The following is a 71,456-nucleotide window of genomic DNA, read 5'->3' as shown; positions in this document are numbered from 1 at the left end:
CTGAGAGTATAACACAAGCCGAAGCTTTCACCTCACACAGGTGAATTACATTATCTGAAAATCGAACTGCATCCCAGGGGCACACACTGAAGAACAACCTTGCTCCAGATACACAGATGATCATTATCCACTCACCCCTTTTATAAGTTGAAGTCATAACCTCCAGTATCTCACAAGGTGGCCATATTGGGATATGATTAAAGAAGTAATTAAAATGAGGTCCTTAAGATGGGTCCAAATTCAATATGACTGGTGTTCTCATGAGAGGAAGGTTTGCGGGTGGATTCATACAGAGGATAGATAGTGTGAAGACGAGGGAGAAGGTGCACACCTGCAAGCCAAGCAGAGGCCTGGGCAGGTCCTTTCTTCACAGCCCACAGACAGTCCTTCTGACACCTTGTCTTGGGCTTAGGGCCCCCAAACCTGTGGGAGGGTGTCATTCCGGCCCTGCAGTCTGAAGTACTTTGTTGGGGCAGCCTTGCAAATCAAATCCTGTCTAAACAAACGTGCCCTCTGTGTAATGATTGTGTAAGAAGAGCTTCCAGAATAGTGCCTACAGATGCTGCAGGGCAACGTGAAAGGTGGTGACAATTAGTTGTGGTCTGCGTTCCACTAGCAGATTTCTCTGCCGTCCAAGGGATGGACTAGCTCAACAGTCTCCTTAGTTTTTCTTGCCTAATACGCTTGAGGCATCATAGTCCTCAGGTCTGTTAAAACCTCAGACAAAGCACAGCTTTCTTTTTAGAAACCATTTAAGTGCTGTCTGTTTAAGGCACTTCAGGGGAAAAGGAGAAATAAACCGCGTTCTGCCCCTTCCCTGTGGTCCTTGAGATCTCGCAGTGCCTCCAGCATCTGGGTTCCCATCTGGATCACTGAAGGAAATAAAGCATATTGGGGTGCAGTGGGCCCCAGCTGGGCTCTGCAGGTGGTTCTGAAGTAGCCCACTGGGGTTTTCTGTGGAGTCAGGCAAGATACAGATGATTTCTCAGGCGGGGCAGGCTCTAGCAGTGTTATTAGTCACATTTCACCTGTTGATGGGGGCACCCTTCATGCAACGCGTTGTCAGTGGATTGATGGTGTGTGAACATCCTAGGGTATACTTACACCTAGATGGCATAGGTCAGTCACTGCATGTGGCCTCTTGATGTGATCAGGGGAATAAAACCTTGATGTATGAGGCTGTTGCAGCATGGTTTATAACTTAACAACAACAAAGGGAGTACCTAAACTAGTAAAAAGCACAGTAAATACAAAACCAGTCGCAGTCATTAGTCATCACGGACTGTGTATCATCCATAAGTGTGTGTGCTGTAATACAACTGGCAGTGCAGTAGGTGTGCTTACCAGCATCACCACAAACGAGCAGCCTGTCTTTCTGTGAGGTTATGACACCGATGACGTTGCCAGGGAGTAGGAATTTTCAGCTCCATTGTAGCAGGACCAGCCTGTTCTGTGACAGGAATGTCATCGTGTTGCCCATTATTGTAGGTGCAAAGTATTTTTAAGATCTGGGAGCAGGAGTGAAAAAGGCACCCCAAGAACAGAAGGTGAGCAAGGAAAGGCAGCCAAAGTGAGCCTGCTCGTGGGTGTGGTAAGAGAAAGCTGGCTCTGGAGAGAGAAGGAGGAGTGTTTGGAAAACCAGACCACACATTGGGAGTACAGGACTAAACAGAATGCTGGGTTTACCAAATCAGTCATTTTTTTTAATCGTTTTAAATTAGTTATAGTGTTTATTTGTGGTAGGCATTGTTATAATGCTTTATAAATAACACACTCTGCAAAGATGATCTGGGACTATCTCTAGTTTACAGAAGCAACTGAAACGAGAGATTAAGAAATTGGCCCACAGTTACAGTTAGTAAGAGGCATAGCCTAGACTTAGTCTGTGTCTAACCACTGAGCTTGTTTTTAAATTTTATTTATTTATTTTAACTTTTTTTTTTTTTTTTTTTTTTTTAGAAGTAGTTGAACACAATACCTTTATTTTATTTTTTTATGTGGTACTGAGGATCGAACCCAGGGCCTTGCACGTGCCTGACAAGCACTCTACCACTGGGCCACAACCCCAGCCCCTGAGCTTATTTTTTAAATGAACACATGTATGAGAGAGTGTGGGTGTGGGTGTGTGTTGCTGGAGATCTATCCCAGGACCTTGTGCATGCAAGGCCAGCACACTACCAACTGAGCTATATCCCCAGCCTGAACATACTCTCTTTTTCATGATTTTTTTTTTCTTTAGTTGTAGGTGTATACAATACCTTTATTTTATTTATTTTTATGTGATGCTGAGGATTGAATCAGCACCGCACGTGCTATGTGAGTGCTGTACCACTGAGCTACAGCCCCAACTCCAAATGAACCTACTTTTTTAAACTTCATTTTTCTATGTGGTGCTGAGAATTGAACTTGGTGTCTGTACCACTGAGCCACAACCCCTGCACCCACGGAGTTACTGATTGTCTGGTAGTAGCTTGTTTGGAATTGGGATCTCACCAAAGCATATATCTAGGTATTATGGTTTGAATCTTAAATGTCCCTCAGAGGCTCGTGTGTTAAAGGCTGATGACACTATTGGGAGATATGTGGAGCCTGGTGAAAGGAAGTTACATCAGTGCAGGGAGCGCACTAGAAGGGAATGTTGGGACCCGGCCCCTTCTCTTCCTCCTCTTCCTAACTTTGCTCTACCTTGTGTTCCCTGCTATCTTTGCCACAGGTCCAAAAGCAATGGAGCCAACAACCTAGGACTGAAATCTCTGAAACCATGAGCCGGAATAAATTTTTCCTGTTTACAGGTTGATGGTCTCAGGTTCTAGTGAGGAAAGCTGACTGACACACTAGGCTATGATTCTTCAATCAAGATCTGTACTATGCCATTTAGACACAGCCTGTTTATAGTCATGAGTGGGGGCTCACGGGAAGCATGCTTTATTCTTGTGTTTTCTGCTCCTCTGCAGCCTACCTTCCCACTTCCAAACTCACTTTTGTACTCTGCTATATACTTGCTGATGCTTAGGCTGGAAACAAATCTTGGGATAGGACAAACATCAAGATAAATTTATGGCCAGAATAGGGGGAGAGAATCATTTAGGGTGAAAGGTATTTATGTTGGGAAAACTTAGGTCTTGAATGATCTGTCATTGATCAATATTTAATAATTCTGGTACCTCTTAGCTAGCATTTGTGACACATTTGCCTGCAGATGTAGTCCATTCTTATCATTTAGTCTCACAGAGCATTATAAAAGTAGCTTATGCAGTTTTCTAGATGTTGGAAATGAAATTAAGAAAAATTAGTTTCCTGCAGCCCGGGAGTACTTTTAAAAATATGTAATTCTTCAGGGGTTCTTCCATGTTAATCTACACGGAGCAGCAAAATGTTTTGACTCTGCTTTTGTTCTGACATGTCTTCCAGGGTGCATCACACTGTTCCCTGCACTAGTCGCATATGTGCACTGGGGTTGTGAAATACATTTTTCATAAGCAAAGAACACCTCTGTGGGACTTTGCTTCCAGTTGGTTAGTGACAGCTGACACTTCGCTATGAAATATGAATTATTCAGAAGTGTGAGAGAGAACATAGTATTCTGTTTTAGGGACTTTTAAAGACTTTTAAATAGGTAGCAGCTGCATAAAGCATTGCATCTGGAATTCTCATCATGCAAATAGTGTGTTTCATGGCAAGAGAAAAGCAGTGTAGTCCACTCATTCAGCAAGTATTTGTTTTTGTTAGTAAAGGAATATGTTAGACTTACTAAAGGGGTTGAAATGGGTGATCATATGTAAGAAATAGTGGTGGTGACCAGAAAATTCAGTACCAAGCCCAAAGCATCCATTATAAAGGAAGATAACTCCAGTATATAATCCTACAGTGTCTAAGTATTTTCAAAATAACAACCTCATAAGGTAGGTTTTAATATTCTTGTTTTCTAGAGCCACAGAGAGTCACAGAAGTTGACCCAGCTATTAAGGTCTAGGAGTGGAGTCAGTCCTACTTCTGCGTCCTATTGCTTCCCCCACAGGTTACACCAGTTATTAGTGGGACTGTGGGAAAGTCACTTAACTTGGATGACTTTGTACTTATTTTGGTAGTTTATAATGATGATTCAAATTCTGATTGATAAGTATACTTGAGAAATTTGGAGACTGAATGTTGGGAACAGACATTGCAAAAATTCCAAGTGGTGAGGCATCCCATTTAACATAAAACAGAAATCACAATCATTAAGTCTAATGAGGGAGACTATTAAGTCGTTATAAAACATCAATGTGGAATGCATAGCATGGAAATCTACAAAGGTTGAAGGATGAGGGGAAGCTTCTCGGAGTGACATTTAAGCTGAACTTTGATGGATGAATGCAAATAGCCAAAGAATGAGTAATATTTTCTATACAGAAGGAAGAGCAGGATGATTGGTTAAGGTTCTATCAGAAACAGCAAACTGCATGAAGTGGGGAACTATTAGACATTTCATAAAAGGGACATGACATTGTGGTCCTCTCGTAGCTGTTCTTCCTCATTGTCCCAGAGACCGTATTCCATGAAATAAGGCATATAAACTAGCCCCTTTTGCAGACAAATTATTATGTATCAATAAAATTAACTGAAAACTAAGAACTGAGAGAGTTTAGTAAGGTGCCCAGTACAAAGAAAGCATAAAAATTTCAATAGCTCTTCTATATTAGGAATAGCCAACTTCAAAATACAAGGAAGCCTGCCCTCTTCCTCTTCCTCTTCCTCTTTGCCCTCTTCCTCTTCCTCTTCCTCTCTGCCCTCTTCCTCTCTTCTCTCTGCCCTCCTCCTCTCCTCTCTCTGCTCTCTGCCTCTCCTTTTCTTCCCTTTGGGCAGCCCCCAATAAAATCTCTTGGTTGAAAAAAAAAAAAAACAATGAAGAACGTCCTATGTACATTAGTATTAAAGTCATAAGACAGGAATGAATTCAACAACTGCGAAGTTTATGAAAAGAGAATAAACTTCACTGAAAAATATGAAAGGATAGAATGCAAAGTTGTCTTATGAATCTAAATGGGACACATTTAATGGCATGGAATTCTTAAAAAATTCTCTATAACAGTAAATCCACCAACACCATTCAATATCCCAAAGTTTTTTGTTTGTTTGTTTTTTGGGTGGTTCTTTTTTGGTGGTGGTGCTGAAGGTTGAATCCAGGGCCTTGTGCTTGCGAGGCCAGCACTCACTCTACCAACTGAGCTATATCCCCAGCCCCAAAGGTATTTGTATGAAACTTAATAAGCTTATTTGAAAATGAAGGCATAAAGAATAGGAATTTACAATCACAAGAGACAAATGACACAGTGGAGAAAAGTAACATGCAAGAGATAAAAATGCACTTACAAATCATTATTTTAAATATTTTTTTTGGTTGTCCATGGATCTTTATTTTATTTATATGCAATGCTGAGATTCAAACCCAGTGCCCCACACCTACAAGGCAAGTGCTGTACCACTGAGCTACAATCCCAGCCCCACAAATCAATTTTTAAAAGCACAAAACAATTAGCAAAATATTTAACAGATAAAAAAAAAACACAGGGCTAGATTTGTGGCTCGTCTGTAGTGCACTTGCCTGGCATGTGTAAGGCACTGAGTTCGATTCTCAGCACTGCATATAAATAAATAAAATAAAGTGCAGTTATATTGACTTTGCCTATAAAATGGTAAAGATGTATATGATCAGTACCATCCATTCTTAACCTGGATTTGAGAAAAAGAATACTTGGGGATGTTAATTGCTAAAAGCTCTTTTAGAAGGCAATTTGGCAATATAAATATAAAAAACTATACGTTTTGATTCAATTATCTTCTAGAAATCTTGAGGAAATACTCATGCAAAAAAGGTATGTACAGTATCGTCAGCCTTTCTTATGGGTGTATGATGAGGCTACGCCAGTATTTGAAACAGTGAAAATGGAAAAAGAACAACAAACACAAAAAACAAAACCCCCTAAGTGTTCTCCTAAAGGAAATGTTAAGTTATTCTTACTAAGCTGCTGCAGTCTGGCTGGGCACAATTCAGGAGCCACTTGTCAAAAGAAACTAACTTTATTTTTAGAACCACACAAGATAAACAAAACAGCTCCTCAGGAAAAAACCCTCAGAGCCCAACTGCCACCACCGGCTTCCCACAAGCCACACACCCCAACCCAGCCTCTTCCTCCCACAGTCCTCCTGCTCTTGAGGCCGATTGGCTGGGTCGTATGGGCGGAGCCAAAAAAGTCCCCCAATGAGCAGCTCCGTGGTCTGAAAGGGCAGGGAAACAGCCCAATGAGCATCACCGCAGAGGAACCAATCAGCTAGATGTTGCTAGATGTTGCTGGGGCTGCTGTGAGCCAATCATCAGCTGGTAGTCTGAAAGGGCAGGGAAACAGCTCAATGAGCATCTCCACAGAGGAGCCAATCAGCTAGGTGTTGCTGGGGCCGCTGTGAGCCAATCATCAGCTGGCAGTCTGAAAGTTTGCTGGAGCCCCTTCGGCTGTGGCTCTCAACATCAAGCAATATAATGCTGACAGATGAACGAAGTAAATCTGTATGTGCTAATATAGAAATCGCAACAAGACACATTAAGTGGAGGAGCATGTCGCCTGATTATCGTCTATCCCTAAGTCTGTATTAACACAAACTGTACAGAGGGCTCTGTAGAAACCGTCCTGTTTTGCTGTGTGGAATGTTCCCACCAAAACTAATTAATGAAATTTAATCCCTACTGTGAAGTGTGAAAAGGTGGGGAACAGTCTTGATATTTGGAGGTGGGCCTTTTGGGAGGTAATTAAGGTTAAAGGAGGCTCTCATGGTGAGGCTCTGATTCAGTGGGATTATGGCTTTGTAAGAAGAGGAGACACCTGATTTAGAACGCCACGTGATTCCCTGCCTGGCCTTGGAACTACAGAGGACTTCCCTACATATGGCCACCAGAACTTCCCAGTCTTCAGAACTATGAGCTGAACAAACTTATTCTTTACTAATTGCTAAGAATGTGATGTTCAGTTATAGCAACAGAAATGGACTAAGGTAACTTTTCTTTTGTTTCGTTTTGATTTTTATACTGTAGAGATGAGAAAGTTAAAAACTCTTGATGGGCTGGGGTTGTGGCTCAGTGGTAGCGCACTTGCCTATCATGTGTGAGGCACTGGGTTCTACCCTCAGCACCACATAAAAGTAAATAAATAGCTGGGCATGGTAGCATACGCCTGTAATCCCAGCGTCTCAGGAGGCTGAGACAGGAGGATCGTGAGTTTCAAGCCAGCCTCAGCAAAAGTGAGGCACTAAGCAACTCAGTGAGACCCTGTCTCTAAATAAAATATAAAATAGGGCCAGGGATGTGGCTCAGTGGTTGAGTGCCCCTGAGTTCAATCCCCAGCACCACCCCCTAATAAATAAATAAATAAAGGTGTTGTGTCCATCTACAACTACAAATATTTTTTAAAAAACTCTGAGGTTCCTTTATGGATAAGATTCCAAACAGAATTAAAAATACCTTTAAGGCTGGGATGTAGCTCAGTAGCAAAGCATCTCATTCACAAAGCCCTGGGTTTGACTCCCAGTTCCAAAAAAAAAAAAAAAAAAGAAAAAAAGAAAAATACCTCTAATGAACTTGTATAAGACTGATTTGAAACTAAATTACATGGGAGAGAGAAGCAGGGTTTGAGGCATCTACTATGCCGGTTTGTTACAGGACTGGGGTGGTGTATTTTTATTTTTAGAGCTGGTGGTTATGGTGGATGGAGCCTTTGCCATGTGGCCTGCAGCCTCCTGACCCAGCTGCACCTTGCATGCTCACCTTTGTGATATGGAATTGGAGGTCAGTCCTAGGAGTCAGCTTGGATTCATTGCTTCAGCCTCGATAGATGCTGTGAGCTATCCATTCTGCCTAAACATTCCTTTTGTTTCAGCTAACTAGGGAGATTTTGTTGTCAAAACACAAGAATCTTGAACAAACAATAGACTTAGGAAATGTAAGAAACAGGTCCTCAAGGAAATGGCATCCTGGTCTAGTTGTCTGACTGGGTTTTAAGGCAGCATAGGTCTAGATACAATTGAGGAGGGGACATAGAATTGTAGCTGGTACCCATGGCTGGTATATGTGTTAGATTGTCATCTAGGATGAAAAGTATCTGCATTGATGAATTCAGCCTAATCTGAATTGTGTCTGCTTTCCTGATCTTGCACCCTTAGGATCTGTTTTGAGAAATATTCTTCAAGATTTTGCTGGCTTGTTGAGAAATTGTTGCAATTCTGTTAATATATAGATTCCCCCAAATTTGACTTTGGAGTTACAGGGAATTTGAGTCTCAAGTCACAGGTCAGAGGCAGTCAGAGGTGGTAGGAGTGGTGGGTGAGAGTGGAAGGTCTTTGGGGAGATGACCCCTCGAGGTGAGGTCGTGACAAGGCTTTTCAAGAAAGAGCACGTCTCGATTAACTGGGAGAAGAGGGGTTTCTTTTGTTGGCAAAGGAAATCTTTGGGGTTTTGAGTACTTGGAACCATGGAATCCTCTCAGAGGTTACCATTTCACTTTTTAGGTTTGCTATCTTTCCTTCAAAATTGTTTAATTTTCATTCAAGAAACTGCTGAAGGTGCGAATTCAACCTGTGCATCTTTAATCTGAGGATCAGACTGTTTTCTGGTTCATCATTGTGTCAGTCTTATGGCTCCAGGAGTAAGAAACTCCAAGGCAATAATGTGATAACTAACTCCCTGATCCCTGACTTAGCTTGTCTATAGGCAGTTGGATATGAATAGGAAGCATGCAGTGTTCAAATTGTCTATTTCTTGTATCAGTTTTGGTAAGATGTTTTTCTAGGAATTTGTCCATTTTATATACATATTCATATTTAGTCACTTAAGTTGTTCACAGTATGTTCTGTCCTTAGGGTCCATAGTGATGACCCCATTTTACTTCTAATGTTACTTTTTTGTTGTGATCATTCTTTTTAAAATTATTTATTTTTTATTTTAATTTAGACATATATGAAAGCAGAATGCATTTTGGTTGCAGCACAACTTTTCATTTCTCTGGTGGTACATGATGTAGCATCACACCATATGTGCAGTCACACATGTACCTAGGCTAACGATGTCCATCTCATTCCACCCTCTTTCCTACCCGCTTGTGATCATTCATTCTAAACAATCAGGCTTTTTTCCTTGACTTCCTATACTGTATGTGTGTTTTCTGACATTAATTTCTCCTTATTTCCTTCTGTTCACGTTTTTGGGATTTAATTTTTGTTCTTTTTGTAAGTTTGTAAGATGGTCACTTGGATAGTGATTTTCAGTTTTTCTTTTCTAAAATGCATTTAAAGCTATAAAAAATCTGAATACAGTTTTAGTTACATCCTACAAGATTTAATATGCCATACTTTCATTGTCATTCAATTAAAATATTTTCTAATTTCTTTTGTGCCTCTCCCTTGACCCATGGATTATTAAGAAATGAATCACATATTTCCAAATACTTAGGAATTTTCTAGTTATTTTCAAACTGATTTCTAGCTTAATGTCAGGACAGAGAACACAGTTTGAATAATTTTTATTCTTAAAAGTTTGTTGATACTTGGTTTATGGTCCTGCATGTGGTCAATTTTAGAAGATGTTCTGTGTTTCCTTGGAAAGAATGTATATTGCTATTTTGGGGTAGTCTTCTATGAATCACAGATCAACTTGTAAATCATGTTGTTTAGGCTTCTCTGCTGAAGTTTTGTCTGCTTATTTCATCAGTTACTGGGAAGTCATGTTTAACTCTTCCATTCTGATTGTAGATTTGCTTCAGTTCTGCCAGTTTTGCTTCCCCTATTTTGGAAAATGTTACTGGATATTGAAAATTTAAAAATGTTATCTTTCATGTTGGATGATAGCTACTATCGTTATACAAAGGAAACTACCTTTATGTCTCTCCTTAAAGTTTATTTTGATATTAGAATACCGCCTGAATTTTGTGATTTGAATAGTATGAATTTTTCTACTTTCTTACATTCAAACTTGGTGTCCTGATACTTAAGTTATGGCTTTTGTGAGCACCATGTAGTTATATTTGTTTTTATATATTTGAATAATCTGCCTTTCACTTTACTTAATTTACATATAATTATGAATTGGGCTTAAATCTTCCATCCACTCATTCTACCCATTTTGTATGTATTTCCCTCTACTTGTCTGCTTTGGATTAGTCAAGCATTTCTTACTCACTTTCCTTGCCTATGGCTTATTATGTTTGTTCAGTAACCTTTGAGTGGTTAGCTTAGAGATCACAACATCTTTACTTATCAAGTGTATTATCACACATTTTTAAAAATATTTTTTAAATTGTCAACGGACGTTTATTTATTTATATGTGGTGATAAGACTCTAGCCCATCTTAAAATACCTTAATTTCATCTCCTTTCACCTTTTTATGTTGTTAGGCATTTTAGTTTTACAAACATTTTAAGCTCTACACATTGATTTTATATAGTGATGTTCATTTAAATTAACCATATTGATAATTTTTCCTTCTTATATTTCCATGTTGTTATCTGGAATCATTTTCATTCTAAGTTTAGTGTAGGTTTTGTGTTTTAAAAATGTCTTAATCTTTTAAAAATCAGATTTATTGGGATTCACCCACTTTAAGTGCAAAATTCAGTGGTCTCTAGTATACTGAGTCACGAAACGATCACCACTGTCTTATTTACTCCTGCCATCCCTGATCCCTTGTGCCCATTTGCAGTCATTCCTTCATCTTACCCCAGTTCCAGGAAATCGCTACTCCAGGTCTATAGATTTGTCTTCTGTGAAAATGTCCTCTAAGTGGAATCATAGAACATGTGGCCTCTTGTGGCCAGTTACTTGAGCATTTTTGAAGTTTTCATCAGTGCTGCAGTAGACGACTTCATTCCTTTTTATCAGAACAGAAATCCATTGATGGATGTTGGGATTGTTTCCACTTTTTAGCTTTTAACATTTGTATACATGTTTGTATGGACATGTTTTTTTCTGGAGTGTGCACCTAGGAGTGGAATTGCAGGTTCATACGGTAAATTTATGCTCAACTTTTTAAGAAAGTGCCAAACTTCTCCAAAGTGGCAGCTCACTTTACATTTCTACTAGTAACAGCTAAAGATTCCAGTTTTCCCACATCCTCACCAACACCTGCTCCATGATTTTTTAAGTGTAGCCTTTCTGGCTGGTGAGACAAGGCATCTCATTTTGGTTTTGATGAGCATTTTCCTCATGACCAATGATGTTTTCATCTTTCTTCACACCTATTGTTTCAAATTTTTTTTGTCATTTTGGAAAAATTCTTAGTCATAAGCTCTCTGAATGTAGCTCTTCCTCATCCCACTCTCAGATTGCAATTACATGTTAGACTTTCATACTGTCTGCTATATGCTTTTTTTTTTTTTGGTACCAGGCACTGAACTCAGGGGCACATGACCCCTGAGCCACATCCCCAGCCCTATTTTGGATTTTATTTAGAGACAGGTCTCACTGAGTTGCTTAGTGCCTCCCTTTTGCTGAGGCTGGCTTTGAACTCATGATCCTCCTATCTCGGCCTTCTGAGCCACTGGGATTACAGGTGTGCACCACTATGCCCAGGTGTCTTATGCTTTTTTATGTACTTTTTCCTCTGTGTGTGAACAAAGAATACTTCTTCAGCCAATATGTCATCAATCCCAAGTATAAAATATGCTGTTTTTCAGTTGTAGAATTCCCATTTGATTCATTAAAGTACTTTGATGACATAGTCAATCTTGCTTTCTTTTTTCTTGGATGGATGAATACTGGCTATTTCAAAGTTAATGTCCAGTGTAAATCCAATGTGTGTATTTCTTGTAGGTCTGTTTCTTTCTTGGTCCTATTTTTTTTCGTATTCCTGGTATTTTTTTTTTAGAGAATTTTAATATTTAGTTTTTAGTTTTTGGCGGACACAACATCTTTGTATGCAGTGCTGAGGATCGAACCCAGGCGAGCTCGCTACCGCTTGAGCCACATCCCCAGCCCTCCGGATAATTTTTGATGGCATGGTGGAGATTGAATGTGAAAAACTGTGGAAGGAGTGGATGAAACTGCCCTCTTCCAAAGAGGATTCGCCCTCATCTCTTCACAAATAGGGCAGGGCCACCATCTTCTACCCAAAATCAAACTTCTCAAGGATGGGCTTCAGGTTTTACAGGGCTGGCTCTTGTACCCCTGGCTTCCTTCACCTTCCAGGTGCAGCCTCAGGGCGGCCAGGAGAGCCTGCAGTGTTTTAGACCCTTCCTCCAGCCCTTCCTCAAGTGCTACCTCGGGTACTTCAACTTTTTCTTTCCCCCCAGTATTGAGACTGCTGAAGGCTCTGATGCATTTTCTATCCCCCCCGCCCCAAAGTTTATCACTGCAGAACATAAAAATGGGTAAATGCCTGAGAAGAAAACCAGCTTAGTGTGAAGGGTCCTTCTCTCCTCACCTCTTCTCCAAGGATTTTCGTCCAGCAGATCTTGGCTGCCTTAAAAGTTTTCCAGTGACTTCAAATAGATGTTGCCTGCAGTCTGTCCAGCTTTCTGCTTGTTCCCAGTGGCAGGACAGTTAAAGCAGTTCTGTCAGCTGGAACCGACATAGTTGGCCCTCGAACTATGAGGGTATCTGTGAGTTTGGCCTCCATGGATTCAACCACCATGGGGGAAACTATTTGAAAGCAAAAACTGCATCTGTACTGAACTTGTGCAGACTTTTTTGTTATTATTCCTTAAACCAGACAGTGTAACAGCTGTTTGCACAGCATTTTCATTGCATTAGCATTATGAGTAATGTAGAGATAATTTAAAGTGGATGAGAGAACGCGTGTAGATTACATGAAATACCTAGGAGGGACTTAAGCACCCCTGGCATACCCCACAAACACCAAGGGAAGAGTATCCATAGCAAGTAATTTTTAAACCCAAATTCTGGAAATTTGCTGACTGTATTTTTTCCTTTAAGTTTTCTTGCAAAGACCTCTTTTCCCCATCCCCCCCGACCCAAAGTGCTGCATGCATTTAATATTTCACCTTATTGAAAAAGGCTTCATAACATGTAGTTGGAATTGTCCTGAAAATTAAGGTCTATGGTTACACCTATATAATGCTCCATCTATTCATGTAAGTTTGTGTCTCTACCTTTTAAAACAACTGGACTCTGAATTTGAATTCTAGGCTATAATTAGCTAGAGGCTGCCTATAGCTGGGTAAAGCTTTTTTAAACATTAACATTGGTTTTTCACTTTGACAGATATGCTTGACCCTAAGCACTCCGTATCCTACCTGATGAAAAACCAATCACAACAACCATCAGTGATAAAAACAATGCTCCTTCCCCCATTTTTCAGGCCAGGAAGGCATCCTCTCTAGGCCACAATTCTTCAGGCTTGGATTTAGCCTCACTTCAGTGCAATCCATTCCCAAGGTAGGTAGTGACAGGAACTCTTGCCTCCGTCCGCGTGGCATAGCGGAGCCTCCTTTTAAATCCCCGGGGTGTGCTGCTGCTGTTCTGGTGTACTCGGGGGTCTCCCCCACTGCCTGCACTGCACACCTAGCCAGTGCTCCGGTCGCCATGTCCAGATGTGCTCTAACAAGTAGCTTCAGAGCACCCTCTTGGCTCTGAACACACTCCCCGCTTTGTGTTCAGCAGGCCTAGTGATTTCAAATGGAAAAGAAAAGTATCCATCCTATTTTACTACTTAATTTTTATTGTACATGTATTTAGGCTGATTTATATGTCTACACAAAACATTGAAAGTTCTTTATGTATTTAATTTTTCCTAAGAACATGAGGCCCAGGATGCATTTTTTTTTTTAAGTTTTTTTTTCTTCTTTCTTTTAGGTACTAGGAATTGAACCCAGGGCACTGTACCGCTGAGGTATATCCAGCACCACCATCCCACTTTTTAATACATATTTTTAGTTGTAGGTGGACACAATACCTTTATTTATTTATTTTTATGTGGCTGAGGATCCAACTCAGTGTCTCACACATGTTAGGCAAGCACTGGGCTACATCCCCAGTCCTTCCTATCCCCTTTTGAGATGGGTCTTGCTAAGTTGCCTAGCTGTGATCCTCTGCTTTCAGCCTCCTGAGTTTCTAGGGTTACAGTTGTGCCCCACTGTGCCTGGCCAAGAGATATTACTCTTTATAGAACACAGCAGATTTTGAGAAAAAATGAACTATTGACTTTAAACTGATCAGAGATCTATCCCCCTCTAGATGTCATTTTTATTATTTTATTAACACATTAACTGTACATATTAATGAGATTCATTGTAGTATTTCCTTACATGTACACAATGTGCATTGCTCATATCCACTCCTGCCTGCCAGAAATTTCCTGGTCCATAATAGTCACTATTCTACTTTCAGGTCAACTTTTCTCCTTTAGTTTCCTCATGAAAACTTTTATTACTGTTGCTTATTCACTTACGAGGATATCCTCCAGTTCCATCTGTTATGCTGCAAATGACAGAATTTTACTGTGCGCGCACACATGTATATATAAACTTTTTCTTGTCCATTCTTCTGTTGACAGGCAGTTACATCCATTCCAAATCTTAGCTTTTATGGATAGTGCAATAATAAAAAATGGGCATGTAGCTTTTTTTTTGTATGCAGATTTCATTTCTTTTGGATATATACACAGGAGTGGGATTAGATCATTATTTTTAACTTTTTTATATTTATTTTTTAGTTGTGGTTGAACACAATAACTTTATTTCACTTATTTATTTTTACGTGGTGCTGAGGATTGAACCCAGGGCCTCACATATGCGAGGCAAACACTCTACCACTGAGCCACAACCTCAGCCCTATTTTTAGCTCTTTTATTTTATTTTTTGGATTGGGGATTGAACCCAAGGATGCTTTACCATGGAGATCTTTTTTTTTTTTTTTTTTTTTAAATTTTTTTTTCATTGGTTGTTCAAAACCCTACAAAGCTCTTGACAAATCATATTTCATACATTAGCATACATTAGCTTCAAGTGAGTTATGAACTCCCTTTTTTATCCCAAGTACAGATTGCAGAATCACATGGGATGGAGCTCTTTTTTATATTTTTTGTGAGACAGGGTCTTGCTAAGTTGCTGTGGCTGGCCTCAAACTTATGATCCTCCTGCCTCAGCCTCCTGAGTTGCTGTGATTATAAGCATGCACCAGTGCACACAGCTTATTTTTAGCATTCTGAGGAACTTCCACATTGCTTTCCTTAGCACCTGCAATAATTTACAGTCCCATCAATTGTTTTTAAGAATTACTTTTTCTCCACATCCTCACCACCATTTGTTGTTGTTTTTTGATTACAGCCATTCTAACTGGGCTGAAATTTTATCATATTGCAGTTTTGATTTACATTTTCCTGATGGCTACTGATATTGAACATTTTCATATATGTATCTTTTGAGAAATGGTGATTCCAATCATTTGCCCATTTAAAAACTGGATTATTTGCTTTTTAGTTCTTTATGTATATATGTTCATGATATAACCCTGCCATAGGAATAGCTGGCAAATATATTTTTCTTCAAATTCTTTAGATTGCTTCTTCGCTGTTCCCTTTCTTGTGCAGTTTTTTAGTTTGACAAATCCTATTACCAATTTTGTTTTCTTTGCTTTTAGAATCCTATAGAAAATCACTGTACCAATATCGTGTTTCCCTACAGTAATTTCCAATCTTACATGAGGTCTTTGATCCGTTTTGACTGTCACAGAGGGTGAGTGGGGCCACGTTTCCTCTTTCTGCATGTGGATATCTGGTTCTCCAAGCACCACTCATTGGAGAGGCTGCCCGTTCTCCACTGTTGTTGGCTGTCAGAGCAGTTGGCTGGAGATGTGAGGGTTCCTCTCTACTGTCCCACTGTCTGGTTCTTTTGGCAGCGTGGCTCTGTGGTGTGTCTCAAATCAGGTATTGGGATGCCTCCAGTTTGCTTTCTGCCCATGGCTTTGGCTACCTGAGGTCTTCTGTGCTTCCACATGAATTCTAGGATTTTTCCCCTAGTTCTCTGAAGAATTTCATTGCTATTTTGATGCAAATTGTACTCAATCTGTTGATTGCTTTAGGTAGTATGGACATCTTAACATTTATAATTTCTTTTATCAGTGTTTTGTCATTTTCACTGTAGAGGCCTGTCACTTTGTTTATTCTTAGGCATTTTTGTGTGGCTACTGTGATTGGGACTGCTTTCTTGGTGTGTAGAAAAACTATTGATTTTGTATCCTGCTGCTTCACTAAATTCATTTATCAGTTCTGTCTGTTGGCTTTTCTGTGTATGGAATCTTAGCATTAGCAGAGATAATTTGACTTCCTCCTTATCTATAGCCTCCACTTGCCTAGTTCTAGTACTGTATTCAGAGTGGTGAGAGTAGACACCCTTATCTTGTTCTTAGAGGAAACAGACTCCCCCCCACCCCATTCAATATGCTGTTTGGGAGCCCGTCACATACAGCCTTTACTACATTGAGGTACGATCCTTCTATATCTAATTTGTTCAGGGTTTTATCACAAGGCTTGCTGAGTTTTATGAAATGCTTTTTCTACATCTATTGATATGATTTTTAATCCTGCATTCTATTTATGTAATGTATTCCTTTTATTGATTTGCATATGTTCAACCAGCCTTCATCCCTGGAATGATACCACCTTTATGGTGACGATCACTTTGATGTGCACTTGAATTGTCTCCTAATGTTCTGAAGCTTTTGCATCCATGTTCGTCAGACATATTGGTCTACAGTTTTTTTAATGTATCCTTGTCAGTTTTTTTTATGGTACTGCTGGCCTCACAGAGTGAGTTTGTAAGAGTTCCTTCCCCTTTAATTCTGGTAAAACTCAGCAGTGAAGCCATTAGTTCTGGGCTTTTTTGTTGTTGGGAACTTTATTATTGAAAATCTCATTACTTGTTGTTATTGCTCTCATTAACTTTGAATAATCTAGGGTTTGTTTTGATATTGGATTAAAAGCCAAATCAAAACAAAGAAATAGTTAATCCAGCCTTCAATCTGCTATTCCAGAGGTGTTTTGGTGAATCCAAGTTGCAACAACTTCATGCCAGTGTCTGAAACTGGAATGACACATCACCTTCGTAAGTTACACAGGAGATGACAGTGATTCACTGACTGCAGCTCTACCAAGTTAGGGTTGGATCTCATATATCAAATTGATTTTTGCTGCCTCTGAGCATTCACACTTGAAGACAGTCTGTAATCGGAACTGTTCCACTGGGTGGAGAGCAAAGAAACCTTTCCTATTCACACGGACTCTTCCCTTGTACAGCACAAGGCAGAGAGACTGAAGGGCATTCAACATCTGAGAATAAACAGTCTGCCTCTTCTCTTGGACATTCTGGAAAAAATGGCACGCGGCTTTAGGAGCATTCAATCAAGAATAGTCAGAGAAGTGGAGCATTCAATCAAGAATAGTCAGAGAAGTGGAGTCTCTGGGATGTCTGCCTCTGCTCATGACTTGTACGATCTTGGCCAAATCACTGCCTTTCCAGGCCTAGGTCATCATCTGTTAAAACCACAGGCTTTTCCCCTCTTAAAATTCTGAGGCCTGGTGTGCGCCTGAAACCCCAGCTACTCAAGAGACTGAGGCAGGAGGATCACTTGAGCCCAGGTGTTCAGAGCCAGCCTTGGGCAACCCAGCACATCCTGACTTAACAGCCACAGAACTCGTAAGTTACTACCTAATTCACTAACCTAGATTTCCTGTGACAGACGTCATGTTTAAGGAATTAGTTTTTTGTGTTTTTAAACTTAATTTATTTTACAGTAGAATGCATTCTGACATGCTGTACATGGTGCAGAGTCACTCCACTAATGTAATCCTACATGTAAGTAGGTTGGTAATGTGTCTCATTCTACTGTCCTTCCCGTCCCCACAACCCCACCTCTCTCCTCTATACAAACCAAAGTTCCTTCATTCTTCCCTAAGGGAATAAGTTCTTAAAAACCTTTTTTATTATCATTTTCAAGAAATCCAACAATAACCCCATACACCACCCACCTGGAGGCAAGCACAAAGACCTGCTCTGCATTGCCACTACAGCTGCACAAAGGGACGTGAGGCAGTAGGCAACCAATCTTGTTTCCACCACTATATGTCTCTAGCTGCATGTGGAACATTTTTTTTCCTTTTCTTTTTCAGGGCTGAGACTGAACTCAGGGCCTTGCGCATGCTAGGCGGCGCTCTGCCACTGAGCTGAACCCCCACAATTGTGGAACATTTTGAGGCCACCTTTTTAAAACACCGAGTTAAAGTAGGCAAACCAGGCAATTTTATGATGTTCATTAAGACTCCATTGGCGTGTGTGAGCTCCTGCTCCCAAAAGGGCCACTAATAGATGAGCTTCTTGCATTGCTGAGAACGAGCCTCTCTCGCCTTCCAAATGCTTCGTTTACTAAAACACAAATCAACAGTTAAGAAACCACCAGATCAGGAAATTAAGTCTATAATACAAAAAGAGACTAAGATATAGAAATAAGCAATAAAATCCTGTTTTGGGTGAATGTCCCCTCCCTCCATGCCCCATAACTTCCTGAGTAGGCTGAATTACAGTGTGAGCCACTGTGCCCAGCTAGAAAGTACTGAATATATTTTCATAACAGATTTTCTACCTTATGCTTGGTGTGGTGGTACATTCCTATAATCCCAGCTGTTGGGGGGCTAAGGCAGGAGGATTGCCAGTTTGAGGCCAGCCTCAGCAACTTAGCAAGATCCTGTCTCTAAAAAAAAAAAAAAAAGGTGGGGAAGGGCTGGGATTATAGTTGTGGTAGAGCACTTGCCTCACATGTGCAAATCCCTGGGATTGATCCTCAGCATCAAAAATCAATGTCAACAAAAATGGCTGCAGATGTAGCTCACCCCTGGGTTTAATTCTTAGTACCTGGGTGTGTGCCAGGGCAACTTAGTAAATGAGAAAGTAAGTAAGTAAATGAGAAAGTAAGTAAGTAAATAACTTAGAAGTTAAAGGTAATATGCTTTAACTTTAAAGCAAATAGTTTGGTTTTTTTAAAAAATATTTTTTGTACTCTACTTCAGCTTGTCTTGTATTAACCTAGAATGTTTGGATAATGGCTGTCCTATCCCTTCTAACAGTGACTGTCCATGGGGCTGGGGATGTGGCTCAAGCGGTAGCGCGCTCGCCTGGCGTGCGTCCGGCCCGGGTTCGATCCTCAGCACCACATATAAACAGAGATGTTGTGTCCGACAAATACTAAAAAATAAATATTAAAATTCTCTCTCTCTAAAAAAAAAACAAAACAAAACAACAACAACAAAAAAAACAGTGACTGTCCTTCCCTTATTCTACTTCTCATTGTTTCCTATTTTCTTTCCTCTTTTTCTATATCGTGACCAGTTGAGAACTTTTGGCATTTAGGACCCCTTAAACGTAAATTCTTATCAGAATAACCCGGAGAGAAATCTCACAATCCTTCTGCATGGAAAGGAAGATTCAGGAATCATAGTGGGGACACAGTATCTCTACGTGTCTAGGACACAGAATAATAAAAAAAAAGCAAATAGGATCTCCTGAAAGACAGGGACTGGTCTCTTTAGGAAAACAATCTTACAGATGGTACTGGAGAAAAGGGCAGATTGAGTCACACTGGTAGACCATGCTACATTTCCTTCCAGCTTTCCGAGATCTTCTGGTTTTAAAATATTTAAAAAATAATCTGCATGTGAGCTGAGTGTGGTAATGCATATCTAGGCAGGAGGATCCTAACTTCAAGGTCAGCCTCAGCAATTTAGCAAGACCCTATCTCAAAGTAAAAAAAAGGGCTGAGGATGTGGCTCTATGGGGTCAATCCCTCGTACAAAAAAAAAAAATTCTACATTTGAGTCGGGGATAGTGCTGCATGTCTGAAATCCAAGCTACTTGTGGGGCTGAGGAAGGAAGGAGGATTACAAATTCAAGATCAGCCTAGGTAACTTAGGCAGACCCTGTCTCAAAAAATAAAAGGGCTGGGGATTACTCAGTGGTAAAGAACCCCTGGGTTCAATACATAGTTCCCCCCCAAAACCAAAAGCAACCCCCCACTCAAAACCCTAGGAAAACAAAACTAAAAAGTGTGACAACAAATGTGTTTGTGGGCACGAACATTCCAAAGGAGACCACACCAAGGATGACACTCAATCTCCCTCATGGGTTCCGGCAGCATCCTGGGTTGGTATTCACAGAGTGAGAAAATGCAGATTCTTACCTGAAGAGACGGTGCTTATATCCCAGACTCGCAGTCCTTCCTTCTGACCTCCAAAGGCGTAAATGAACGGCAGATCAGGACAGCATGAAGAACAGAAGAGAACTCCCTAGGGAGAAAGAAAAGCACGTCAGTGGAGCCCTTGTCTCTCTAAGGTCCTACAGTGTGAGCAGGTGCAGCCACATCACCACTGCAAAGGTGGCCTGCAGTCCTGAGGGGAGGGGTGCTGCCTGTCAGAGCAGGAAGGGTGCAGCAGGAAGGCGTGCCGTGGAGGCGGGCGCTCGCCCTAGCCGCCTGTCTCTTCGTTATACTAGGGGTGATTTCCTAAGACATCGAATTCGCTAAGACCCAGAAGCTCTCCTTTCAAACAACAAAACTAATACCACAGGTCACTTAGATCTTTTTTCCTTTTGCATCGCTGGGCCTCACTTGTTCAACCACCGAGGTACATCCCTCGCCCTCAAGTTATTTTTAAGTTTGTGATGTTTTCACTTTTACATTTATGTTACTAGATAATACATATGTGTTATAGGAAATATGAATAAGAAAAAAGGAAGATAGCAACTTCATATTCTGGGATGTAATATACTTAAATATACAGACTTAAATAATCAGGCATTTGGAAATATGCATGATACTATAAAATATACTTAAAGTAATATTATGAAACCTGCCTTACCATTAGTTAATACCAACACACACACACACAATTTCTAATAGCCGTGTAGTGTTCTATGTACAGTCTAATTTAAATAACAGTGCCTTGCACATGAGATGTGCTTAATATTTGTTCAAAGAATACTGATTATTTCAGAAGTCTTTACTACTACTACTACTACTACTACTACTACTACTACGTATCAACTTTAGTGCATTCAGAGCTAGTTATGTGACGAGGTAGTGAGAGATGAATACACTGACGTCAAGAGCTCTGCTGCCTTAAGGTCAAAGATTGCTGATTTTAGGGTAAAATAATAGCCACTTCACTTGTCTGTGTCCTCTCCCCATCCTTTTTGGTCTTACTAAGTGACTGATAATCATGTGAATTAGAAAGGGAACCAAAATAATCACTGAATTTCCCAGAATTTTCCTAAGTAATATAACTTCTAGAAAACTTAAAGCTCAAAATTAACTTCAATACATTCTTTAATGCAGTGATTCCAAGAAAAAGATAAGAATCAGAGTAACAGGAAATAAAGATGCCCAGGAAATTCTTACCATTTTCATGTCCCTGGAATGAACCAGACTTGGCCTATCTCCCAGTATGTCCCAAATCTTCACATATTTGTCTGCTGAAGCTGTTACAAGACAGCCCTTGATCTGACTGCTGAGATCAAGACCTAAAGGAAGATAACGATTAGTTCAGAGAGTCTAACTTTGAAATTCAGATTTACTTCATCCTGAGTTTATGGAAATTAAAGACGATATTCTTGCTCACCAGAGATTTCATCATTGTGTGCATTGAGTGTAAAAACTGGCTTATCTGAACGTGCATCCAAATTGTATACAAAGCCATCATCTGTACTGGCCTGCAAAGAGTAAAGAGGATGCCAATAAAATTAGCAATGGTTAAGTAGCATAAATCACAGTGGAAATCAGTTTCATGTCTCACCTGTGGAGAATTAACATGGACACAAAGAACTTCCTTTTAGCTGAGCCAGTTTGCACCCACATGGACTAGGTACACTCCACTGACCCCATGGCAGTGAGTCGGGAACACAAAGTTCTGGTGAGTGGATGGAATGGTGACAGAGCTGTGGGAGCACAGAGGGGTCAGTCACACCCATCAGGGCAGAGGGCTAGACCTTGAGTGTAAGTCTAAAAGCAGGGCTGGGAGCAGAGGTTACTCCAAATACAGCTGGGGAGGAGCCCAAGAATCAGGACTAGAGGTCAGGCAAACAAAGGAAATGGCTTCTGAAGAAAGTGCGGTCAGTATGTGGCAGAGCGGTTCAACAGGTAGGGCAGAAAGGCAAACCAGGTGGGTTGCTGCTCTCTCTAGCAAGGAGGAAATGGAGGAACCAGGTACTCAGTCAAGAGCGGGCATTTGTAGACTCGGACCTAAGTGTACTGCAGGTGCTAGTATAAAGAGGATGATGCAGACGATTATAATCAGTCTTTTTTGATTTTGTTTATAAGAGTACAGGTGTGTGTGATTTTTAAACTTGGGAAACTTGTGAGACTATATTAGATGTTATTTCTAATGTCATCATAACAAAATTTAATGTGGGGTTGATATTAACATATATTTTTCTATCCTATAGCACTGCTATGATATAAAAATAATGTTAAGCCATGTACATAATTTAAAATTTTCTAGCAGCCACATTAAAAAATAAAAATAAACAGATTAAAAAAAAAAAAAAAAAAAAAAAAAGACCGGGTGAGAAACCAAGCCTATATACAGGCCAAGGGCCAGCTAGTATGGGAGGAAAGGAGGATGGACAACCGAGGCAGTATTGAAGGCTGGAGACAGGGCCAAAAACTGAAGAGGAAGGAGGTGACCATTTTATCACCTCCCACTTCCCTACATTTTTGTGACTTTAGCACCTATGACCATCTGCCAGCAAATAACCCCAGGAATGATCTGCACCTGACTGTTGAAGGCCAGTGTATAATACAGCATCCAATACAGCTGTGGCCTCACTCCTGGTAACTAACATCTGGCTTCAGGCAGGCAGCTTAGCTGGGATCTGCATGTACTCAAGGTGCAGAGTTGAGACGATTCTCAGAATTATTACTTCAGGAAACTTATTAAAAGTGTCCACATCTTTTAAGAAAGTTATTTTTTAAAATTTTTTTTGTAGTTGTAGATGGATAGAATACCTTTATTTTATTTGTTTATTTTTATGCGGTGCTGAGGATCGAACCCAGTGCCTCATGCATGCTAGGCAAGTGCTCTACCACTGAGCTACACCCCAGCCCCAAGAAAGTTATTTTTTAACAGTACTTATTTGAGATAGGTCTCATTATATTGCCCAGGCTGGTCTCAAAATTGCAACCTTCCTGCCTCAGCCTCCCAGTGGCTCTTTAAAACACTTTACTTCCTTTTCATTATTTAGGGAAATTGGGAAACATGAAGGTATCACAACTTAATTAATATTCCCTTATGGAGGAAAGTTGGGATTTTATTTATCCTGGATGCAAATGTTGGTGGAATCATTGGATGTTATGTGGAAAACTGTCCTCCCTCATACAGTAAGGGTGTTTATTGAAGGGTCTTATACTTTTTTCCTATTTGGGATATAGGGTTACAAATGAAAGCTGCTAGCATTCTCATCACTGGAACTCCATTTAAGTATGAATAAGTAAAGAATATCTTCTTGGACTGATTTTACCATTAAAAAATAAGGAATATTAACTTGCCTAATATTAAAAAAAAAAACCCACTAAAAAAGTGATCAAAATCAGTAAGTAAAAATAAGATGCGGTACACTCTTGGTGGTTGGCAATTAGCAAAATCATTCACATGTGCACTAATGCTTTTGTGGCTGAGCCATTCTCTTGTTTAAAACAAACAAAAACAACCCCAAACTTGTTTTTTCAACCTTAAACACTTCCTTCACAGTTAACACAGAAAAGCATTTTCAGAGAATAGGGTTAGGGAAAATAAGCTGTTAGAAACCTAGAAAATCACAACAGTAACATTCACATTCTTACCAAAAAATGACAAGGTGAAAAGTGATTCCAAGTCACTCTCTCAATCTGCCCACTGAATCGCCACATCCGATGGCTTTCGTCTGGACTTCGGCAGTCATACAGAGCCACTGACCTGGACACATTTAGGCAGTTAGAGTTTGAAGAGTTCTTAGATTAGTATTTTAATTTATTTACTTCTCAAGACGGAGCCTCACTACTTTGCCCAGGCTAGCCTGAACTTGACATTCTCCTTGCTCTGCTGGGGACAGGTGTGCAACTATCATGCCTAACGGATATTGACTTTTAATAACATGGTTAACAGAACAGAGTGTGAAGTCAAAAGCCCATTATTTAAAGCCTGTTTTAAGGTTCTAAAATTAGGAAAAAATGAGTTGATTTTCCCTAATAGGTACCTTCAACTGGCAAGACCACACATATGGTCTTGCCACTTGAAGGTACTGGTGGCTCTGATACAACAGTGGCTTTACTTTATAACACTTACCAGATGAATCCTACTTCCAAAAGTTCAGGACGATTTCTAAAATACCCTTTCCTGGGTAGAGCCCAGAGCCACATAACTCATGTCTTAGCTGCAGATGCTCTTCCCAATCAGGTTACTGTCCTGGGGGAGCCAAGGGATACCCTTTTGTAATTTTGAGTGAAGGACACCTAAGAAACGTCAACGTACCACTCTTCAAAGGTAAGGAATCAAATACATTGGTGATTCTACTGCTGCACTTCCCACCTTCAGACCCAGTCTGCACAAAGGAGCACGTGACTGGAGGCCCCTGTGGTTGCCTGCAGGGTCTCTCAGTCCCCAACCTCCCACTTCCATGAATTCTGCCCATGATGTGGGCATTCCTCATAAAGGCAGTGAACATTCCCCACTCCATGTAATCTACTGTAATCTACTTTGGTCAAGAAAACAAGACAGCGCACTAGTTCTCAACCTACATCTTCAGAGGTCTTGGTATCTCTCTTGTACGTCTGACCTCGTCATGACAACGCGTGTGGGTTAGCCTGCTGGCCTAGCCTACTGCAGGCAGAGCTGCCAGTGACTTCAGCCCACACTGCCCTGCCTCACACAGGCAGAAGGGGTAAATGGTTATTATGGAAAGTAACTGAATTTGGGGATGTTTGTTTCATAATAATGGCTAACCTGTACATGCTCAAAAAATTGAAGTTACAAACTCCTATGGCTACATATTACGATAAAACCACACATCCTTAGACTGGAAGGGCCATAATGAAAAGGAAAGTAGGTGCCTCACTAGTATGTACATTCAGTCTGGGTATCGAGTGATACTTTTTGAATTAGTTCAAGAGGATAAAAACAGCAGCAATAATTCTTGAAGTGCTTTCTTACTTATCATATGATCCAGAAATTAGAGTCTGTGCTTCAAATGGATGAAACTGCAGAGTCTGGACCTAAGGGGAGGAAAGATAAATGAAGAGATTTGTGTATCTGTCTTTATTTTTGGTACCATTACCTAACGTGTAAGAACTGATTTCTATAAATTATTCACTTCAAAATTAGTAGTGTATAAAGAAACATAAATCTGTGGCTTGACTTGATGGTGCACATCTGAATCCTGGTGGCCTGGGAGGCTGAGGTAGGAGGATCACAAGTTAAAGGCCAGCTTTAGCAACTCAGCAAGGCCCTAAGCAACTTAGCAAGACTGTCTTAAAATAAAAAATTAAAAAAGGGCTGTGGATGTGGCTCAGTGATAAAGTGCCCTGAGTTCAATTCCCGGTGCCAAAAAAGGGAACAAATGTTTGGCAAACTATATTCCCAAATAAAGGCCAGCATTTAAAGATATAATGTAGTATTCCCAAAACGTTTGTTATATATGAGAATGTGTGTGTGTGTGTGTCCCTTGAATGTTAAACGATATTCAGAAGAAAAAGGGTGAATGGTCCAATGTATCTGGGAAACTATATCGGCTTCAAAGTCCTACAGAGCACAGTGCATTCATGATCTGTCACGTGCTGCTCTATCAAGCTGACTGAAATCCCAGTCCCTTTTTAGGATCCTCTGTAAACATGTTATAGAGCACTAATATTCCCAGTCACTATACCTTCCTGGACCCATTTCTACATCTCTGAGACGACATTATACCTGCTGCAGAGAGCTTTGTGAAGATCCCATGAGATAACAGTGAAGCACTTTGTAAATCAAAAAACATGTAAATGCCCCAGATTTTTGAGAATCCTCTTCATTCACTCAATCACCATACCTTGTCTGTGTGCACAGCGAGGCTAGCTGCTGGTTTCCCCACGGACATATCCCACAAAATTACTGTGCTGTCAGCTGACGCACTTGCCAGCACATTTCTGAGACAGGGAACACATAAATTAGAAATGATCTTCTAAAAATCAGAGCATTGAATTAAGAAAAGGAATCAATTTAAATAGCATCAAAATGAATAAAATAAGTTTAACAAAAGAAATGCAATTTATATACCATCAAATAACAATACACTGCGAACTACCAAAGATTATCAAAGGAATGGAAGCCTGTCTAATTACATGGAAGATCCCCTGCTCCTGTACTGAAGACTGAATGTTGGTAAGATGGAAACACGGCATCGACCGACTGAGCTATAAGCTGATCTACAGAATGAATCACAAACTGGTCTACAGATTCAATCAGTCCCTTTCAAAATCAAAATCCCATCTGACTTTTTTTTTTTGCAGAAAGTAACAAACTGATTTTAAAATTCATGGGAAAATGCAAATAATAACCCATAATAACCAAAAAAATCTTAAGAGCAAAGTTGGGAAACTCATACTTCCAGATTTCAAAACTTAAAAAGTTATGGTGGTCTGCTGTTACTGACATTTGGACAGATCTATACATTAATAGGATAGAATTTTTGACAAAAGTGACAAGATAATGAATGCTCAATGGAGAAAAGAATGGTCTTTTCAACACATGGATCAGGGACAACGCATATCCGAATTCAAAAGTTAGGCCCCGACACCTCACATCACAAATGAAAGAATAGCTCAAAATGGACTACAAGTTTAAGTGTTAAGAGCTAATGCTATGAAACTCTCAGAAGTGTTCTTCTGAGAGCACAGGTATGAACCTTCATGATGCCGGGTTAGGCAATAGTTTTTTACATACAGCACCAAAAGCACAAACAAAAATAAGCTGGACATCACTGACATGAATGGACATCACTGACATGAAACACTTGTGCTGCAAAGTATTCTATAAAGAAAACAAAAAGATAACCCACAGAACTGAAGACAATATTTCTGATTAGGCATTAATATCCAGAATATGTAAAGAACTCAAACAACTCAGAAGACGGACACAGGACTTGAATAGACATTTCTTACAAGGAAGATTAAATACAGTGACCAAAAGATGCTCAATATCACTAATCCTGGAGAACCGCAAATCAGAACCACAACGAAGGTCAGGCATGGTGGCACATGCCTATAATCCCAGGGACTCAAGAGGCTGAGGCAGGAGAAGCACAAGTCTGAGGTTAGCCCGGGCAGCTCAAGTGAGACCCTTTCTCAAAAACCAAAAAACCAAAAAAACAAACTTCATACTTCTTAGTATCAAAAAAATAGAAAAATAAAAAAATAGAAAATAAAAATAGAAAAGTACTTTTAAAAAATATAAAATAAATGTTGGAAGGAAAGAGAGAAACTGGACTCCATGTGCACCGCTGGTAGGAATATAATATGGTGTAACTGCTATGGAATGGTATGGTAGTTCCTCAAAAAATTAGAACTATGATATGATCTAGCAATACTTCTGGGGACATGTCCAAATGCACTGAAAGCAGGGACTTGAGATTCTGTACATCTACATTCACAGCAGCATTATTTGCAATAGCAAAAAGATGGAAGCAACCCAAGAGTCTGCAGATGAATAGATTAACAAATGTAGTATCAACACACAATGGAATATAACTCAGCCTTAAAGAAGGAAACTGACTCGAATAACAACATGTATGAACCTGGAAGACTTTATACTGAGTGAAGTAAGCCAGTTTCAAAAAGACAAATACTGTATGTTCATGTGAGGTGTTTAGAATAATCATATTCATAGAGACAGAAAATGGAAGGGTGGCTGTCGAGGCTGGGAGAAAGGGGACACAGGGAGTTATTGTTGAAGTGTTTATAGGGTTCAGAGTTTTAGTTTGGGAAGATGAAAAAGTTCTAGAGATGGATGTGGTGATGGTTGCACAACAATGTGAATGTCCAAAAAGTCACCAAAACTTAAGAGTGGTTTAAGTGGTAATTTTATGTTATGGATATTTTAAAGAAAAAAAAATATGAAAAATGAAGTAAGAAAAATGTCTTCTGTGAAAAAGCCCATTGTCCCACTGTCCCACTGGCACCGTGCTACATGCCGTCTTTCCAGTGTTGGGGAGCAGAGAGCCATGTCACAACATGCAGGAAGCTCCGTGGTGAGAGGCGGCGGGTCACGTGGGGGATGCACAGCGAGGGGGGTGGAAACAGAGGCCCACAACACATCCAGCAGAGACAGGGACAGGTGTCAAGTCACCAGGGCCACATCTGACAGTCAAGCAAGTGCCATTTCTTTTTACCTGATGAGCTTGTTCCATGAAAGGTCAAGGACAGCATCAGTATGCCCTTCTGTTGAGGAACTCTGCAATAATTGTTTTAGTTACTTTTTGTATTAAAAGCCTCCCCTCCATAAAATTGATATATTAATTTGCAAGATGCTTTAGATCATAAGATTATTGTTCTGCTGTAACACACACCTGCTTGAAGAACTAAACATTTTGATTGCCTATTGCCATGGATACCTAGGATAAGTGTTCTTTACAGGGAAGAAACATGAGCTCGTAATGTAGGCACTAATCCTACAAACAGCAATATTGCCATTTGCCTCCCCCAAATCTAACAATTTAAAATACAACAGGAATTAATACATGGATATTTAGAATACAACACATAAGAGGCTAAATAGAAACTTTTAAAAAGTGCAAAACTAGCATATTAGTATGAATAGTTATTATGTACGAGGAAGAACCACAACCTAAGCCATATTCTGTGTGGGAAATAATATGACACTGGAGATTTTATGAAAACAAATGTTGTCCCTGGATGGGGTTTTTGAAAGTAGAAATTATAATACCTTCATAACTACCTGTCTTATTCCAACAAGAATATCTGATTGAAAAAGTATGTTCTTATATTCTCCAATAAACTTCTCTGCATTTGTTTTTAAAGTATTTATTAACTTTTTACCTTCTTTCCTTTCTTTTTCTTCTTTTTTGAAAGTTTACTCCCGAGTGTGAAGACGGGCTCTAAAGAGTCCACTATATCAAGGTCCCATACTTCAATAACAGGGGTCATGTTTCCCACAGCAATGTAATTTCCTGCAGGAAGAAACAATGTGTTTGTGATTACAAAGAAAAAAAAAAAGACAAAAATAACTTCTAAGCAAATACTTTACACTGTAGGTTAAGTGAGCAACGGCTTAGAGCAGGTACTCTCAAACTTCTATATGCACCATCTAAAAGTTGTTAAAATCCAGGCTGTATTTCAGGTGACCTTGAGCGGGCCTGAGTCTGCATCTCTAACAGCTCCCAGGTGATACCAATGTTGTGCTGCTGGTTTTAGGACTATGATTTGAGTCATGAAGGTGCCTTGTTTGGCTTCAGTGTCCTCACCAACACAGTGGGGATAACTGAGACCCACCAACACCCTTCCTTCCTCATGGGCTGCTGTAAGGATGAGGGTCAGGTCGGTTCATGAATGTGAAAAGGCCTTGCAAACAAGAGAGATGATGTCAGTATTGTCAGCATTTACCTCTCTTTTAAGGGTGCGGTTGTGGCCAAAAAGGCCAAGATGAGAACCCAATTAGGGACAGGCCTCTTCATTTTAGTTTTACCTCATGTTTCTGAAACAGATCATGCCACTAAATTCTAGCAGGTAACATACACATTTTACCACTTTATATTGGTTTTTTATGGGACCTCAATAGTTCTATAGTCTAAAAAGCTTCAAGGTTTGTCCCTCAGGCTATAGTGGAGCTAAAGTCTGAAGACAGACATACCCCAAGAAATTAAGCACTGCTGTGTTAAGGACTTCATAACCATAACTTCAGAAAATAACAACAACTTCGTATCAGCAACAATTCTGAATACATGCATACAGAAAACAGTTTATTAGCTAGGAAAATGCAACATGGCTAGGGACCAGAGGGCAACCTTAAGTTTTCCAGTTACCAGTAGAATCATCTGGGTTGGGATCAAAATTCAGCCATTCCACACTGAGAGGATATGCAGACAAAAGTATATCATGGTGTACATAGAAAGAGTCTTCTTCTTGATTATAAACTGAAAAGATTGGGGAAAAAAGTTACTGCATCAGAGTAAGTCATCAGAAATTACACCCACAAAAAGAACACTTTCCCGACTAGAGACACATTGGATGACATTAAAAGGAGATCCACAGTCAATATTGCCAGGTGAAAATTATTCACGTCTAATATCTGCCCATTACCTAGCATGCCCCATAGCAGAACACGAACACCCACAGTCCCCCACCCACATGCCTGCCAGGAAAATGGTCTTGTCTTCTAGTTCATTCATGACAGAAAACAAACATTCATGATGGATCCTTCAGGAGCACTTATTTGATTTTCTTAAATGTCTAACTGATTGATTACAAGTCAGAAAAAACAAAGGACCACACTGGGGAAAAATAATTCATAGTTGGAAATACAATATTCAGAAGTTTATAAAGACCAACAATGTAAACAAAACTTATGAAGACCTCCTATTGGAATATGGCAACCAACAAAATTAGCTCTTTAGAGGCCAGGATGATGGCTCAGTGGTAGTGTGCTTATCTAGCATGTAAGGCACTAGGTTTGATTCTCAGCACCATATACAAATTAATAAAATAAAGGTCCATCAACAACTAAAAAAAAAAAAAAAAAAAAAAAAAAGCTCTTTGCTCTTTAACATTGTTATAAAGTTAAGCAGCAAAACCAAAACTGTTAAAATCCATAACTAGGAAGTCTTTTAAAAATTATATAATGAGGGGCTGGGCTCAGCGGTAGAACACTCGCCTCACACGTTTGAGGCTCTGGGTTCGATCCTCAGCACCACATATCAATAAATAAAAATAAAGATTTTTAAAAAATTATATAATGAAACACTAATAGATATCAGAATGTCCATCTCCTACAGATATGCTTTTTGTTAAGAAAGAAGTAGACCATAAAATAAGCTGTGGATTTTTTTTTTTTTTTTAATTCCTTGGGCCTCTGCTCTGAAATGGGTGTGGGATTAGCAGATTCTATGTGAAGTTCTATCATATCTGTCTAGGATGAGAATACAGGTTCAAAATGATCAGACTATGGTCCTATAAAAGACTCAAGCATGGCCAATGTACTTATCTTACATCTTAAATAAAACTGGTGATGATACTTTAAAGCACATTCTTCTTTTAACCACATCAGGGCAACAAATAGATCAGCTTTATTTATTTATTTTTGTTCTGGGGATTGAACTCAGGGGCACTTAATCACTGAGCCACATCCCAGCCCTATTTTCTATTTTATTTAGAGACAGGGTCTCAATGAGTTGCTCAGCGCCTTGCCAATGCTGAGGCTGGCTTTGAACTCATGATCCTGATGATCCTGCTGCCTCAACCTCCCGTGCCGCTGGGCTCATAGGTGTGTACCACCATGCCCGGTACATAGCTTTAGAATATAATTTTTGAAATCACTAGAAATATGCTGGGTAATCCAGAGATACCCTCCACACCCAAATAATAAAGCATATCTATAATGACCTAACTTAGTGGGGAACGGAAATGCAATTGCCTTACTTAACTTCTTACTACTCTGATCCTGAATTCAAAGGAATGACTACAATGTTCTTAGATGAGAATGTTACAAATAATGACAAAAGACTCTTATAATTTAATTATTTGAAATTAGAATTGGTCTTAAAAAATTTGAACGAGGGGCTGGGGTTATGGCTCCCTAGCTCGTGTTAGGCCCTGGGTTCAATCCTCAGCACCACATAAAAGTAAATAAATAAAATAAAGGTATTGTGTCCAACTACAAAAAATAAAATATTAAAAAAATTTTTGAATGACATGGTTCTCATCTGAAGTATGCAACAGTTCAAGGATATCAAGAATGAGAAAAACTTCACATTACAGTGCCTGCTATCGGAAGCCTTTTTAAAGAAAAATTTCCTAAAAAGGTCACAATGAGTCATGGAATAAAATTGGCCTAATCTATATGCTTCCTGCAGGCAGCCCTGAAGATTCCCAAGAGTCACAGAAATCTAAACTGGAACCAGGGGGCTGGGGTGCAGCACAGCAAGCCTAGCAAGCCTAGCAAGCCTAATACCTGGTTCAATACCCAGTATTGCAGAAAACAAAACGAAATAAAACCACATCTGATTTAAAACTTCATATCACTGTGTACTTCAGAATACTGCAGAACATTTGCCTCTGGCTTTGGTATAAACATTTCTGAACTGGGAAGGTGAGCAAGAAATTTTGGTTCCAAAAGAGAACTACGGCTCTCTTTGTTGAATTATTATGCAGAAAATAAAGTGTTTCACAAAGGCGAATATCTGAAACAACTCTGAAAAAAGCAGGATAAACATCTGTCTGTCTAGCATAACGTGATCACATAAAAATGTCTGGGCCATGATGAGCAAGAATGAAAACCCAGGGTAGCAAGTGGTCACCTCAGGGTAATGGGGTCAGAAAATTCTGTTACCTTTGTAAGTTTTTTTGCTGCCATGTCTACCTTGGGAAGGGGGAAAAGTAAAAAACTGGTGAACATATTGACATGAAAGATTAAAAACCCCTATTAGAACTTTCTAGGGACCAATTTCCACTAAAAAAACAAAGGTACCAAAGTGACAGCTCAGACTACACACTGCCCAGAACACCACCAGGAAAAGGACAAACAGCAGAATGCAGCACTTAAGACTTCATAACAGTGAGTGCGACAGTTATTTTAATATCATTATAAAACCTCTTAGTAGAGGACTTATTTCACTTACCATGTACCTCTAAATTGCATTGTTCCTGTTCAGCTCTGCCACAAACTATGAGATTGTCACTGGGCTTAATCAAGAAATCTTCACGCTCATATTGTTCCTAAGTGGGCAGAAAAAAATAGTCAATGGCTAAAGGAGAGATCCAGTGAGGTTTCTCAGACACTCAAGAGCACAATTAGAAAAGTGATGTTAAAATTTACCGTATCTTTCAGAGTAACATAAGGATCTTGATCATTACTCCCATAGACTGTAAGACCCAGGAGAGATTCACCAAGCGTCTCAGCATCTAAAGGAATTCATCAAAATGAGTAAAATGATCATCTTGACAAAAACAGTTTTCTGAAGACATCCATCTGTGGACTTAGACCCAATTTTATACTAACTACACATTATCCATAGTACAGAAAGGAAACTGCAGGAATTTTAAAATCCATTTATATATATATTTTTTATTGGTTGCTCAAGATAATACAATATCTTGACATATAATACATTTGATTCAAATGGGGTATGAATTCTTATTTTTCCATGTGTACAGATTGCAGGATCACATTGGTTATACAGCCCCATTTATACATACAGCAATACTAGTGTCTGTTGTATTCTGCTGCCCTTCCTATCCCCAGCTCCCCTCCCCTCCCATCACCCCTCTCTACCCAATTTGGAGTACATTTCTGATAGTCTTGGGATTCACAATCTTCCAATGAAAGAATTAAAGAATTAAATCTGCTGGACATGGTGGTTCACCCTGTAATCTCAGCTACTTGGGAGGCTGAGATAGGAGGATCACAAATTTGAGGCTAGCCTAAGCCAACTTACTAAGACCATGTCTTAAAAAAATCAAAAGGGCTGGGGGTGTGGCTCAGTAGAGCTTTTGACTAACATGTGCAAGGCTCTATGTTCAATTCCCAGTACCACACCAACCAACAAACAAAAAGACCCCCGTCCCTTTTATAAAATATTAGAACTATGCTCAGACTCTCTAGCTTGCTCGGTGCAATCATGATTCAAGGAGCTACAGAATGGTAGTTTTGAGGAGCTGGAAATAAGTTGCCCTGAAACACTAAAATCAACAGAATAAATAAAGGCTGTCTGGTCAAAACTGAGAAACGATGGCTTCAGTGTAAGCAGCTGCTGTAGTGCAAGTATTCTCAGAACTGTTGACATGCTATTGTGCCTCATGAATCTGGGAAAAAAATGCTATATGCCCTTTTCACTAAACTGACTTGAAAATGGAATCACCCTTTTATGGCACATCTACAAATATAACATAGAGTGGACCCAGAGTGAAATAAAAATCAGGATAAGGAAGACACACTCATTGTTAGGGAAGCTACTTTAAGAAGATAGGACCGACAGGTCTACCCATAGCACCATGTCCTTAACGAGGTGGGGCCCACGACCCAAGGCTGATGGGTCACACCAAGAGGAACACACTGAAAAAAAAATGAAGGCTTTAGAGCCAGAGCGTCCAAACCTTAGCACCACCTTCCCCGGCACTGGGTGACACTGGTGGATGGAGGTGATATTCTGATTTTAAAAATGAGGTAAACAGCAGTGCACAGGACACAGGCCAGGGGATGAGGAATGAGGAGGAATGAGCATCTAGATGGGAGAAAGGGATAAATGACAATAGAATCTGACACAGATGGAGTAAGTCAGGGTTACTTATCTTAAGGAAAAGGGTACACCAGCAGTAAGACTGACAAGGGGACCAATTCTGACAGAAAGCGCACCCACAGGACTGATGCAAAATTCCCAGCTGCCTCTGCAATTCTTTCTTCCATTTCTTCCTCCTCATTCCTCGTGATCAGACCAGGTCCCCTGACCTAATTTATCTTGAAGTTCCTTGCTTCTCTTGGGAGAGGCTCACCCCATCTCCCAACTTACTCTCCACTGCTGCCTCAGGCAACTCCCCAAGATTCATACCAAGCTGTCCTGCACCCTGTGCTCAAAGACCTTCAATGATCCCCTGAACAACGATTCCTAAGCCTGGCATTCAAGCTAAGACCCAACTGGTCGCTCCAGACTTTTCACCAACTCCCCAGGCACCTCCTGCATCTTCACTCACACAGATGGACTTACCGGTGTTTCCCCCACGGTGGGTCTTTATTCAAGCCGTTTCTTCTCCTCATCAATCATTTTCCAAGCTCAGCCCTGCTGCGACACTACAGGCTCTCTACAGTTTGCCCCACTGCACTAAATTTTCCTTTCCTTAGGTTAACATCTACCTCCACAACGTTACCTCCATGTATTTGAACATGCCTGTTTGAGGGACCAGACCAAGTCTGCTAAATTTCACTCACTGCTTTACTCAATTCCATCTTCTCCAGAACCTACTTCCTCATTTCTCCTTAACCTGCCCTCTTTACTGATCTTCCTGTGCCCAGCACAGACCCCATCTCCAGGTCCTATTATCCAAGCACTCCACCATGCTAACTGCCCTCTGGGCACCCTAGAGTGTTCTCCATTAACTCATATGTGCCCAATTAAAACAAAAAATTTGGCATTATAGAAATTTCCAAGCAGGAACAAAAGGAGAGAGTGCATTAAAAAAAAAAAAAACCTAGGGCATATCCCCCAGCTTTGACAATTAACAATATTTTCTAACTGTTGTTTCTTCTACCCATTCTCCCTACCCTCACCCCAATCTCTGGGGTTTTTTAGAGCAAATTCTAGAGAGCATATTATTTTACTTGACTTTTCAATGTGAAGTTCTCACCAATGGGGTGATTTCTGGTGCCTGATTATAATAGCTATGAAATTTTTTAATGTACTATGTTAAATGTACTTTATCATCCCAAGAAAATCTAGCATAAGATTAGATATTTAATAAAATTGATAAAACTTTATACTGGGTCACTGAATTGTTGCACAAATCCAGACTCCGAGGAAGAGGAGATTCTTTGACTCTCCTCAGTGTCACTTAGCATGACACTCTGTCAGAGTATTACTTATATTCCCTTCCCACCCAGCTATTGACAAAGCCAAGCTAAGGAAGGTAAAAACTTATAAGGAAAGGGGATCAGAGTTTAAAAAGTACCAAAAAGGAACTATACATTCAATCAAAATGGTATCATCTTTGGGATTTTACATATTGTACATCATATAAGGACCAACTTTTGTTCACTCATTAGAAATCCTTCAAGAGTTGTTCCTCTGTAATCATGAAATGGTAGTGATTTTGCTTTGCTGCAGATAACATTCATATTGAACTAATTTTTATGTGTTGGGTCATTTATGTCTTTCTGATTTTCTAACTTGGGAGTTGCTGATTCTGTCAGAGTTCCACCAAGTCCCCAAAATGCAGAGCAACTGGGATTTAGAAATTAAATAAGTAAAAAGTATTAAGTCATGCACCAAACACGAATGCTTATTTCTCAACCCTCAAGATCTGGTGCTAGTGCCAAGCAGGGCAGTAGACCAGAAGACCACCATGGCAGGGTGTCCCAGCTGCCACTGGCTCCTTTTACATACACACTCACACTTCCTTTCCAAAGAGAGCAATAAAGTTCTGTTTATGTCTTCTCAGTTCACTTTATTTCCCCCTGAACTGCTCTTCTGCTCTCCTTTTTCTCTTCTCTTAAAAATTTTTAAATTATCTCCCATAACATTGTCTCAACATGCACATATTGTGAAAAAGTCAATGCAGTTGAGGAAAAGGTATAAAGAGATAAGTTCAAGTACATTATAACCACATACAAGAACTCACAAATGGGTTACAGATTAATATACCTAATTTATGCAAGAAAATACATGATGCTTTTTTTTTTTTTAAGACCTTAGATTTATACCTTAGACCAGAGGATTAGAGCTTATCTTCTAAACTAGTTTAAAAACATCCTGTCTAAATCTTGGACCAGATTATTTAAATGAAGTCAGGGATAATAAAACTTGGAGTAATGCTTTGGAATACCACAAGCATGGTAGAGAGACTGTGCCCATATAGTATAAACAGCAGCAGTGACTGATTTCTGACCTGGGTCACCATCCTCATCGTATTTATCTAGGTCATACTCAGCCAGCTCGTCATCATCCAGGGTGCGGTCATCCTCTGGGTCACCATCCTCTAGGGGTTCCCTTGGTCGTGCCTGGGTGCGGGCGCTCTGCATGCCATCTTCTGAAGGATTGCCTATTTCCTCTTCCTCACTACCACCTTCTTCTCTATGAGAACAAAAAAAAAAAAAAAAAGAAATCACCCAAATGGCACTGTCCAATAACAAGACCATTAAGTTATTTTTTAAAGTGCACATCTCTTCTGGATTTGATCACAAATAGCAACATTCTTGAAGCTACTTACTGTAGCTTTTCCTTTGCTTCAGCAATGAGACGTTTTACTTCATCTTTACTTAACTCTACCTGTAAGAGAGAAAGCACTTCATTATACCATATTTAAGGAAATCATTAGATGTCTTTGAATTAATAAGTTTGTGAACAAATGATGAGAACCAAACATCAATCCAGCCTCTTTCAATTTAACATTAATAGTTTTTACAGGTCCTTATAATCAAGACCCTTTCCCACTAAAATGGTCCAGACTTCCTACCTGAATAGCCTTTACCCTAATAAGAGTTCAAAACTCAGGTCACTCTCTTTACTTTGAAATGGCATTCCCTCACCTTAGCAGTGCTTTAATACCTTTAAAATACACAGAACACTACCAAACTACAAGCTCCTTGAAGAGGGAGGCTGACATGTTATTGTATATCTAAGAACATAGTTCAGTGGCCCATGTGGTGATGCTTAACAACTGATGATGAATCCAATCAATCACCCAGTTTCTACAAAAAAAGCCTTTGAGAATGGTATTCCACTGTGGGATAGCTCCAGAAAACAATTAAGTTTAATTAAAAAATAGTTATTTGTGTAATTTTTCCTTTTGTGGATTTCACAGAATTCAACTACTTCCTTCTATAAACTCTTCAAATTTGTCTGCACCAGAGAACACCTGGGGGACCTTTAGAAATTTCAGGCCATGTGCTGAGTTATGGCTCAGTGGTACAGCATTTGCCTAGTGTGTGTGAGGCCCTGAGTTCACAAAAACAAACAAACAAATATTTCAGGCCATAATCTAATCCCAGTACTTCAGAGTGGGACCTCGGTAATATGTGACGTTGTTCCCCAAGTGTTTCCAATGTGTAGGCTCATTTGAAAATCACCGTTTTCAAGAATTTGAAAGACTGTATGTCTCCCTTTAATAAGAACTGCTTCCACATTTAACAAATTTTAGCGCGATAATTTTCTGTCCCTATGCTATAAATATGTATTGAATGTCTGCTGCAAGCCAAACACCTGAGAAAAAGTGAGTAAAACAGCCCTTGCTCTGGTGGAATGTACATCTATTGGGACGATTCCAACCCCTTACTCCTGCGCACTCCTTGTCCAAGCCAATCACGTTCCTATCATTTTCCCAACCTGTCATCATTGGCTTGGCCCAATTATATTCAAAACGACCCGTTTTACAACCTATTTCCACTTGCATACAATAAACGCACATATTAAGTCCATAAAGGCAGGGCCTTTTCTGGACTGTCGCGTATCTCGGGATCCTGGACAAGGCCTGGCCTGCAGAAAGCCCTCAGTATGTATGTGATGGATAACTTAGGTAATTTTCATGTGCGCTCCAGTCTCAGTGTGCGCTCCGGTCGGTTTTTCATTCATGGGTCACGTTCACTCCTCATCCCCACCGCCCCATCAGCACCTCATTTGGGTTAATTCAAGGAATTCCTAATTTGACTCCGGCCTCACGACACGGCAGCTTCCATCCTCACTCCTCCGAGCACAAAGCACGGGAGTGCAAAGTGGCGTCGGGCCACAGGTGCTCCCTTCCCGGTTCCGCCCGACAGTGCCCTGGGGTGGGAGTGCAGCCGCTGTCAATCAGCGTCGGGCGCCACCACGCACCCGAAGCAGCACCCCGCCCCTTTCCATTCCGCGAGGTCCACGTGCCGGGAATTTGGGGGTGTGGCTGGGCTTGGACCCACCCGCCCCGAGGAGCAAGGTCCAGGCAGGCCCAGGAAACCCCGGCCGACCGAGCCACGGCTCTTGTCACCGCAACCAAGCCAAAGCCGGCCTCGGCCGGTCCCGTCACACCAGCCTGGCCAGAGCCGGTGCGGGGTCCCCAGGCCGCACTGACCCGGCCAGCCGCTCCCCGCGATCTCGGAGCGACCAGGCCTCACCTTGTCAGGCGTCTCTTTGGCCACGCCGCAGCGGACCCAGGCCACGCACGTCACCTGGCGGCTGCGGTTCATGGTCCTCAGCTCAAGGGCGTCTCAAGTTAAAGACCCGGGCCGCAGGGGAAGGTGGCGCGCCGCACCGAGGCCCGCAAGCTCGCGAGGCCGCCGGCAGGCAGAGCGCAGGCGCGGGCACTCGCGGCGGCGCTCGCGACTGATGTCATTCGCGGGCGCCGAAGGCAAAGGGGCGGAGGAAGGTTGGGGCGGCCTCCGCGGGGCGTGGCCGTGTGGCGTGCTGCCTCGTGTCCTGCGGGGTGAAGGGTGTTTCGCGGCTGTCCGGCTTGTGGCGGCATCTGCGGACTTCTTGGGATCAAGGAAAATATTTAGAACTGCAGGGTTAATCAGAGACAAAACGCCACCCACCTTTATGTATTTACCTGCCGTTCCTTGACTTCTGGTCACAGAGGGCGGCACAGAGGGAGGTGTGGGCTTTTTTTTTTTTTTTGGTGCTGGGGTCAGATCCCGGGCCCAGCAGTCTCCCCTGCCTCACCCGTAGCCCTTCATCATATTCCTGAATGTAACTGTCTCACCTTGAAACATTTAGCACCTGTTATATTCTAAGTATACGGTACCATTTTGACCATTTTTAAGCGTACCAGTTTAGCAGCATTAAGTTTGAAAGAAAAAAAAAATTTAATGCAACAAGAGTGATGAACGGGCAAGAACCGGGCTATATTTAGGGAAAAGTACATAAACGGATTTATTCCTATAGGGGGGCTTATTAACGTCTGGCTAGGCTTAGTCAGGTGGGCCCTCCTGGCATTTGGAAATGGGCTCGTGTTTGAGGATTGGACTCTCTGGGTCAGTGCCCTCGGGGATTGCCTAGCTATGAGCCACCTGCTGCTCCAGTATGGCCAGATCCTGTCTTCTTTGAGCTACACCCAGCCCAGTGCCTATTGGGCACTTGATAAATGTTTAATAAAAACCAGTAAATTAAAGAATAGAAGGTGGACTAGGATTGTGGTCACTTGGGGCCTGCCAAACCTACTGTCTTTTACTGAACTTATTACATTCTGCCACTTCAGCCCAAGGCGTGAATTTCCTTTGAAAATGAAAATCCAAATGCAGCTGGCATAATTAATTCTTTCTTTTTTCTGTATGTAACTTTATTCATAGCATGCAAAGTTGTTGAAATTTATGAATACCAAGACTATTTTAGGGTGGTGTGGGATGTTCTTCTTTTGTCTTGTTTTCCACCCCAATAAAGCAAACCAGTTTTAATTTTCCTTAAAGAATTAATCTACCTATATTGAATATGTTTGTTTCGGGGTAAAGTTGCCAGAAATGGTCAAACCCAATATCTCGCCTATCCCATGTATTTTTCTTTTCTTTCTTTATACATTTATTCTAATTAGATATGTATGGCAGCAGAATGCATTTTGATTCATTGTACACAAATACAGCACAACTTTTCATTTCTCTAGTTTTCACGATGCAGCGTCACACCATATGTGCAGTCCTATATGTACCTAGGGTAATGAAGTCCATCTCATTCCGCTATCTTTCCTGACTCCATGACCCCTCTCCTCTCCTCTAATTAATTATTTATAACAAGAATTGACAAGAGCCAAAGTACCTCTGTTACTAACACTTATTCTTGGGAACTGATGAGCTTATTTAACTCTGAAAGTCTCTTTGCCAGAGGTCAGAAAAAATATGCCTGGTAGCCTGATGGCTATTCTGAAGAGAATTGAACCTAGGTCCATGCCAGGCTCTTGTACTCCTTCTAGTGATGTGTGTAATTAGGCTCGTCAGCATTATTAACAACTAACCTTGAGTTCTGGGAAGGCAGTGAAGTCTGTAGTACTCTCCTTCCCATTGTACTATGCCCTATTTCTTGCCCGATCTCTAGCTAACTCTACAGTATCACCTAATACAGAGTTGAAGGAATACTAACAACTACCAATTTCCAAGTGTTAGAGCCTCATACCATGTCATTACCGGTGACAAATCAGGCGTACCAAATGGAAACTTTATTATTCCAGAACTGGGCTTAATTTTGCAAGAATAAGAACCACGAGGATCTCAGCCACAGCATTGCCAATACCTAACAGAGTGCCTGGCACAACAAATGCCAATAAGTATTTGCCAAAAAAATGAATGAGTCAGAATTCTAAACTGAAGTTCACAGACATTAGGAAATGTGCCTAGCATCACAAAGTAAGGGCAAGACACTGAGTCCTAGTCTAGGACCCTCCTTTCCTTTATGCCATACAAGTTTTCTGGTAGAGTTGCTTGTCAGTTCATTCATTCATTTTCTTGGATGCAAGTGACAGATAACCCAACTCTAATTGCTTTCGGCAAGAAATGGAATTTTTATGCTAGGATGACTCAAGAATCTAATGACATAAATGGCTTCAGACAGATCTGGAGCCAGAGGCTTAGACCATTGTCACCAAGCTTTGACCTCTCTTCCATAGTTCTACTGTCCTCCAATATGTTAGCTTAATTTCAAGCCTTCAGCAACTTCAGGCCTGCAGCTGAAAAGCACTTGCATTTATTTCTGCTTCTCTCGTGCCTCTTGGCAACTTGGGCTAGAGTGGGCTGGTGTAGGATCAAGGCAAGTGTGGAGAGAGATGCCATCTCCTGATGGAAGGGTCTGTAAAGCATCTGGGGCTGTATTTAACTTTACTACAGATGAGAAGAGTGAGACCCATAAAAAGGAAGTGACTTATTAAGGCCACACATCATGTGAGTGTCAAAACGGGTGACAGAGCTTAGTATCTCCCCCTTCAGTCCCGGGTGGTTCCTTCCACACCTGAGCAGCCTCTTTTGAAAAGGAAGACACAGAACTGTGTGCCCAGGGAAAAGTGAAGGCTTTACCCAAAGCCACAGATAAAAATGAACTCGGTCACAGTGTTGTCATCTCAAACCCCACCTAGGTGGCATTCAGGGATATTTCTCAAGGGACATGGACCACATCATTTACAGTCTGCAGAGAAACAACCGACTGGACAGAACTTCTGATCTCTCCTTTGAGGCCAAAGTGAGAAAGGCCTTGCCTTTATTTCAAAAGGTCCTGAGCAGTATTTCCGGACTCCTGCAGTCCAGCTTCCTCAATAGCACTCCTCCTGCAGATCAGGCCAAGTTGACCTGGGTCACACGTTTGTCTTCACCATCTTGTCGATCCTAGCATCCTTAGGTGGTGGCAGAGAGTCCAGGCCACATAAATATTTGAGGAGAGAGGGAAGAATGGTATCTCTGGACCCTTGTTAATGCTGGATAAGAAACCGTGGAGTTGCTGCATTGCTGGGAGATGCCTCACAGAAGCAGAGAAGTTGCCAGACTGAAATTACAGCGCTTACAAGCTCTCATGCCTGGGGTGTACATATTCCCATGCTCAGTGAATATTTAATGAATGAATGGATGGGTGGATGAGTGGGTGAGTGAAACTCTCAATCCCTCACAGGACAGATTCATGTTCTTCATTTGAAACATGGAAACACACATATACACACACACATTCATTCTCTCTCTCTCTCTCTCTCTCTCTCTCTCTCTCTCTCTCTCTCTCTCACACACACACACACACAAGCTGGAGTGTGGCTCCACCTAGTGGATACTCCAAGATTATGCCTGAATCTCTACCGGATTTCTGGCTCCTTTTGTTCTGTGGCTTCTGCCCTTGTTCCTTCTTGCTTTACTCACTTTGGCACATGACCACTGAGGGTGGCGGCATGGCCCTGCAAGTCAGCAGAAGCCTATCTGGAGTCTTGGAAGGAACAACTTGAGAAAGATGTTGTTAGGGGACAGCGTGGACTAGATTGGATCAATTGCTTTAGAGCTGTTGGTGATGTGCAAAGGACCTTATGTCCTGAGGCCCATAACTGGTTTGCTGTGTGACCCTGAGCAACCCACCTGCTGTCTCTGACCCTTGTTTTTGTTTTTATTTTTAATCAATCTGGGGATGCAGGAGCTGAGCTCAGCACAGCTGTGATGACTGAATCCTTGCTGTGTAACCCTGGGCTTGTTCTCAGATCCCAACATGCCCTCGCTTGCCATAGGGGGACCACTGTGCTCATATTGCAGTAGAGCACACTGGCTTTAGATAAAGTAAGGAACTCAAGGACTCTGGATGGCACATGCCTGTAATCACAGCAACCTGGGAGGCCGAGACAGGAGGATCACAAATTCAGAGCCAGTCTCAGCAACTTAGTGAGACCCTAAGCAACTTAACAAGACCCTGTCTCAAAAAAAAAAAAAAAAAAAAAAAAAAAAATTAAAAGGGCTTGGGATGTGGATTAGTGGTAAACTGCCCCTGGGTTCAATTCCCAGTACCAAAACCAAAACCAAAACAAAACAACAAAATAAAACCATGAACTGTCTGTCTGACTCTAGCACCTTACCCTCAGCACTACCTCGTGCTGCTCTTTAGAGGCTCTGTATCAAATGGTTAAGTGTGTGACCTCTGGAGCCTTGATCCTTTAGTGTGAATTCCTGATTCTGTGTGTGACCTTGGGCGAGTCACTTAATCTCTCTGCATTTTCTTTTCTCCATCTGTGCAATGGGATAACACCACCCACATACCACTTAGAACACTCCCCAGCATTTCCAGTCTTTGTTTTAACTATAAATTCAGAATTACTCAAATATGTAAGTATTTCATGCCTTCACAGTTATTTTCTGCCTCTGAACTTTTGCAGTTTGTTTTTGACATTGCCTGAAGGAGCTATAAATTTAGGTCTTTAATATTATTTTCAAGAAAGGTCATATTTACAGTTACAGAGACACGCTGACAGGTCTGAAGAAAAGAAAACTTCCTCTGTGCATCTTAGAGGTTGTGTCCCATTATTGCCCTCCCCCCAGGCACTATGAATTAAATTATATCAATTTTATGAATTCCAAAAATGTATCGTGAATGGTACAAGCATATTCTATTCCATTATTTGGGAGGTAGAAGTATTGATTGCTTCTATGCAAATATCTCAAGTGAACAGAAATTTTTATAGCCTTGCTTTGCCTTTCTTCATTTTTATACCTGGAGCCTGGGAAATGGATGGGATCTGAGTTTGTCCTGACCTCCCAGAACCCTGATCTATTCCAAGATACCACAGTTGGAAGAAGCTAAGTCCCAGAAGTCCCTCTGGGGGACTGAAGTGTGGATAAGAGGTCTGCCATTGTGGGATGGCCCACAGGGGCAGCAGAGCATGACTGGACACAAGTCTTGAAGGTGGTGTGACCTGGTTCGTCGCTGGAGACTTCACATTAACTCTCCTGGGTTCCAGTAAATGACAGGGAAGCAGCACTGCGTCTGTCCTTCAGTACTACTGTCATCCGCAGTGAGTGGAGACTCCAGCCATGTCCCAGACCAAGCTTCGTGACCTTGGCACCATGATGCTCAGGGCCACATGATTCTCCATTGTTTCAGGAAGTGGGGGGTGGGGAGAAGAGACCATAGAGAAGACCCCCTCCAGGACAGGTCCCAGGGATTCACCTCTTCCAGCTATGCCCCCATTGAGTCCAGTTACTGCCCAGTCAGACTACTCAAAGTAGGATGGACCGATTAGGTCACAGCTCTCTCATCAACTCCAATTTTCAACCAAACTGAAGCAAGTTTATATAGTGTACCCAAGAGAACTGGCCCGCGGCTGTCTCACCCAAAGCCGGGCCAGAGAACAGCCCAGAAAGGTTTTGATAGCACAAAGAGTTACCAAGAGGGTGTCGTGGGAACTTACAGCTAACGGGGTTCTGGCAAAGGTAACACAAAGGCAGATAGCAGGTTAGTGATCTACATGGCTTAACATTTCAAGGCAGAGAGTCAATCGAGATTCCAACATCAGAATTTATGAGGCGCCCTGAGTTTTTGGGGAGGGTTGTTATGTGGTCAAGGAGAGCCAGGCATGGCTGAGTCCAGAGCATGGGCAGGAATTCCCAGCAAGTTTAAACATCAGATGGTGAGGCCCAGTAGAAAGCTTAGTGTGTTATAGTAAAACAGAAATGAACTTCTCATAACCTTGTGACGAGATGACTCCCAATCTTAGGACGGAGTTAGGCTGGGTTCATCAATAATCTAATTATTTCACCTCTAAATAGTCCCATTTTCCCAAGTATTTTATTCTTTTCTTTTGTATTATTTTTTTTAGGCAATTATGAATGGGATACTTCTTTTAATTTCTCTTTCAGCTGATTTGTCATTAATGTATAGAAACATTTGATTTATGGGTTTAATTTTATATCCTGCTATTTTGCTGAATTCATTTATGAGTTCGGGAAGTTTTCTGGGTCTTCTAAATATAGAATCACATCATTGGCAAATAGGGACAGTTTGAGTTCTTCTTTTCCTATTTGTATTCCTTTAATTTCTTTCTTTTGCTTAATTGCTCTGGCGAGAGTTTCAAGGATTATGTTGAATAGAAGTGGTGAAAGAAGGCATCCCTGTCTTGCTCTAGTTTTTAGAGGGAATGCTTTTGATTTTTCTCCATTTATAATGATGTTGGCTTGTGTTTAGCATATATAGCTTTTACGGTATTGAGGTATGTTCCTACTATCCCTAGTTTTTCTGAAGTTGTGAAATGCTTTTTCTGCATCTATTGAGATGATCATATGATTCTTGTCTTTATTGATGTGATGAATTAACTTTATTGATTTCCGCATGTTGAACCAACCTTGCATCCCTGGAACGAGCCCCATTTGATCATGGTGCACTATCATTTAAATATGTTTTTGTATGTGATATGCCAGTATTTTATTGAGAATTTTTGCCTCTATATTCATCAGGGATATTGGTCTGAGTTTTCTTTACTTGATGTGTCTTTATCTGGTTTTGGTATCAGGGTGATATTAATGTTATAGAATGAGTTTGGAAGGGTTCCCTCCTTTTCTGTTTCATGGAATAATTTGAAGAGGAATGATGTTAGTTCTTCTTGAATACATATTTTTTAATACAGGAGCTTTGTGGGGACACTTCACAACCAGGTGATAACATGTGCTGACCTAGCTCAAATAACATGATTGATTTCCCCAGCCAGATAGTTTTGGAAAAGGCCATGATGATGGTTTGTGTACAGGGGTAGTTGGAGTGGGGCGGGGGTGGCCTGGAGTTATCTGGAAAATTGACCAATACTCTTTCTCCATGCTGCATTGTAGACAGGACTGAGGTCTCTTTTGGATGTAAATAACTCTTTTTTTGTGCCACTTAAAAGGTCACTAGTAGAGATACAGGGGCATAACCTAAAGGCTGAATTGCTAGCAACTGGGGACATTCTCTAAACCTAACAATTTCTTGTTACTGGTTTTATGTTCTCAAAGGACATTTATAAGGAAGATGTTTCAGATGGTGACTTTCTTCCCTAAAGGTACCATTTAAGAGTCCTCATTCTTAGTCTGTTTGGGCTGCTGTAACAAGAATACCATAGACGGGTGGCCTGAACAGCAAACATGTGCTTCCCACAGTCCTGCAGGCCCTAAGTCCAAGACCGAGGTGACAGCAGATTCCATGTCTGATGAGGTGTCATGTCCTGGCTCATGGCCAGCTGTTTTCCCACACAGACATGACAGAAGGGCCAGGGAGCTCTCCGCGGTCCCTTTTATAAGGGGACTAATCTCATTCGTGGGAGGTCCACCCTCATGCCCTGATCACCTGTTGAAGGCCCCTTGTCCTAACGCCATCATGTTGGGGTTGGGGTTTAGGATGTCTACGTGTGAATTTTCTGTATCCAGTCTGAGCAGGAGCCTTCCAGAAACTTCCTTCTCTGAAGCCTCCTCCTTCACTCCTGCCCCTTTATGGCCTGTCAGTCCTGCTTTGGACACAAGCTGGTTTTGGCAAATCTCATGCATATTCATGAAACTGACTTTCTGTGGCCTCCTTCCCCAGGATGGAATGAGTGCTCTCTAGCGCTTGGTAAAGCTGCTAATTCACCAAGTGGTCAGCAGAAACAGGGGCCGGGAACGGTGACTGCCTACACAGTGTGTCAGGGTCCCTTCATAACACCCCCCCTCGGCAGAGACAGCAGGGGAAAGGCCACGCAGCGTTTAAGGTGATTTAAGAGGCATTCACAGAGGGCTTGAAAGACATCTCACACCCACGGGGGGGGGGAATCCTTGGCAAAAGAAGGACACATACATGGCTACCAGAAAATGTTTCTGAGAGCACGGAATTCTTAAAGTGACTTCTCATGGATGAATAAAGAGAATATCTAAGGATCTTCTTTCACATCCCGCTCCTCCTTACCCATGTCCTGACCTCATGCAGATTGTGCTTCTGGGCACTGTTTGAAGTATCCTCCGAGAGAGGAGCAGGTCACAGAGACCCGGAAGAGCAGAGCGTCAGTCCTCAGACCTCAGTGTGCTCAGCAGGCCCTGGGCCTGTGGTGATAGATCCAGGCCAGGCTCGGCGTTCTGGTGTGCGGACCCCACTTTGAGAAGCAAGAGAGTATAGCGTTTATTCTGGAAAAAGCTACACATGCATACGCAGCAGGAGGAGCCGCGGGAGGAGGGGGCAACAGAGGAGTTGCCTGCTTGTCCCAAGTCCCAAGTGACAGTGAGCCTGAGTAGGCCTGGCTGACTCCCTGGCTCCTAGGCCAGTGCTCAAGTCAATTCTGCTGATTCCCTGTGTTCCGAGTGGACAGAGCCACAGATGGACCATCCCTTCCCCATCTCAATCAGAGGATTTTCCCAGTGATAGAAATCCTTACTTCTGGGCTGGGGATGTGGCTCAAGCGGTGGCGCGCTCGCCTGGCATGCGTGCGGCCCGGGTTCGATCCTCAGCACCACATACAAACAAAGATGTTGTGTCCCTTGAAAACTGAAAAATAAATCTCTCTCTCTCAAAAAAAAAAAAAAAAAAAAAGAAATCCTTACTTCCTGCTCATCTTACCTAATGAGCCCTTGCCTTCCTGTACAGCCGCCATGCGATGCCCGGGTACTGAGACCACCCCACACAGTGATCATAACCAGGGTGGGACCCTCTAACTCAAGGCGCATTTCTGGAAGCTTCTACTCTGAGGACCCCTTCTTGCAGCTCAGTCTTGAATCCACAACCCCACTGGTAGGCTGGCCCATGTCCTGCTTCCTGCTGGGTGGACAGCAGAGCTAGTTACCTATTTCCTGGTTTTGCAAGGAGAAAGGGAGAGAGGGAGAGAGAGGATAATGAGAAAGAAGAGAAAGAGAGGGACCCTCATGTCTTGGCCTTTCTCGATCTGCCCTTGCGCTCTTCCGCCCAAGAATCCAGGCATCTCCAAGATGCTGTGTGTATAGTAGTAAATGCAAGAGAACAAAACAGAGTTTCAGCTTAGACTGATTTTTTTTTTTTTTTTAAAGTCAGTAAGAGAAGGGGCCCCAAGGATTTTTTTTGGAGGGGGTGGCTTAGTCTCAGTTCACTTTTGGACAGTTACAGCTAAAAGCAAAATCTGTTTTTAGAGCATCCTGGTGGAAGTGAACACAGGAAGCCAGGTCGGTGGGTCTCTGGCCACAGATGTGCCTTCTTCCTCCTTAGAGGAAGGGATTGTGAGCAGGCACTGGGGGTGGGGGGCGTTTCTCATGTCCACAGCTCTAGGAGCAGTTGAGTTTTTGACTCTTTCTCAGCTCTCATAAGAGACTAGAAGTCAAACTCCCTAAATTAAGATTGTTCCCTAAAGCTAGAAAGAGGCGTCCCATCCAGTTCTGTGGCGACAGTGAGCCCGGCAGCCCAGGAGGGGCCTCTGGGGAGCGTTCTCCTGGGGAGCCATGCCCACCTCTGAGCAGCTGGGGTGAAACCTGCCTTTTGAGAACTTGGCCCAGATACTTTCTCTACTTACCAATGAGATTGGGGACCCAGTTTGGTAGGAGAAAAGCCCAAATCTGAGTTGGGAAAGAAGCTGCTTGGAGCAGAGCGGAAAGTGGGCCCATCTCCTACTGGTCCCAGCACCCTGCAGAGCGAGGCCATGACCTCAGTGACCTCAGGCTCATCTGCCGGACGTTCAGGGCTGGTCAGGGGCTGGCTGCCCACCTCTCTCGACAGTGCTTTACACCAAGAGTCGGCTCGACAGCACCTCGGTCCCCAGGCTGTGCCTGCAGGGTGGGGAGCATTCTGAGAGGTCCCATCTTTTGATTTCTGTGGTTCCAGTGATGATCAGTACCTGCTACATATTGGCCAATCTGAACTGAGTCCTTCCCACTCAACTCTCCATTCTAACCCAAACGGCACTCACAAGAGACTCTTCACCCAGAGGATGTTGTGAGGGAGACGAAGAAGGGCTTGGGCAGCCAGGGCAAGGTGGTGAGTGAGGAGGTCAGGGGCAGGGCCAGAACCAAGGAGCATGGAGAGGGTCTTCGGATGAGGTCCGCTTCCTGCTTGATGAAAGCGCCCGGGGACGCAAGTGGGGAGCGCAACCAGACAGACACTTCCATACTCCTGCTCCCAAGTGGGGATCCAACAGAAAAACTAAAACAGACGCAAGGACAGAGGGGACACCAATCAATAAGAGTGAGGAGCACGTGGACAGGGGAGGAGATAGAGAAAGGAGGAACTTCCAGAGACTCAAAACTCCCAGCGGTGGGGCCCCTTCTCTTAGGAGAAGTCTCCGTCGCTTTTGCAATAAACCCACTTCTTGCTTGTATCTCTGTGTCCTGTTCTTCAATTCTTTGCGGAACACAGACAAAGAACCCAGCAACCTCAGTGGGTAACAACTGGCTTTGTCAAAGTAGCTCCTCAAAGACACACATAAGCATGTCTGTCTTAGGGCAGAGGCTTCCTCTTGCTCCCTGATCAGTGTGTCCCCCCACGCCCCCTCCGTCCCCCTTCAGTGAGGCGGTCCGAGAAGCGGTGCGGAAGGTCTTAGGAACCAGACTGATGGAGTAGGTGGAGGTCTGTGTTCCACTCTGCTACTTACTTTTTAACCAGTGTCTATACCTCAGTTTTCCTCTCTGGAAAACGGATCCTGGAGCTTGGCTGCTGTCTACAGCAGCCCGAAGGCCTGAAGACCCGGAGGCCAGCATCCCCACTTGCATCTCACCGAGGCCAAGCTGCGCCAAGGACTTGGTGAGAAGGCTCACCAAGCTTGCCATGGCTATCATCCGTAAGAAGCACGGAATAGGAATGGATTCCGCTGTGGTCTCCGGAACTCCTGGACCTTGCAGCCCTAGGAATCCTCAGGCTGATGTTGGAACTCCCCTGTAGTGTGGTTGACAGTACTGAGGCTTAGGGCAGCTGGATTCTCGCTGGTGATCTGGCACCTTCACTTGGGGCTTTAGACTTAATTGGTGACACCAGCAATTGTGACTTTGTGCACCCTTTCCCCCCAGTTTATGTTGCAGATTCTGGTTAGGCAGAGGCTTCAGAATCACTGAACTTGAAACCTACCCTGGAGGATGCAGGTGGGATGCCCAGGGACTATGGGTTTAGGAAAACCACACCTTAAGGTTTGCCAGCAAGCAGAGACGACTCTACTGTGGGTAGTGATAAAGATCCAAATACCATCGGTTCTCCTTTTCATGGTTGACCTTTTCAGGTGCAGCCTGTGATTCTAATGGGGCTAGTTGATCTGTGCCTCTGTCTCCTAGAACCTCTCCATCCATGAGGCCATTTAGGGGGGATCTGGGTGACCTGCTGATGGAGATCCAGCTTGCCAGGGACTTAGGTTTATCCTGTTATGTTTGCTACTGGTTGCAAATTCTATTTTCTGTACAATTAGTCAGACTAAAGTTTTCACTGTGTTTGTTTGGCAAAACAATTCAAACGAAAAGTAAGTTTTTTTTTTTGTTTTGTTTTTTAAATAAGTAATGCACAAGAGGTATCCATGCAAGTTCACAGGCCAGATTCCCTTTGGCCCTCACAACGGCCCCTTCCTAACTTGATTGATTCACGGAAATCTTTTTTTTTTTTTTTTTTTCTCCTTTATAAAAAGAAGTCCCATTTTTCAGTGCCCGGATTGCTTCTGGCTACTGTTCTCTCCCCAGCTGGTGAGGTTTTGTGGCCCATTTCTCTTCCTTCTGCATTAGGTAAGTAAGAATGATGAATTGATCTGCTGCCCCACTAATTTGATGAGGATAAATAGGGTGGCAGCCTTTAATAAAATGCAGTGCTGGCAAAAAAAAAAAAAGAAAAAAAATGAAGGCAGAGAGAGGTCATTACCAATCCTACATGAACTCCGTCAAGATTGATTCCCGTTTTCTGAGACCAAATAAATGATTCATATCAGGAGAGAATGAATTATAATGCCATCCCTGAGTTGTAGGGACCTCGAAGTTCTAAAGGTCTTTATGGCTTGAACTTCTATCAAAGGGTTGACTAGCATTTTTTGAATGCTCCCTGTGATGGGGAGCTCATCACCTGTTCATTTGCTCTTAGTTATACTTGGGTGAAATCTGACTCTTGGAAGAGTGCACGGTTGGATCAGTTCTAATACCCTGGCCTCCCTGAATGGAGCAGATTCCTCTGATCTACGAGCCTTTTCTGCCAGCTGAGCATGGCCGTGATGGTCATTGCTGTCTTCCCTTCTCCAGGCCAAACAGCCTGCTTCCTTAGCTTTCTCCCACCTTCCAGTTACTGCCTTCTGGCGAGGCTGCAGTTTCTCTGTGACCTTTGTCAAGTGTAGGGGACCCTTGTCATGTTCGAAGCTACCCACCAACTTTCTACTTGTGGAAACCCCACAGTCTATGTCCTGTTTCCCTTACAGCAGGGAGAACTGGATCTGCCAGCCTTCCCTGCTGCCAAGATGTGGTCATGTGACCTTGGTTCTGCCAGATGGGTGCGCCCAAATGGAACTTGGATTATGAAGGGGATGCCAAGGGCCAAGGGAGCTCGCATCTCATCCCATGGAGCTTTTTGTGGGGCGCAGATTGATCCCTGGTTCAGGAACAGCATTGGGGCTTGTAGCGGGGGCAGGCACTGAAGTTAGGTTCCTGGTAACTGCAGAACTGCCACTAGTCATTTCTGCCTCTGTAGTTTTGGTGGCAGCGGCGACCGCAAAGACCTCATGGTGCCAGCTCTGAATCAGGGTTTGTTAGTTATTTCTAAGGCTTTGCCTTTAATGGTTTCTCCAGCCCAGTCAACAGTTGTATGGCTCCTCTACTATCCTTGGATAAACCCCCTTTCATTTTAAAATTAGCTGGGAGTCTTGACTCACGGAATCGTGAGCTGAGTGTGTAATTGTGGAGAGGTGACTCCCGTGCACGGAGGGGACCTCCATTCCCTCACTCTAGCAGCCAGGCCCATGGCTGCAGTCACTCTTCTAGGCGACCCCACCGCACAGCCGACTTCCATTAAACTCACTGGTTACCCGAACCCTAGTTTTTAAGAGGCAGAGATTCATTGCTTGGTCCAGAGAATTTTATAAAACAGACTCTCCGTACTTTCTTAATTACCTGTTCGACAGAAAACAGCCTGGGCGCTCCCTCCCCGCCCGGACACGATCTTTAATGCATGAAGAGTGATCCCTTTGAAGCCCTTCCCTTGACAAGGAAAGGAAGTAATGAGGCCTTAGGGATCAAACCTGCCCACAGCACACAACTGACAAGCTCAAGGTCATCCTCAGCCATTTTGAACCAGATGCGTCACTCAGCCCTCTCCACGGTGGACGTGACGAGGGAGGGACAGCATCTTTGATTCTTCCCCTCCTGATCTTTCTGAGTGTCCCTCCCACTCCCAGGGGCCCTCCGGGAGGGCACAAGGAAGCTTCCCAACAGAGTCTAAAAACAAACAAGAATCTTCTTCTGCTGCCAACCCAGAGGCAAGGACAAATACAAGAGGGACAGAGAGGTGGGTGCTTAATGCCACAGCGGAGGCGGGTCCCTTACGTGGACAAGGGCATCTGTGTGTACCTGTGAAATGATAGGTCTCCTGTAGACCAGTGGCAGACCAGGGAAAGGGAAGGGAGAGCAGCCTATGTGTAAGTAATTCCTTAGGCTTCATACAGACTGGATCCTCGCCCTGCAAACTGGGATTGCCAGCGGTTTTCTGGGATGTACTGCTAACACGTCTTGAGTGTCCACGTCCTAACAACCTTCCAGGTGGAGATTCTAGAAAGGCCAGGGGACAGCACAGAAGCTGCAGCTGGGTCTGACAGCAGAGATCAATTTCGGATCTCTCTCTCTCTCTCTCTCTTTTTTATACCTTTGCTACTCAAAGGGTGGTCCCTGGACTAGCTGCAGTAGCCGTGCCGTGGTACCCGGATGCTTAAACCCCAAGCCAGGCCCACTCATCCAGGACTCACGTTTCACAGGATCCTCAGGGCACTGTATGCAGAGTAAGTTTGAGAAACGCCACCTGACTCCATCAGCCAGATGTCTGAAAGTCGGTGGACCATAGAAGGACCTTGTCACAGAGCTGAGGACCATTTAGCCCAGGTGGACTGATGGACCTCAGGGACCTATCATCGACTCAGATGTACTGAACTAACATCACGGACACAGCGTTACCTACAGGTGCTTTTTATATGCTCATTAGGATGAGGAAGAATCCGTGATTAGTGCTCAGGAGACGATTGTTTTCCGAGAGTGATGGCTAAGAGACTTGGCTGCCAGAGTGGACTGATCTCTCTGCCACCCTTTTTGACATGCTCCTGTGTTCATTTAAGTGGCTGTAGCTCAGTGGTAGAGCAGTTGGCTAGCATTCTCCAGGCCCCCATCCCCAACATTGCAGAAACTGAGAGGAAGTGAGAGAATGAGATGGGACTCCAGGGAATACTACTCAGCAATGAAAAGGAATGAACAATTGTTATATGCAGTCCCCTCAGCTGGATCTCAAGAGCATTAGGCTGAGTGGGAAAAAGCCAGTCCTGAAAGGTGACTTGCTATATGGTTCCTTTTATGTCACATTTTTGAAATGGCAAACAGATGAGTGGCTGCCAGTGTACGGGCCACAGTACCTGGAGGAAGGGGTGAGGGGAGGCAGATCTTTCTGTGATGGAGTAGTGCTTGTGGTGGTGCCTACACAAGTCTGCATGTGCCGTCAGAGGGTCCAACCCACACTGTACCCATGTCGGCTTCCCGGTTTTGATACTGTGCTAGACTCACATAAGACGCCACCCCCAGGGGCACTAGGTGAGATGCACGGGACTCCTCTGTGTTATCGTCAGCCTGTTAAATCTGTAATTAGTTCAAAATAAAAGTGATCCTGGGCTGGAGGAGTTGTGGCTCAGTGGTAGAGCGCCTGCCTAGCATGTGTGAGGCACTGGGTTCAATACCCAGCACCACATAAAAATAATTAAAATAAGCGCATTGTGTCCAACTACAACTAAAAGATAAGTATTAAAAAAAAAAAAAAAAAGAAAAAAAAGGCCCGAGGATGTGGCTCAGTGGTTAAGCACCCTTGGTACCAAAAAAAAAAAAAAAAAAAAAAGGACCCCTCCCTTCAAAAACAAGCAATGAAAAGAGACAATAGGAGACCCGGATTATGGCTCAGTGGTAGAGCACTTGCTTAGTGCTGAGAGCCACAGTCCAGTCGGTATGGCCCCTGGCATTTTGCCAACAGTATTGGTTGACAGGCGAGGCATTACTATCCGGCCCAGCCGCTACTTTTGAGTTCTTGAGCTACTTTGGAGTTCTTGTGGGGATTCCCCGAGAGTTCCCATTGGTTGGAGAAGTGCAGGAGGAGGGATTTCTGGAGAGGATTTTGCGGGTGGCTGGTTCCTGGCGTTTGGGAGTTGTTGCTGGTGGAGTTCAAAGATAAAGTTTGTTCCTGCTTCAGTGGCTTGTGATTTGTGCCCAGCCAGACTGTGGTATTTGGTGGCCCGTACGGGGAGTGCCTGAAACTCGGGGGTAAGTGACGGAAAAAAAAAGCTGCCCGTCCATAGATAGGACGGGAGCAAATCTGCTCGTCCCTAGGCAGATAGGGCAAGAGGAAAAATGGCCATTTTGAGACACAAGTTGTTCGTCACCTCCCCCACCCTTAATTTGCTGCAGCTGGACTGCGGCAGCTTAGCATGCGTGAGGCACTGGGTCGGATCCCCAGCACCAGATAAAAATAAAAACAAATAAAGATATTGTGTCCATCTACAACTAAAAAAATATTAAAATAAGAGAGAGAGAGAGAGAGAGAGAGAGAGAGAGAGAGAGAGAGAGAGAGAGAAGCATTGTGGCCATGATCTAGTGAGCTACAATCTTTAGAGTAAGATGGCCTCGGAGCCAGTTCTGAGGTTTCCATCTGCTCTCGTGATGGAAGCCCGTTCTCCTGAAGGTTGAGGTCCCTTTCTCTACGTCTTCCTGGATGTGATCCGGAATGTTCTATCCCGTTACCTGGTGCTATCACAAGGCTCCTATGTGAGTGTGGTAAGGGGAGGGCGGCATGTCCCCGTCAGATCATCAACTTGAAGACACCCTCACTTTCGAGCTGAGGAATCGGGTGCACAAGGGAGGAGAGGGCTCCCAAGGTCACCCAGGCAGCAGGGGGCAGAAGCAGGACCAGGGGTGGGACCCTCATGGCCACCAGCCTCCACCCTTGGCATCTCAGAGGTTGGAGGCGGCATTAACATTCCAGACTCATCCAGAAGTCAGCTCCGAGGAGCAGCAGCGAGGAAGCGGCAGGGCAAGGGCATCTCTTTTAATTGCCTATTCACAACGACAGATTGTCTTTTCAAATTCAGAGCTAATCCTGGCGCTATCTGACTGCTCATCAGGAATGGGAGCTAAAGTGCGCTGTGATTACGGAGCCTGAGTTCTATTTTCTTTTCCTCTCAAGCAGGAAGTTCCAAATCTGCTGGGTTATTTTTAAGGGGGGTGAAAAAATAGGCTCACACCCGCTTCCGTCCTCAGTGGCGCTGTCCGAAGGCACGCGCTGCTCTATTCGGGGCCCTGTGGATCGGGAGGAAAGGAGGTGACAGCTTCATCAGGGAGCCTTTGGGTGGCGGGGTGGGGTCAGTGTCCACATGCTTGCGTGGCAGGACAGGCTGTGGGGACTTAGCTGCGACTAATGAGGGCAGCTGCCCCAGGGTTTCCTGGAGTTGACATGCAGTAGGGTTGCTTCTGGGAGGTGACTGCCTTCTCTCTCTCTGCAGAACTTGCTCCTCAAGCCCTGATTAAGAGCTGGTTCTGGTATTAGGCCATTGGAGGGGCCTTGGATCTTCGACCTACAGCACGGGAGTCTTGTGTCACCTGAGTCCCAAGTGTGAACCTCACATTCCTGAGCCCACAGGGAGTTTCCAAGAGCTCACCCCCCCCCCCCCCGCCACAATGCTAATATTTAGGAAATACCATATTTACAAGAAAGCAAAGCCATTTGAACTTGGCTTCGGGTGTTTTAAACATTTCTGGAGAGATGACCTTGGCTGAGGCACTGTTCCAGGGAAGAATTACCAAAGAACCCAGTTTGGGGAGAATTTCCCCATTCTTCTGGAATAAGAAGCAAAATCCTCGGAATCCCAAACTGTCACGGGAAATGCTCTTACAGAAAGTTCTAGAATCAAAAGGCAAAAATCATTAAGCTTCCTTCCTGGTATGAATTGACATTTTTCTCCTTCTCTCTTCTCAGTCTTAGAAGCTTGGAAAGAACTTTTCTCTGTTACTAACAGCGCAGGACTCAGGCAAAATGCCTCCTTTAACCCTCTCAATGCCCTGTTAACGAGTTATGAGAGTTCAACCCAAGTTTTCAAGAAGAAAATGCAAATTAGATGAGTAACTTGTCCCGTGTCTGTCTCAAAGCTAGTCTGGGGCTGAAGAGCTGGGAACTGGCTTGGGTTCGAGTCCATGGCTAGGCACTTGGACTTGGTCTCCCCTGGACGTATTTTCCTGAACGGGCTCTCAAGTGGAGGGACCCAGGAAAAGGGCTGCTAGGGGTCAGCTGGAAAGGGAGATGAGATAGGGATGGTGGGAGGTAGGTACTTCTGCCACCTTTATCTGTGACTGAGGTGGCCCATGCAAGGTGGGGTAGAGAGAGGTGAGCACCGAATTCTTAAGACAGAGACCCTATGACTAGTGAACTCCTCGAACAACCCCGGGTCAGTAAGATACCTAACCCTAACCCTAACCCTAACTCTAACCCTGTGATAAAAGGTCTGGACTCCACCCCCAGCAGGAGGAACATTTTTTTTTTTTTTTTGCCCTCCTGTGGGGCTGACCCTCCTTCCCATATCTGCAGGGGGCCTCTGTGAGGGGCACTCGTTCTGTTGGTGGTGAGGTGTCCCTTTTGAGTAGAATGGACGATGGGTGTTTAGGCATCGAACACAAGAGCACTGCTTCTGGCGTGGGCATAGAAGCCGAGTCGGAGTTGGGCCTTGGGGTTTATTTGGCCAGCTACACACACCCACTGTTTCTAGGGTCCCGCTGCAAATAGCGGGGTGGAGGGGGCTCATGGCAGGCAGGGCTCCCTGCCTCCCCACCTCCCAGATGCTAAGGAGCCCTTGGACAGGCTCTGCTGAGGCCCCAAAGACCAAGCCGCCTGTCAGACAGTAAAAGTCAAATGCCACCACACGCACTTGATCTTCCTGAAAGGAACAGTTCAAACGCTTGCTCGCCGGAGGCTGTGCAGAGGGTGGTGCACCGTCAAAAATAAATCCACCTTCTGTTCTCCTGGCCTGACTCAGAGTTCTGGCCTGTGGCACTTGGTTGCTTCTTAAAGAAGAAACAGATTTGGGCTGCTTTGCAGGGGTGAGCAGTCGTTCTGGGGGTGGGGGGTGGGGTCAGCTCTGCACCAGCCAGCTCTGCATGGCTTAGTGTCCTCGGATAGCCTGGCTTCTCCCTAGCTTCTGGTGGGCCTTTGTGGCCTAGCCAGGGGACTAGGTAAGACTCAGGTGGGGTCAGGAACCAGGCAGAACAGTTGGGGACCAGGATTGACCTCAGGAGGAAGACACTTAAGAATAAAGCTATTTGTCCCTCCTGTACCCCAGGCCCCCATCCCGTCCAGTGGCATCATCTTATGCTGTCCTCAGTGGGAGTATATGATGTTGAGGTGGCTTGTCTTTCTTTGTCCCTCCATCCCCCCAAAGTGTCATCAAGATATGGGAGGGACAGGCAGAACAAGGGCCCCACAGTGGGCAATAGTACCACTGCAGTGGCCCAGGTGGCCGTCCCTGTAGCCCCTCTGCCTGATGGGAAGGAAACCCCAGGCCATTACCCAGAAGCAGACTTTGGGCCCTGGAGCCAGTCAGCCCCCTGCCCCCACCAGCAACATGGGCAGCCACCTTCTATCTAGTCTCTCCAGGCTCCTGGATTTTCTGCCCAGTCATATTTTCCAATCTTAACGGAGGAAGTTCTCAGGCTTCAACTGTAGGGTAAAAAGCTCACGTGTACCATACAAATGACGCAAGGCTTGGGAAAATCATTTCTTTTAATGACAGAGAAAGCACACCAAACTAACAGAAGCCCTGGTGGGAGTTGCCAAGGTACAGACCAAGGCCTGGGGACCCTGAACTAGCAGCAGACATTCACAGAGGGGTCAGCTGAGGCGGAAGGATGTCCCCACCGCCTCTCTGAAGACAGGCAGCAGGTGTGCGCACTCTGCGAATCTGTGACGTGGCCTTCTCCTCGGGTAGCTGTTTCCTCCCTCTGTGGATGGAAGGGCTGGGGGAGGTCTGCAGATGACCACGTGGGAGACAGGCCTTGGGGGTGTGTGTGTGTCACAGAGGAGCCAGTGCTGTAGACACAGGTGGCCTAAAGCAGACTTGACACTGGTGCTCCAATCAAAGGCTCAGGGAGCAAACAGGACAGACAGACAGCGGCTCCATTAGAATCTAGGTTCTGGCGCAACTTCCCAAGGGCATGCTAGGAAATAGTTTTATTGATAAAACTTTGCCATCCCAAAGGGTAAAAGTCTTCTCTTAGTTTTAAGTGCTTGTACCTAGGTTTTCAACCAAAGAATGAGAAAAAAGGCCGCAACTCAAAAATTATTTGGAATATTGTGGCACTTCACCAATCTCTTTTGCTTATATATATATATATTCGTATATATATAATATATGGCAGAGCAAACGGAACCCTTCTATATAAACTTTCATTATAGATAACCCTATACTGTACACTCTCAGAATACAGAAAGTATCCACTCTATCATACATGTTTGGTCTTTAAAAATAATCTAACATAGTCATACTCTCTGGCTATAACAAACTATTAACATCTTCTGAGAATTCAGAGAAAGCTCTGGGATTAATAAATTCTCCGACGTGCTCCCCCCACCCCCCCATCCAGCATCATCTAAGAACACATTTCTGCAAAAGCACCCCAGAATCATTCCTAATCAGGAGAAGAAATGGATATGTTAGTTTCACCAAGTGGACTTTTAGTGATGGAACACTTTGACCTTGCCGAAAAAGGGAAGCACAAAACATAACATGGTACAGGTTTGGGTCCATGCAAATGCATGTCTTGTTATGTGGGGGTGTTCTATTCTCACCCCGAAACCACGATTAGCATGCAGGTTGTTTTCAACTATTGGATTAGAGATAATTATTGGCAGTGCACCTCTTTTGTGTAACCATGAGCACTAAGGCAAGAGGATCTCACCTTGTGTAGAATATCAGCAATAATTTGTCAGATGCAGTGTGGACCTGCGACTTAACTGCTTTAAGAAAAAAAGGAAGACAGTAATCTCGAAACATAGATTCCCTAAACACAATTCAGTTAAAAATGAACTGTTAAGCTTTTAGAAATATATTTGAAACGACAAGACTGCCCTGTTTTTGTTATATTATGAACATTTTTAAAAAGTTCCCGCCCCTAAAAATTGGCCAGATGATTTCCTCTTATGGGTAACAGCCTCACCGATTAGCTACCATGATCGACAGCCACCCAGATGCGGCTACCCAGGTCTTGAACATCTAACACCAGGCTCTTCGGAATTGGTACCATTGTCAGGTCCTCCAGCTGTCAGTCAGAACCTCAAGGGCTTTTCGCCTCAAGCCATTCATTTGACAGTGGTCTCCAGTGACCGGGGTTCCACGGTCCCAGGTTGGAGTTGGCTTGGCCGCCCCATGGAGACCTTCAAGCTCTGCCCGCCAGGGAACGTCTCTGGGTTTCAACTGGAGAGCGTGGGAGCCGAGTTTGCTTATTCAAGAGAAGCCGGCAGTTGGGGCAGCTCCTTGGCTCAGCCAAAAACAGACGCCAGGTGGAATTGGTGCGTGTCTGTGGGAAGCCTTTGCAGCAGGAGAATCGGAGAGGACCCGGGAAGCCCTCGCTCTGCTGGGGGTTCATACGATGGAACCTTTGGAAGACGACAAGTGGATGGACTGAATCCTGATGGCCAACGTCCTCTGCAAGTCCTGGAGCACATCCTGGCCCGTTCCTTCGCCGTTTTTGTCATAGAGGAGCTGCTTGAATGCTTCATTTTCGATGAGGACCATCATGTTTTTGAGGAAGTAGCCTTCACAGTATGCAGAGAGCTCTGTGACTCCAAGGAACTGTGGGGGGCAGAGAGAAGTGGGGTGGTTACGCCTCGGAGATGCACTTGGCTGTCTGCAGAAGCAGCCCTGACTCTCCACCCTTTGCTGGACCCTTCAGGGCCTTGTACAAATTAATCACCTCTCTGGCCTCAGTTTTCTGAGCTGCAGCATGAAGGGGTGGGTCACAGAGGCACCACGCTCTCCCACGCCATCGGACATGGACACACGAGGTGATTCTGGGGTTTCTGAGAGGCTACCACCCGGGCTGGATGAAGGTACCACGCGTGGGCTTCTGATCACACACATGTTCTCACAAGATGTGCAGGGTTTTGGAGCGGGGGCAGACCTCAGGAAGGCTTTTGTCATTTCAACACGAACCCTGTTCTTGGAGTCACAGAGGACAAGCCGCATTCTCTAGGTGGGGAAAACCTGAGGCGCAGAGCTGCCTATCTGACTCACTAGTCACAGAGAGCCCCCCACCCCTTGCCACACCTGGTACTTGCTTTTAGGTTAGGGTCACTCAGCACAAGTCAGTATAAATGGAGAGTCATAAGCATAATAGACACACTTCTAACACTTGGTGATGTTTATTGAATGGTGAACTTGCTAGCCACTTGCCTATCTCCACACAATGGATTACTGACAGAACTAGGATTGGAACTCTCATCTCCTAGACCAGAGGTTGGCAAACTACAGGACTTTGGGCCAGGTGGCCCACCACTTGTCTTTGTCAATAAAGTTTTATTAGAACACAGCCTCACCATTTGTTTACATATTATATAAAGCTGCTTTTGCCCAGCAAAGGTGGAATTAAGTGAAAAGCAAGTATGTGGCCTGGAAAGTTGAAACATATTATCTGGCCCATTATGGAACATGTCTGCTGATCCTTGTCCTAGATTATAAAATTTTCAAGGTCTTACTAATTTCTTACTATATTATGCCGTCTACAGTTCCTAATAAGTAGTGGGTGGTCAATAAATAGGAAGAATGAGTCCTCTGGTTTCCAAACCTGTGTTCTTCCCATCATGGTGCCCTTGAGCCTGCTCTTAGCTGAGACTCAGGGAGATGAGCCAGCTTATTCTTTTGTCCCAAGTGCAGAGGCACCCTGAAAGGCCATCAGAAGCTCCTGGGCTTCTTTTTCAAGACTGAACAGTTCAGGATGACCTTGATAGGGCAATAAAGATGGGTCTGTCTAAAGTTCTGCAGCTGTATCAGGGGGTTAGATGAAGTATAGCAGTGCAGCTGCCAGGGTCCTTGTGGACATCCGGAACATGGCTCTTAGCACCTAAATGCCTGCATTTCCTGGGTTTCCAACCAAATGTTGGTTTCTTGCTTCTCTGTGTGTGTGTGAGTGTGTGTTCGCATGCGTGCGCGCTTGCTATATGTGTGTGTTCCTGGTGATTGAACCCAGGGCCTTGCGCATGCTAGGTAAGCACTCTAACACTGAGCCAAATCTCCATCCCTTTTAATTTTTTCTTTTGAGACAGTCCTTGCTAAGTTGCTGAGGCTGGCTACGAACTTGCAACCCTCCTGCCTTAGCCTCCCGAGTTCCTGGGATTACAGGTGTGTGTCACCACCCACGACTGTTTTTCTACCTCTTTTTATTAAACTAGCCTCAGATTGTAGCACTGAAGTGCATGGGATCATCATGGGGCTGTGGCCTCCACCTCACAGGGAAGCAGGGGACAGAAAGGGCAGGAGGTTGCTGGTTCTGTCCTGTCCTTCACGCATTTATCACGGAGGGCAGGTGTTTATTCCCTCTAGGATGTGACCTGGAAGGTGGCAGTGGAGGCTGGTGACTGTAAAAGTCAAAGCCTCGGCTGCAGAGATGCCTTCTGACGGAGACCTTTCTTCCACCATAGGAATGCTAAGCCCATATCCCAGCTGGGCTCCCATCGCATCAGGCCTCAGGTTAAATAATGAGTCATGGGCAGGGCTAAGGAGCCAGGGTTAAATTGCTGCCCAGGAGGTGGCTGTGGGAAAGCCACTTGTGGACATCAGATTTGGGGCAATTTGAATGATCATGACCCAAGGAGGAGGGCATAGAACCATTAGGTCAATCAGACTCTCTTCCTGGGCAGACAGAGGATCCCTTTGGATGCTCATTTACAAAGTAGTTAGTTTTAAGATAGAAAAAAATTTGCCTGTGTCCTGAGAAACCAGAATTTGGTATAATCATTAACACTCAGAGTAGGTTTGTGTGTCCAAGTGTATGAAGAAGCCTGTACTTTCTCATTACCAATAAGCCAATCAGAAAATCTTATTTTGAAGATTGACGATTATTGGAACCATTTCAAACATTTATCAGGCCAGACAGTAAACAAAAGGTTAAGAACCTGAGTTTTAGAATAAAACTAATCCAGGTTCAAATCTCAGCACTCCTCTTGTGCGTAGGTACCCCAAAAAGATTGAAAGCAGGGACTCGAACAGATATTTGAACCCCTATCTTCACAGTAGTATTATTCATGGCAGCCAAAAGGTGAAAGCAACCCACGTGCTTACTGACAGATGAGCAGATGAAATACAAGACAGACAGACAGACACACACACACACACCCACACACACATACACACACGGACGGAATGGAATATTACTCAGCCTTAAAAAGGAAGGGTACTCTGACACGTGGTAACACATCGATGATGTTGTGCTGAGTGGAATAAACTAATCACAAAAGGACGCATTTTATATATTTCCACTGCTGTGAGGTCCTTGGAGAAGTCAAATTCACAGAGACCAGAAGCAGCAGGTGGTTACTAGGGACGGGCAGGGCAGGGTGGCTCACCTTGGCGTGGTTGTAGATATCCACGCAGTTGTCGGTGTTGATGCTTTTCGCACAGATGATCTCGCAGTGCCGCTGCAGAGCCTCTAGCTGGAAAAACTTCGCAGCAGACAGAAGCTAAAACCACGAGAAGGTCAGAGGGGGGCGGGGTGGGGGGGGAGAAACCCCGAGAAGATAAGGAGCCCGGAGGACAAGCACCGCCACAGAAGTGTCGGGAGGGACCGGAAATAAAGCTGTCCCTATAGAAAGGTGACACCAGAGGAACCAGACAGAGTGACAGAGCTCTCCATGGGGAGGATGGAGGAGCGGGTGGCAGGGAGCCCCAAGCACACCTGGTGTAGCCGGAGGTCAGCCCGGAATGCCTGAGAGATGTCCAGAAATAAGGGTGAGTGGTGTTATTTAGGCAATGGACGTGAACATGGCAGGGTGGGGCGGGGGCTGCGTGTTCATTACAAGTCCTCTTGCGTGGTCTGAACAATTTAAATGCACACGCATTTGCCTCCAAAAAATCGCTAACGGACCGGGCTCAGAGACCATCCTGGTTGGCAAACAGCCCCGCCCTGGAAAGGGGTACCCCCAGCTCTGTGGGGACAGATGCTCCTGGGCTTGGGACCCTTCCACATCCTGCTCTGTGGACCTCTTCAGCTGGATGTGCATCTATGTCCTTTAGAGTAAATGTAAAAAATAAAAAAAGCATTTATTATTTTGATCTTAAAGTAACTTAAAAAAAAAAAAGGCTTAAAAAAGAGCCTGTGTCCTCAGCCTGTCACCTGGTCCTGAGATGGGTGAGAAGTATCAGAGGAGGGGTCCAGAGAAACGAGGGAGTCGCTGTGTGTCAGGGAGGAAAGAGCAAGAAGAAAAGGACGTGGCAGTTGTTCCCAGCAACTGAAAAACAGATGCTTTTAGACTCCTCTAGAAAATCCAGTGGGATAGATACTATACTGCCGCTTTACAGGCAAGGAAACCGAGGCTCAGAGAGGTCAAATAACCTATCCAAGGTCACATAGCTCAGGAGTGGCAGCGCCTGAATGCAGTCCCAATCTGGCCCCGTGTCCATAGCTGACCCACCGTGGGGTCTCTTCCTGAACAGGGATCCTGCTGACACCTTTAACCACCAGGTGCAGGGGGCCAGCCCCCGAGGGGGAGGTCTGGCTCCTTTGCTAAGGATCATGGCAGTGAGTTTTGGCTTCTGGAAACTCCCAGCTTTGATTGGGAAAATTGATTTGGGCTCCACTTCTGGAAAGGAGCAGGGGGCGCTCTCAGCCTTGGACAGAGGGGGCGGGACCCTGGAGGAGGACAGCCGGCAGGGATCAGTGCTCTGCCTTGGCTCTGCCTCCTGGGAGAGGGACAGCCTGGGATTAAGGAATGTTTACAGTGGATGTGATTCTTTTACAAATGACAAGGGAGAAGACACTGTCTAGGACATTTTCTGATGATGCTATTGGAGCCCCAGCTGGGCCGGGGCCGGTCCTACCCCCCCCCCCCCCCCCCCCCGACTTCTTGGTGACAGTTACAACCTGGGTTCACTGAGGACAACCGAAAGGGCCCCCTGGGGACTAGCAGTTCAAAGCCTTCACCCAGTGTAGTCCCGAGAGGCTGCTGAGGTGGCCCGTCACGCAGCTTATGGAGATGCCCCTCACCCCAGGGGAGCCTAGGGGGTCAAGGGCACCGTGGGCTCCTTACCTCCATGATCTCGTTGTTTTTAATGAGAAGTGACTCTGGGCCTCCATAGTAGAGATACTGCATGACCAACTGGAAGGGAGAGAGGACACGGTGAGCCAGCCTCTGTCACACGGCACATCAGTAAGCTGTTCAGGCACGTCCACTCCGGGACGCCCACCCACTGCCTCGCGCGGGAAGGCCCACTTGGAAAGAGTCTTCCTGAGTGGCACACTGAAATCTGTGGCTCCCAGCCCCTGGGGGCACGTCCACGAACAGGGCCAAGCTAAACCTAAACTTGGCTCATCTCTGTAAAGTGGGGATGGGACCTGCAACCCTCACGGGATCATGATGTGGACGGAACGAGTTCCCCTGGGTCAGGACCCTCGGGGCCACCATCTAAAGAGCACAGTGCATTCATGGTATGTTGACACCAAATTCACATCTTCATTCATGAATTTTGCATAATGATGACCGTCTCCTTCCACTATCCTTACTATTCCCATCCTCCCTCCCTTTCCCTCCCACCCCTATTCCCCATCTAGAGGTAATTTTCACCCATGCTCTCCCTCCCTACCGCACGCGCCATAAACACAGAACTTCCCCTGCCTCTTTTGTGTTTGGGAGGTTCTGCCGCCAGGCTTTTGACACCACCTGCCAATGGCAGAGTTGGTGGCAGCGAGACCTGGTGAAATAACACTGCATGGTTTACCTTCCCTTCTCCCACCCGATCCTCATAAGCATCCACAAGACCAAGTCAGCGAACGCAGGGATCTTGGTCTTACTGAGATCAATTTTTCGTTCCCTGAGCACCTCTCTTTCATACAGGCCCAAACAACAATAATAAGCAGCATAACAGAATATCTGACCCCAACCCTTCATGGTAAATGGAGGGCCTCTTCATTTACAAAGCACTTCTGTATCCTGTTATCTCATTTAGTCAAGGTTGAGCCACGGACTTGAAATGCTCTCCGTAGCGGTTGGAGGTCCTGGGGCTAATGGAATTTAAATTGGGCTGTCCCAGACCACCGCCAGCCAGCGGCTGGCAGCACAGCCTTCTGCAGGGGTGAAATGCACCCACATTAGGCCGTGGGGCTTATTTATGGACTTGTTTTTCTTGGCAGCAGCCAACCTGCAGGAAGCAAGGACCTGAATGGTATTCACAGCCTGGCAGAGGCCCAGGCTTCCAGGTGCAGCCTCAGCTGCTGGGATCTGGCCCGTGATGCTAAACAGTCTTGGGGGGCGGGGTTGTGTGGGGGGCCCAAAGCTGGCTCATTTGCTAAACTTCTACCAGCAGGGAGTGGAGCGCACAGGCCCCGGGAGGCCTCCCTCCGGGGAGCCTTCCTCTGCCTATTTCAAGCCACAAATGAGGCTTTTCTTCTTTTATGGGGAAGGGGCCTGCACAGGGACGAGTCCCCAGAGCCTGTTGAGTTGTCCTTTCCCATTATAGTAACTTGAGGCTAATGTGGCCAGGAAACCATCCCCAGTGAAAGCAATTACAGGCCTGTGGACTCTGCTCAGGCGGCCCGTTCCCACGCAGGGCTCTTATTCAGTGGATCTGCTCAACAAATATTTATTGAGTGTCTACTATGAGCCAGTTTCTTATTCCATGAACCTCCCCAATTAGTCCCAGGCTTAATGGTGGCAGTGGCCCTTTCACGAGCACCGGGAGAGCTGGGGAAGCGCATGTTCTTCTGCCTGCAGCTCAAGCTCCAAACTTGGCTGTCAGATTCTCCTGCAGGGCTGGGCGGCTCTAAGGAGGGCCTGGGCCCTTCCAGAGGGCAGGAAGAAAACCCCACAGAGTGCCAGGAGCAGCCGTGAGAAGTCAGGGGCCTCGTGAAAGAGCTCCCTCAGGAGCAGCGATTCTCAGAGTGGTTCCAGGGTCAGCCCAGCAGCATCCCCAGGGTTCTTGTCAGAAATGTGAATTCTTATGTCTGCAGAATCAGCTGGGGTGGGGGGAGGCCCGGGTGCCTGCATCCAACACGACTTCTGTGTTTTCACAAGTCTCCTACCTGTCCCCAGGTGACTCAGACACCTGCTGATGGACAAGAACGTGGTGTACCTCAGAGCTCTGGGCTGCCATGGGGAGATGGGAGGGGGAGATGCTTCATGCGGATGCCGGGCCCCACCCTGTGGTTCTGACTTAACAGGGCCTTCCCTGGGGGATCTTCAGAGCCCCCTGGGAGATCTGCTGGGCCAGCTGAGGCTGAGAAGCAGGCTTCAAGCCTCACACCTGGTTAAAGCTCAGGAGGGGAAACTGTCCTTCTAACCAGGATTCCTATTTAGGGAAGATGCTCCCGAACAAGGCTCCTACTGGACAGACTGGGTTCAAATCCTGGCTCTGTCTGTTATTCTTAAGACTGAGACTTTGGGCACATTTGTGAAGTTCTCTAGGTCTCAATTTCTTCATCTGTAGAAATGCCAGGAATAATATGCCCGAGAACCCATGTGGGCAGAGGCCAGGCCCTCACAGAGCTCCTGAAGTACGTCTCCATGCCGCTCACCCCGGACCCTAAGGCAAAGCAATGATCTCCTGGCAGCCTCTGAATCCACCAGCTGTCATTCAGGATGGGGCTGTGGCTGCTTTGCTCTCAGTAGCCCTCAGCCTGGGAGAGGGGAAATGGGCATGCGGATGCCTGGAGTGTGCCCATTCCCAGCCCACCTGAAGGCTCCGGTATCTTCTCTGGTCCCCAACCTCCTCCACGTTAGTGGGAGACACCCCCTATGTCTTGGGCATAGCAGGAAGGTGATAATATCAGTTGCAGCTTAGAAAACCACCCACTTGAAGATTGCCACAATGTGCCCATGTGCAAGGTGGATGTTTTCTCACATTGTCTTATTTGATCTCTGCAAGGGATTCAAATCTCCTCCAGAACCCAAGACACAGAGGTGACGATGACTAATATGTCAAGTGACTAGGGAGGCTGAGACAGGAGGACTGCAAATTCAAGGCCAATCTCAGCAATTTAGTGAAGTCCTCAATAACTTAGTGAGACTCTGTCTCAAAAAAAAAAAAAAAAAAAAAGCTGAGGATATACTTCAGTGGTAAAGCATCCTTGGGTTAAATCTCCAGGTATTTTTTTTTTTTAAAAGAGGTTTAGAGTATCTTATTATTGGTTATTTAGGGAGGGTTCTTTATTTTGAAGTTTCAATCATCACAAAGGAGTGCATCTCTAATGGTGAAAATTCAGGCACCTCAGCAGCAAGCTTTGGGGCTAGTGGGAGGCATGGTGCCTTCTTAGTGGCCCTCCCCACAGCAGGATCTAGGCCTCAGTGGTGGAGGGAGGAGCCGCCTTTTGACTCTCCTTCTTCCCACACTAGGTGGTCTCAATGCATCTTTAGCCTCCCCTACACCGTAATGGCACAGAGTGAATGGACTGATGGTCACTTTTCCTCAAACACACCCCACAGCTTTCCACTTTGAGCCTTGGTTTAGCTGTTCCCTCTCTAGAACACTCTCCCTCTCTCCCCTTAGCCAGATGAGGAAACTGAAGCTCAGAAAGATTGGATGATTTGCTCAAGCTCACACAAGGGGCACTGATTTTAACTTTTTTTTTTTTTTGGTACTGGGATTGAACCTAGGAATGCTTCACTTCTGATCTACATCCCCAGCCTGTTTTATTTTATTTTTTTTAAATTTTGAGACAGGGTCTTGCTAAGTTGCTGAGGCTGGCCTTGAACTCACAGTCCTCCTGCCTCAACATCCTAAATAGCTGGGATTATAGGTGCATGCTACTGTGTCAGTGGCACAGGTTTTAAACAGAGGCCTCCTGGAGGGTGGCCCTGTCATTCAAGACCCAGGTCAGGACCTCCTCTGCATGACCTTGCTCATGGTCAGTCCTGCCTCCTGCTTTCTCAACGCCCACCAGCCCTTCTAGAAGAGCAGGCTTCCGTGGTGGCCTGAGTCTTCCCCCTGGTGGACTCTCTCCAGGGTCATCCTTCCTGAATTGAGTTGGAGGAACCAGGTGCCTCTGAGGAGTTCTGTGAACCCCATCCCCAGCCACCCTGGGGGAAGACAGTGTGGGGACCCGGGTCTCCCTGCAGGCCTGGCCTGTGTGGCAGTAAGGAGCCGGCCAGCCTCCAGGTGCCCCAGTGGGACTCGGAGCTCTGGAAATCCGGCTCTGAAGGAGCTGGGGGCGTGGATCCCTCCTGGCTGCAGGACGTCTGCACGGGAGGCTTAGGAACCAGGCACTGGGAGGGAGGAGAAGGGAAGCGGCTGCCGTGCGCCTCAAAGCCACATGCCCAGCCGCTGCCCACAGCACCGAGCTCCTTTCCTGCCTATGCTGGGTTCAGACTAAGGTTCAAATGGCCCTGGGTTCCTAAAAGCCCGCGGGTTCCCGATCACGCTTTGCTCAGCCACCACGCAGGGACGTTGTGCCTGCAGTTCTCCTGGCTCTGACCCTCTTTCTTGAGCTCAGCCTTCTTCCTGAGCTCCCCAGCTGTCCCTTGGCCTTTGATCCTTCAGCCCTTAGGACCTCATCTGAGAGGCCTCCCCAACTGTCCTGCCTGAGTGGCCACAGCACGCTGGCTCACCCCATCTCTCGTGTACTGTAATCAACCAATTGCTCACCCCCTCTAGACTGTGGGTCTCTGGGAGAGGGTGTCCCTTAGTTCTGTGTCCCCAGCCTCCAGCTCCGTGGGAGAGGCAGGTGCCCGTGGGCTGCTGAAGGGCTAAGTGGGCAGGAAGGGGTGGTGTGGGCAGGAGACCAGAGTGCTGGAAGCGGTCAGCTCTCTGCGGGGGCTTCTCCAACGGCAGCCCCCTAGGGTGGGGGAAGAAGGCGACCGTGTGTGCTCTGCACCACCAGCACTGAGTTCCGGGCCACCTGAGGGGCCACCTGAGGGCTCACCTGGAAGATGGGGTACTTGACGTAGCCGATCTCGATGCAGGGGCTGTCGTTGGCCGGCTTGCTGGAGAGGAGCGCTTTGAACCTGGGCAAGACACAAAGGGAGGTCAAGAGACACGCACACCCCCGGGGTGCAAGACCTCGGCTCGGCTCAGGACAGAAGTCCTTTACACCCGGCTCTGAAATACAGCAAGGACAGTGCCCGAGACTTTAAAGTCAAACCCTCCCTGGATTCTACCAGCACCGAATTGGAAGCTAAACTCGGAAGCTAAGAAGTGTCTTGAACTAGTCCATCCTTTCTCGGCCTGGTGGTCGGAACGAATGGTGCCTTTGAAACCGGTCTTCCTTCAGGACCCGCCGCAGGCCCTTCCTTGGCCACCGGGGCCATGGTCAGCTTGCCCCCTGCCTGTCCCTCTGCGCCCTCCGTAGGAGCCTGACATATTGCTGACTTCCCTCAGGGTCTCCCTACAGGGGACTTTCTGTCCTGGCCTTTCCTAAACCATAAGCTCCTTGAAGGCAGAGACACCGTCAGCAGAGCACACTGCACCAAGAAACATCGGGAAAGACCCCGTCAGCAGAACACACTGCACCAAGAAACATCGGGAAAGACTGTCCCTCTCTCTTTAAAATTTTGATTTTGAAATACTGATAGATTCATAGGAGAGCTGCAGAGATGGTGCCGAGGGCCTGTTTCCCTCCCTTGGTGTCCCCCAGGGCTAACATCTTATGTGGCTGTTGGACCTTCGTCAAAACCAAGAAACTGACTTCACTATCGATCCAGCTCCTCTGGTGTCACAAACAAGAGCTACGCGAGGGACGGGTGCTTTTTGCTGTCTGCCAAGGGGACATGGGGGACTTGTGTTTGGTTTGGGGGGCACTGGAGATGCCAGCGTGCTCTGGGGAACCCATAGAGTGCTGGTCACATAGCCCTTAGCAAAGTCCCTCAAAGGGGCTTCTGTTTCTGGCTCCGTAGTGTCCTCTCCCACCTCAGGTACTAAGATTCTAAAGTGTCAACCCAACTCCATCAAATCCGTAGGAGAAAGGGCAGTACAGTTGAGCTAGTAGAGAGGGTGGGCAATTTCTTCTTTTGTTACTACATACTATCCTCTGTTAACTCCACAGTTAAGGAAAAGGAAGAGTCGAATCTTTGTATTTTGGTGGCTTAAGTCTGTGCCCTGACACTTGGAGAGCGGGTCTCTCGCCCATGTAAGGGGCCTTAGTTGTTCACTGCACAAGGGCACCTGGCTGAAGGAGCCAAAATCCAATCCGTGCTCAGCATAGAAAGTTCTGCCCATGGTGCCTCATTCTGGTTTGCACAAAGGGGTACCCTGTACCCTGGAATCCCTGATATTGAGAAGACACTCTGTCAGTCCAGCAGATACCACTGATATTGAACTTCAAAATAGCAACACAGTCCTCATTGAGCTTCATGCAAAACCGATGACACGTACCTTGGGGAGGCTGTGAACAGCAGCACTTTGTGAGCATAAAATGGTCTTCCTTCTACCAGGAAGGTGACATCAGACATTTCTTTATTGTTAAGAAAATGAGGATCTAGAACGAGGAAGGAGGGAAAGGCTTCAGTGGGAAGAAAGCTGGGAGTCTTCCTGCAGAAAGCACAAGTTAGCACAGCCGAGGAGACCACGGCCACGGGTAGCCACAGTGACCAAAGGAGGCGGCATCCATCAGAGGAAGGCGCGGGGCACTGAGATTCCGATGGCGCAGGAGATGCTTATTTGCGTTAAAAATTAGTACTTCCCCTTAGAAGGCCCACCCGTGGTCAGAGTTCACCTGCCCATCTCTAAGAGTGCCACTCCTTCTTCTTGGGCTCAGTCCCCCTGCAAC

General features: G+C 44.4%; 2 protein-coding genes and 1 non-coding gene across 6 annotated transcripts in view; all 3 read right to left on the bottom strand.

Moving 5' to 3' along the window:
• Positions 1-13,722: 13,722 nt before the first annotated feature.
• Pwp1 (PWP1 homolog, endonuclein) lies at positions 13,723-39,236 on the bottom strand. The gene is made up of 15 exons (XM_076855077.2): positions 39,045-39,236; positions 37,169-37,227; positions 36,848-37,032; positions 33,069-33,154; positions 32,872-32,968; positions 30,061-30,171; positions 29,078-29,208; positions 28,411-28,472; positions 26,074-26,170; positions 25,203-25,264; positions 23,858-23,969; positions 21,639-21,729; positions 21,419-21,540; positions 20,204-20,309; positions 13,723-18,396 (listed from the first exon to the last, which is right to left on the bottom strand). The coding sequence occupies exons 1-15, from the start codon at positions 39,114-39,116 to the stop codon at positions 18,287-18,289; spliced, it is 1,503 nt and encodes a 500-aa protein (XP_076711192.1). The 5' UTR covers positions 39,117-39,236; the 3' UTR covers positions 13,723-18,286.
• Positions 23,047-23,118, bottom strand: Trnaa-agc (transfer RNA alanine (anticodon AGC)). The gene has a single exon. It is a non-coding gene; the product is annotated as a tRNA-Ala (tRNA).
• A 20,723-nt stretch (positions 39,237-59,959) lies between the features above and the next one.
• Abtb3 (ankyrin repeat and BTB domain containing 3) overlaps positions 59,960-71,456 on the bottom strand; it is a 257,515-nt gene continuing 246,018 nt past the window's right edge. For all 4 annotated transcript variants that reach the window (XM_076853254.2, XM_076853255.2, XM_076853256.2 and 1 more), the window contains 5 exons: positions 71,063-71,165; positions 69,615-69,696; positions 64,792-64,860; positions 63,112-63,225; positions 59,960-60,343 (listed from right to left, as the gene is read on the bottom strand). In XM_076853254.2, the coding sequence (XP_076709369.1) occupies positions 60,134-60,343; positions 63,112-63,225; positions 64,792-64,860; positions 69,615-69,696; positions 71,063-71,165 (578 nt within the window). In that variant the 3' untranslated portion in view covers positions 59,960-60,133. The remainder of the gene's footprint in view (positions 60,344-63,111; positions 63,226-64,791; positions 64,861-69,614; positions 69,697-71,062; positions 71,166-71,456) is intronic.

This window comes from Callospermophilus lateralis, chromosome 4 (genome assembly GCF_048772815.1).
Source record: "Callospermophilus lateralis isolate mCalLat2 chromosome 4, mCalLat2.hap1, whole genome shotgun sequence".
Lineage (NCBI taxonomy): Eukaryota > Metazoa > Chordata > Mammalia > Rodentia > Sciuridae > Callospermophilus > Callospermophilus lateralis.
The sequence above is the reverse complement of the archived record's forward strand: the minus strand, read 5'-3'. Positions and strand labels throughout refer to the sequence as shown.

Bases quoted from the DNA above. Each gene is read 5' to 3' on its own strand.
- Pwp1 (XM_076855077.2), bottom strand. From the start codon at position 39,116: ATGAACCGCAGCCGCCAGGTGACGTGCGTGGCCTGGGTCCGCTGCGGC. The intron at 37,033-37,168 runs GTAAGTAGCTTC...TTGTTCTCATAG, and splicing joins GAAGCAAAGGAAAAGCTACA to AGAAGAAGGTGGTAGTGAGG. The intron at 23,970-25,202 runs GTAAGAAAGCAC...AAATGTGTCCAG, and splicing joins ATTTCTGGATCATATGATAA to GTCAGTGGCTCTGTATGACT.